Source organism: Maylandia zebra, linkage group LG8 (genome assembly GCF_041146795.1).
Source record: "Maylandia zebra isolate NMK-2024a linkage group LG8, Mzebra_GT3a, whole genome shotgun sequence".
Classification (NCBI taxonomy): Eukaryota; Metazoa; Chordata; class Actinopteri; order Cichliformes; family Cichlidae; genus Maylandia; species Maylandia zebra.
The window spans coordinates 14,804,107-14,865,054 of record NC_135174.1 but is presented as its reverse complement, the minus strand read 5'-3'; the positions used below and the strand labels follow the sequence as shown (position 1 = coordinate 14,865,054).

The window sequence follows — 60,948 nt, the reverse complement described above, 5'->3', positions numbered from 1 at the left end:
TAAAGAGAATTGGTCCTAGCACTGAACCCTGTGGAACTCCATAATTAACCTCAGTGTGTGAAGAGGACTCTCCATTTACATGCACAAATTGGAGTCTATTAGATAGATATGATACAAACCACTGCAGTGCAGTACCTGTAATACCTACAGCATGTTCTAATCGCTCTAATAGGATATTATGGTCAACAGTATCGAATGCTGCACTAAGGTCTAGCAGGACAAGCACAGAGATGAGTCCACTGTCAGAGGCCATAAGAAGATCATAAAACTCTTGCACCAATTTTGAACATAACAATGAAGCTGAAAAAATGTAGTTGTTCACCAGCATCGCAATTCCATTACTTTTTATCATACCTTGGTGTGGTTTGCAGAGTGCTTCAGAAAGATGAGGAAATCTGTTTCTTGCACCCATCCTGATTTATTTCCACTACCAGTACTTCCTACTGGTCCATCTCTGACACAGTGGTCTGCATAATGTATGTGTGGGAACACAAACAGTGGAGGAATTGTGTTGCCAATGGCATTAACCACATATACAAAAGTGACCAGTGAACCTCTCTCTGCTGATGTCGTTGCCCCAACTTGTTTAATATAAGTTAAAGTAATAGTGTGGTAAGTTGTAACATCTGCATTATTGTTACAACTAACCCAGACTGTTGCTGTTACAACTGACCCAGACTCCTATAGCCATGAACTAGCTAACATTACAGCCAACGGCTAAAACATAAGCAGTAAAGACTTACACAGAATATATCCCCATAGACATACAAATAACACAATTTAAGTTTGATGAGTTTAACTGCAAAGCAGATAATGCTATTAGAAATTGAAATAAAGTAGAAAAACTTACTTTTTGGCATACAAATTACTTTTTTTCGTGTTAAATTGTCTGTGTTTGACAAAATGTGCTGATTTTTCACATGTGATAGCAGAACTGAATTGGGCATGCACAGGATGAGTCACATCATTTGAAACTTAGCCCTGATTGGAGAAATTGGAAGTGTTACAACTGACCCACGTTACAACTATCCCTGGTCTCCCCTAAATCGGTTTGGCTGAGATTAAAGTTATTAGATTAGATTAAATTAAATTAAACTTTATTAATCCCTCGGGAGGGTTTCTCCGGGGTTTTCACACAGCTGAATAAACATTAAACAGAAAACTAATTAAACAATGTGTGAGACGGTCGAGAGTTTACGCCAGCGCCCTGTTATATTTTAGATAGCAAGGAGCAGACGGCAGTTTCACTCCACCGAGGGAGCCTGTGACGTACTGCCCAGCTTTCTTTAAGCCGCGATGGCCGGGTCCTCAGGTGGAAGCAGCCTCTGAATTTGGACACCCCCGCTGTTTCCGGGCCGGCCAATAATAACGGTGACATTTAACGTATTTTATCTGATAAAGAAACACTGTAAAATGTATTTATCACCCCAAAACAGCCCTTTTGAATGTCTCCCTAATTCTGAGGTCTCAAGGTTGGCAAGTATGGCCACAACACCTCATTTTTTTGCCACATGTATCGCAAACCACGTCTCAGCTGTTTGTGGAGGTAAAATACGTCCGCACAATTACGCTCAGCCATTGTCGTGAGTGCGCACGCCAAGGGGCTGCAAGACATTTATACAGCCGTATTTCGAACATGACTATGAAATGCGGAAGAGGAAGTAGTTCCTTTGAATGTAGACAATCCGAATGTTATAGTTTCTTTCCACTGTGTTCCTGTTAATGATAAACTACAAATTTACCCTAAATTACTAAAATATCAATATTTTAATGTGAGAATCGTTTCTAGAATATAAATGACTGGTATCGGAGGAATCGATATTTCAGGATCGATCCGCACATTACTGGAAACCAAGGTAAAGAATATAGAATGAGACCATTGTGAGCTCGCTTCCTGGATCCTGTTAATATTCTTGCCGTAGCATTTTGTATGATAATCTAGATTTTTTTTGTTTAATAATCTGAGCCATTAAATAAGGTATTAGATTAATCTAATAATGACAAAAAGGCATGAATAATTTTCTCCATTTCTCCTAAAGAGACAATATGTCGCAATTTAGAAATGTCCCTTAAATTAAAAAACAGGAACGAAAAGTAGATGCTACATGAGTATAAGAGGTTAGCATTTGAACCATTTAAGAGCCAAATTTTAGACTATAAATCAGGAAGAGCTATGATCATGGTGCTAGTTTTGTTTGCATTTAGGACATGTGTCAGGTCTGTCATAAAAGCAGAATCCAAACCCAGGACTTCAAAAATAAAAGGTTTCAAATGAGAGACATGTAAAGAGTTATGAATTTTCAAGTTTCGAGGCAGGTTTAAATGGACCGACGTAAAGCCACGTCTCCTTGTCTGATCATTTCTTTCCTGTTTACAGGTTCGTATCATGCCCGAAATAGAATATAACAGCAATTACATCCATTATATAGCATAGATTAACCATGATGGTTGGAAACTGAAAGCGCACAACGTTGTGTAGTACAATAAATTAGACTTTTGTAAGTATTTGTTTCCAGCTTTAGCAGCATGCTACGGTTAGCATGTTAGTTTGGGTCACACACCTCCTATGCTCTGTGATGTTAGTGATCGGCTCCACCGTTATTGTGTATTGTTTTAGTCTCTTGTTTTCTGCCATAAAGTGTTTCCGTGAATTCAGTGCACATGTCAAGATGGTGCTGATTATGCCATTCTTTCAAACTATTTGAGATTTATAGATTTGTCTTGTTGGAATTCATTTTTAACAAAGTCTTTTCAAGAATATTGGTCATGTTTATGACGTTGGAATGTGTTCCCTTGGCAGTGCCAGGATTGTGAGTGATTGCTGAAAATGTTGAAATGTATTCACTCACTTTTTATTATTATTTGTAAATATGTGTGCAAATGGTTGGTTTTTTGTACTGTTTTCATCAATAAATCTCAGCAACAAAGGACATACACCCATGTGTGTTGATTTCTCCCTAAGATGGCAAACTGAAACACTCCAAGTTGGTGACTTTTGGAGATTTATTTCCCTGGATGATTGAGAATGCTTCAAGATGAAACACAAAAGGAAGTAAGTTCACAGCTTTTAGCAGCTCCCCCACCCCCTCAATCACACACCCCCACTCCCCTCCCTCCAGAATTCCCAGGTAACAACCTAATATACATATGAATGACTAGCCAATTTAGCTTCCACTTGGCTGAAGCTAAAGCTTAGCTAAAAGCCTACCAGCCATTTGGCTGCTCTCCGGCTTTTAAAGGTTGAAAGGTAGAAGCCTGGCAGTGCTAGTTTAATCAGTCTGTGTTTATCAGGTTACACATTCGTATCGTCAGGTTTTACTACACATTACATCGCTTTCAGTTTCTCTCATTCAAATAGCTTATGAAACAAAACACACATTTAAAAACATGTGAAATGTTGCACCTTGGATATGCTCAGAGCATCACGTGTAAGTTTGTGGTGTCAAAAATATACTTTAACACTGGTGGGGAGTTCGCATTAGGGGAGAGTGACTTCTTGTAGACTTCCTCATACAGCAAGAATCAGCTGGTTAGTCATCTACCAGTGAGGCGAGGCTCTAAAATGAACTATTTTTAGATGTTCAAAGTGATGCTAAGTACTGAAAATGTATTCACTTTATGTGCATATCAGGATAATGTGCTCACAAAAGATCCACACTGTTCAAGATTAGGATTATTAGGGTATGAAGAGTCAACCACACACATGAAGTAGGAACATAATAAATCCAGGCCTCTATGTCGCTTGCAAAACTGCCACGATACCAAATTTTCTCACTCATAGATGTTTAGAGGAAGTCGCATGAAAAGCAGAAACTGAATTTTTATTTTTAGATTTCTTTTTCTTAATTACAATTAAAAAATTGCTTTTAAATTTGATTAAGACCAACTTTTTACCAAAAAAAATATTTTCACACCAGCAAATAACAAACTGATAGAACCTTAGATTGAGGGTTTTTGTTTTGCTATTTCTTATCTTCATATTCATAATCACAGGGATTTTATCTTGTGGCTCAGAAACTAATAAACTATCCAATGTGTTTACTGTAAGTGTCAGTATTGTTTACTTAAAAAATAAGTGTTTGATTCACATTAAACAACAACATCACAGTGTAGTTTGGCATCAAACAGACAGTGCTGTCACTATTGTAGCTCCTCCCACATAACCAACCGTTCCTCTAAATAAAACTCTTACCCTTGAGGAACTCTCTTATGATTTCTGCATTTTGATTTCATCTCCTCCTCTGAAACTTTCAAGAGAAGTAACATTGAACTCCTGTGTTGTTTACATTTTCCATGTGAGTGACAGAATGGACTGGATAGTTAGTGCTACGCTATTCTTGTCAGGTAAGACAAGCTTGCGCATTTTGTGTTTGTTTTTTATTCATTAATAATAAATGTCTGAAAACAGTAAAAATATGTAAGTACGTTTTTCTACTAAATACACACAGCACAGTGACAAAGTGTCTTTAAAAAATATCTTTCTTGTGGAATTAAAAACAAGTAGACACTACAGATTAGCAAGGGAAAGCAAATCATTTATAAATACCTTTGTAATGGCAATTTCCTTATTTGCATTTTTCTCCTTTATCTCTGCAATCAACTCAGTTAACTTCTGACTGCATCAATAGTTTAATTACTAAAATGTTTATGAGTTTATTTCCTGAATAGTCAAACAAAACAAAAGTAAATTCTTACTTACAACCCAAAACCAACTGTAGAACTGGACATAAAATCCAATATACTTATTACTTCTTGTGTATATATCCATTTTCCATGACCATGTCCCTCAGTGGCAAAGCTCAGCGAGCCCCAGATACAGATCCAGCCGTGTAGGCACACACCCACACACACACACTTGCACACACACCCAAGCCATTCACTTACTTGCTCACACATATCCACCCATTAACAACACAAGCAGTGAACCAGATGCGAGCTCGTGATCTGTTTTGGGAAGGACTTAGTCCTAACACATGCATTCGGAGAGCTGTATAGATCCAATCTATGAAGAATGTGCCAAAAATCTAAATTTGTATAGAGCGGCTAAAAAATTTTTAGAGTTTACCCGGTCAAAGACTTTCTCTGTAGCTAAAAAGACAACTGCGGTTTCTAATTTATTGATGGAGCAATAATCTATTATATTTATATTATATTTATTAGTCTGTGTGTTTTTTTTAGTGTTGGAGTGTTTACCCTGTTTGATCAGGATGTATTATGGATCAAGTGATTTTATTCTAATCTTCTGACAAGGACTTTGCAGAGTATTTTAAGGTTAACATTTATGACTGTAATTGGGCGGTATGTTTGGAGATTACTCTGAATCTGAGTTACCATATACCAAAAAAAAAAGTAGGTGCTATCATAGGCCAAAGTTCTTTGTAACCCTCAGCTGGAAACCCATCTGGATCTGTGGCTGTGCCAGAGAGACTGGCACTGGTGCATAATCTCTGATAGTGATATAATGAAGCTGCTAACTAAAAACTAGTCCAAGCAAGAGTGTGAGTACTGGAGTACTGGTTATAAGAAGGTGTAATCCCTGAGAGTGGGGTAATGTTAATGCCAAGCATTGCAAAGACCAAAATCACTCATCTATTGTTTAAGAATGTCTGTGGACTGCTCATTCCTTTGACTCACTGCTGTACTGAGCCTTTAATTACTAGAAACATTTGATTCCTAGATACTGGCAATACATAAATACTGAGCCTGGATCTAAGTGGATCTAAGTTTTACAAATCTACCTTCTGGATCTGTAATAACAGTTGCTAACAGTAAGTTTATTCTTCTGCTTATTAGTATGGCTACACCTCTGGTTTTTGAGTTGTAACAAAATGAAAATGTGTGAGGAAAATGTGGATAAGTGTGTGCACAGATGTTTCGGACCAATGAGTCCACAATGTAGAAAGACAATGTTTGCCATTTAACGGGTTAGAAAGCTTAAGCCTCTTTTACTTCAAACCAACTTCCCATAGATGCCATGCGACAAATCTCAGTGTGGTCATGTATAACCTATCCTAGTACTAACTAGGATCAGTACAGCCATTGTGTGGTGTTTTAGTCATGATAAAGCTGCCCTTTGACATACAGCTTATTGACCACGATGACAGCCTGGGAGCCTCCTTGAATGAGCCTTTTTTAGACAGAGAACAGGAACTTGCATCACTCCAGCATTTCCTTTGGAAACTGCAAACATTCAAGTCTGTTCCTCTCAGCTCCTAGCTGCGGCTTTTTACCAGTGTTTGAATTTGTCCACAAAAGATCGGGATCTGCATCCATCTGCTCATTTACCTTCAAAACAATGAGCACGGTGTATGCTGATGTTTTTAACTACATCCACCCAGAGTTTCAGATAAGTCTGGATATCATGACTCACTGTTGTTTCTGGATCCTCTTCTGCCATCTCTGGTATTCCTGAAAACACCAAGCTATCCATCATGCTGTGAGCCTGCAGCTCAATAATAGTGTCTTTGATCTTTCAGTTTTCTCGGGTCATTCCTTCTCGATGGATTTCACCAACTCTCTGAGGATGGTGTTTACAGCAGCAAGTGTTTGCAGCCAGCAGCTGCTGTCTGAATTCCACTGACTCATTCAGCACTTGAAAGTCTTTTTGAAGGATTACCAAAAGGGCTAGCCGTGAATCACAGCTGCAGAGTTTTGTGCTTATTGACTTCAAAATGCCCACCATGTCACCGGTCTGTGGAGAGACCGGCTACAGGGAATCTTCATGGATGGTGCTGGTTTGCTGCTTGAGCAAGTCAGTGCGTTTGGGTTCCTGATAACAATGCGCTGAAACGCTCATAAATATAAGTCTGAACTGTCCAGATGTAATTTGCAGTCTTCCAGAGTGCTGAAGTTGATTAAAATATAGTTATAATTCTCATTTTTTATGACTTTTAAAGCTTTCTAGGTGTAAACTGGCAGAGAAAATTAGTGGAACGTTTGCAATTAGCAATTTAGCTCAGCTGCACACGCTCAGTGCTGCTGAGATTCTTGTTGGGTCTTGCATGACTACAGCATAGCCCTTTGACTTTGTTACGTATGGATGTTGTGGTATGAAATTTTCACTGTATGGTAATCAAATCAAAAAACGTTTAAACTTTCACAATGAAATCTAATAACTTCCAAGCAAGTAACTGCTTTGAGCACAATATTCTGAGCTTTTTAGTCGCTAGTGCTAATGAAAGGTTAAAAAAAAAACCACAGCCTACTTTTCTTAATGTGATTTGTAATTACAGGCGCTATAACCACATTTTCATTCTTATGAAGGCTTTAAATAAAACTTCTGATATTCTTCTTTCTTCTTAAATTTTCAGTGTTTAGTGCAACACTTTGTTTCAATATTGAGCCCGTGGCTTGGAGAGCCCTGAGGAGCTCTGCTGCTGGTTTTGGTTACCAGGTGGTTCAAAGACAATCAGAGTAAGTGAACATTGGTTTCCATCTGTGTGTTTAAGATTATTGCTATTTATGTATTGATTTTGAACTACCATCTCTGTTATGCACCAGAGCAAAAAATAAATATATAAAACACTTGTAGTTTTGTAGTTTAACTTACATCATTGACTGAATTTATTTCCTCAGTCTGCTGGTCAGTGCTCCACTTGAACAGTATTCACAAAATGAAAGAGGGAGAATATATAGGTGCACCACATCTTCCCAAACCTGCCAAGATATCCAATTTGAAGGTAGGTAACTGGTAACAGTAAATATTTTGCTGTCAAAGAAATTTTGCACAAATCCAGGCACAGGAACTCGTTAAACCGGTTCATAGAGTACATATATCCAGGTATCTTAGTAGGTACCTTTCACTCTTCAAAAACAATATTGATTTACCAGTTAATAAAATTAAATAAGCAAAGAAAAAAAATCATTAAGGTTTTTCTTTTCTATTGTTTTCAACATTTTAAAATTACATAATAGTGAAATTTTATTCTGTTTTTCTTTCAATTTGTTACCTTCACCCTTGTGCTCTTACTTTTAAAGTGTATTTTATGTTTTGTTTAAAAAAAACAATAAAAAATGTAATGTTTTCACTACAGCACCAGGTTTCGCAGTCAACATGTCGCTTGGTTTGACAATGAAAAGCGATCAAAGAGCACAAAACACTGTGGTGAGTTACTGAACTGCAGACATTACCAGTGCTTTGTTACATTCTCTAAGGATCAAAATCTTCTGTCCTCTGTGTGTCAGATGTTTTGTTATAATCTCAAAATGCATGAAGGTCAATTCATAATGTACTTAATAAGTTGTGAAGGCTCTAAAGTGCTGTAAAAATGAAAAAATTAAAATCATGTTTTAAAATGCTCAAATTTGTCCCTTAACATAGAAATTATTAATCATATCAAGGTAAAAAAATTGCACGACTTCTTTAAAAGACTAAAGTTGGTTTTTTTTGTTTTTTTTAAATCACCATTTCTGAGCAGCCATATAAGAATTTGTTTTTTGTCAAATTGATTGATCTCAAACAATAAACCATTGTTTAATCACATCTTGGCTTTGTCTCCTCTCAGGTGTGTGGTCCAACCATTGCAAAGGACTGCAAAAGCATCACCATGTACAACGGGGTGTGCTTTCAGTTGGACCGTTACAATAGGCTTGGACCACCCGTACCTTCTTCTATTCAAGGTAACAGTAAAAGGAGTTTGGCAAAGAGACACTCTTTAACACATACTCTCTTATACATGTCAGCATAAATTAAGGCTGATCAGAAAAAGCAGTGGAGCAAATAAAAAAAAATTTTTTTGGAAGATGAGATTGCTGCAAAGGTAGAAGTGACACCAGGCTACATGTATGACTTGTATGATTTGGTGTAAAAAAAAAAAGAGATGACAGTCAAGGCCAAATATGAAGCCACACCCCTAAAAAATTTGCAAGAGAAAAACCCATATCAAGTTTAGATATTGCTTAGAAATCATTTCCTTCTCTTTTTTTAAAATTATTTTTTTTGAAAAGGGATTGTTACAGTAAAGTGAATTAATATTATTTAGTCAAAAGGAAAAAAAAAGACTTTTTCTTAGTCCTTTTGTTTTACATTCACATAACAAAAAGTGAACTCGGTGGCTTGACAGTGTATACATAATGCAACATATTTAACTTATTTACTTAAAGTACATTTAATACATATTATGAAGTAGAGGGTTGACCTGGCATTATACAATACATGGGAGATACACCAATTCAGGGCTGATGTTACCTAAATTCAGGGCGGATGGGGGACACAAAGCTAATCCATTTATTCCATATTTTGTAGAATTTATCTTTTTGAATTTTTAAGGAGAATGTCAATTTTTCCATGTTAAATATTTCAAAAACCACATTAAACCAATCCTCAAGTGTTGGAGGAGTTGGATTTAGCCAATTTTTCGTTACTGATTTTTTGCTGGCCACTCATAGTGCTTGTAAGAGCTTTGTGTCCCATCCCCAGACCCATGTACAAATTTACAAATTACAAGTTTTATCTTAAAGACCTCGCACAGAGTTTAATGAATTGCCTTGATGTGCCTTTTCTGATCCATATCTTCTCCAGCTTCTTGCTTTCATTTTCGTTGGTCTCTCCAAGATAGTGAACTTGTTGAGTACCAATGAAAATTACAAATCCTCTCCCAGTTCTTGTTTGTTATACCCATCCCTGATTCCAATTCCCATTTGGTCTTAATGTTTTGAGTAGTATCCTTCCTTGCCCGAAGAAGCACATTATATAGTTTGGAGATTGCCTTTCTCAGAGAAACAACATATGTTAATTTAACTATCTTAAAAATTCCTGACTCAACCGAGTTTGGGTTTGGGATATTGCAATATTGGTTAAAATAATCCCGCATTTGAAGAAACCTGAAGAAATCTACTTGTCTTAGGACATTTCTTATTTGTAAAGACTGAAAACTCTGTAGTGTCCCTTTATGTGTGGAGAAATGTTGTTTGCCCACTCTCTATCCAAGACTGAAATCTTTTATCACTTTCATTTGGTTTAAAATCTGTATCGTATGCACACCATCTAAATTCTTTTAGTATCCGTTCACTAGAAACATCACAAATTAGGTTTGTAATTATTTTCCTTTTTGAATGCATACTTTAGAGAGTCTATTTAGAGTTAAAGTTGAATCTTTTACATCAACTTTATTAAGAATTTACATTAAAGAGAAGCTTGTCTAAATGAGGTATTTATGGTAACCCCCACCCACAAAGTCCCAAGTCTTGTACTGCATTCAACCACTTCAAGCAACTTCTCCTTTTAATGTGTGCCTTCCTCTTCTTTGTTATTTATTTTTGTTGTCTTAGTATTTATATGTCCTGCACAGTTGGTGTGAGCAGCCATAGTTTCATTGTACATGTACAATGTGCAACAAAGGGTTATTCTTTTCTATTCGATTCTATTGTTTATATAATATGAGTGTGAGGAAAATGTTAAAATTAACCCTTTAAAATGTATTTCATTCTGAAATTAATCTCTTTGATAGGGTGCCCACTGCAAACAGACATTGCCTTTCTGTTGGATGGTTCAGGCAGCGTGTCTCAGCCTGATTTTCAAACAATGAAGAGATTTGTGAAAGAGATAATTCAATCATTTCTCTCAAGTGAAACACAGGTAAGCAGCTGTTGTCACTCTGTCAGTAAAATCATGGCACATATATAAAATAGTTCCATTGTTATTTCTATTAAGTCCCATAAAAATAATGTTTTACATGTTTTAATTTCTGCCTTTTCAGTTTTCTGTTTCCCAGTTCTCCACTTATCCAGAGGTTCACTTTAACTTTAAGAAATTTTCCTCATCTGGATCAGTGGAGACTGACATCAATGGAATCAGACAGCAGGGGGGATCTACTTACACAGCTAAGGCCATCACACATGTTGTGTAAGTAATACAATGATATTACTGAAGCACTGCAGTTACCTCATTGTTTGGACTTCCTGTCCAGATGACTTTTTTTCTTTGAATCTGACCACACTAATTTGACTGTGACTGCAGGAAGCCTTTTAAATGGGACACTGTACTCAGACTTGGGTTTTAAAGCATCTTCACCAGAGTCATGGCACCCAAAAAGGCTAAATTCAAATGTTTGCAGATTTAAATTTGAAAAAAACAAACAAACAAACAAACTTGTATTACATTGATTTGTACAAAAGTAAAAAAAAAAAAAAAAAGCAAAACAGAATGATGTATGCTTAAATAACAACCATGCAATTTACCTGATAGTATATCATTTACAAGATCAACTGTAAAACAAAACAATCTTTAGAAATTCGATTTTTTTTTTTATTTGACAGGAACAACGTTTTCACACCACAAAGTGGTTCCAGACCAAATGGGAAGAAGGTCTTGATAGTAATTACTGATGGACAATCTACTGACCGGTATGATCTACGAGATGCAACAAAGCGAGCAGAGAGTAAAAACATTGTTCGATTTGCTATTGGGGTAAGTACTTTCATTACTAAACTTGCAGAATGTTGCATTTTATACTAGTACTTGGTTTTGTTCACTTGTCACACTACACTCCCATTATAATGCACTATAGGGAGACAGGTCCTGAGCAACTCATTCACTACACCTTCAGAAGCTGCTTGGCCATAGAGACCCAGTCTATGAAGCTCACAATCTTTGTGCTGCATTAATGCCACAGGAGGTTAAAAGTGTTTTCAACTTTTACACTGAGTTGGCATGGCTCTAAAGCAGGGGTCCCCAATCCCAGTCCACGAGGGCCGGTGTCCCTGCAGGTTTTAGAGCTCACCCTGGGTCAACACACCTGAATCACATGATTAGTTCATTACTAGGCCTCTGGAGAACTGAAGACATGTTGAGAAGGTAATTTATCCATTTAAATCAGCTGTGATGGATCAAGGACACATCTAAAACCTGCAGGGACACCGGCCCTCGTGGACTGGGATTGGGGACCCCTGCTCTAAAGGCTTCCACTTTGAAATAATACCATTTATAGTCAATCGTGGAATATACAGGAGGGATTAAATTTCACAAACTGACTTGTTGCAGCAGTGAGATCATATTACAGTATCACACTCATATTAGCTAAGGTCTTTAAAATGACAAATTCTTTCTCAAATATTTGTTAAGGCTAAGTAATGGCTTAGTGATGTGTGTAAATTTTACTGTAAATCAGGTGAAGTATAAGGACTGTATTTTACTAAAGTGAGCAAATAATCTTGCTTAATATGAGGACTCAAACATATCTGTAAAATCATAGGTGGGCAGCGCTTTTAGGCTCCCTGATGCAAGAAAAGAACTGCGCACCATTGCATCCACTCCCTCATATGTGTTTGAAGTGGAGAACTTCGACGCACTTGAAGTAATAAGACAGAATCTGCAGGACAAAATTTTCTCCATCGAAGGTATGAACATGAATTTATTGTTTCAACTTAAAATTCCTGTAAATGTTTCAAAAATTCAAATAATTACATTATGTTAAATATTATTTTACTGCCTACCTATTCATAAGAGTTTTTTCACATCAGATGTCATTCCTAACATGATGATAATCTGTGTGTTTTACTGGAATTGAAGCAGTGAACTTTCATTTGTTGTGTAAACTGCTACACTATGAAGCAACTAAAATCACCACATTGTATCAACTTTATTATATTGTATTCATTAGAGTCACATTTTAAATTGAACATCCTGTAACTTTACATTAGAGAAATGAACAACAAATGCGGTTATAATAAACAGTAAAAATCATTTGAAATTATTTGTTATATTAATGAATGTAATAATAATGCTAAATTTGATGCTAAGCATGCTATTACTATAACGTTTTGAAAGGAAGAATCCATTTTCAGATACTTTTATAATAAACAAATTATTTGAAAATTGTACTTAGCATAATGAAGCATAGTGAGAGAATGAACCTGTATGAATGTATATGTTGTATTTTGTCTCTCTTTTACCTTCTCATTTATTTTTCTGACACAGGATCTCAAAGCAGTGGAGAATCACTGGAAATGGAAATGTCTCAAGAGGGATTCAGTGCAGTTATTGTGCCTGAGGTAATTAAAACTACCTGAAACTCACCAGACAGCCGAGTCATAGAAAGAAAGATTCACATGTGCCTTGTGGGAGTTTTTAAGTTCTAATGGCAAATACAGGTTAAACACATTCCAGATTTTAAAGGTAAAATAAATTGGTTATAAAATGTATTTCCTGTCTGCACTGTAGGGAATTCAGATGTCTATTGTTGGTGCAAACCAGTGGAAGGGAGGCTACGTGCAATACACAACAGGAGGCCAGAAGGTGAAAACATATGAAGATGTGTCTTTGGAGCCTGACAGTTATCTTGGTAAGAATATTACAGCTTTAACAATCTAACTCATACACATGTGATCATGTATATACACAGCTCTGCTCCAGTTCTTTCACCCAGAAACACTAATGAGTTTGCAAAACGGACACAATTTTGTCATGAAACTGCTGTGTCAGGCAGGAGAAAGGACCCAAATGCAGAACTCAAAACACAGGGATGAACTGAAGGAGGCTGCTTTATTGCAGTGGCAAAACTTATACAAAAAACACTTATAAAACCAAACCAAAACCCAGAAACTGGCAACTAAAAACAAAACACTGGGAAACTCAGGATTGCAATCTCTGGGAGCACAACAGGAGAAACCCACAAGCATGAGGGGACGATGCAACGCTGACTGAGAGAAACACAGGGCTACAATACATGGAGGGATAACAAGGGAATAGGACACAGGAGGACACACACCTGGGAGTAATCAAACACAACAAGACAAGGGGAAGCCAAACTAGACACACTACCATGAGACACAGATTTACAAAGTAAAGCAGGAAACATAACACATAAACGCAGGCTTAACAAAGGGATAGAGCTGACAGGGGAGACAAAGCAACCATGGAACACAGAGACAAAAACCAGAATACTAAGAGCGCTAACACCGAAACCAAAAGACTAGAAATGATAAATACTGACACAATCAAAGTTCAATAATAATGCAAAACACTGGGTCACTGACCCAGGACCATGACAAATTTAAATGGAGGCATCTTAATCTTTCTTCCCCCTTTGAATACCTAAATTCTAGGTTACTCTATGGCAGTTGCTAAAACCCAACGTGGCTCTCTGACAGTTGTTGGTGCTCCAAGATATAAACACAGAGGAGCTGTGTTTGCTGTTAACAGAGAAAACTTGAAAAACCAAAAGATTGAGTCCTTTTCGACACAGGTATGTTTTTGCAGGAAGACAAACAAAAAATAAAATTATTTTCTCGAAAATAAAAGCTGTTTCAGTTACACAGTTTTTCTAATTAATAATTTTATTGCTTTAACATTATCAGACTGGTGCATATTTCGGGGCAGAGGTGTGTACCATGGACATAAATAATGATGACATCACTGATCTAATCTTCATATCTGCCCCAATGTACATGGAGCCTGATAGAGAGGGAAGAGTTTATGTTTGCAGATTAACTGGTCCGGTAAATATATTTAGAATATTTATAATATTTTATGTCCTACAGTTAAATTAATCAGTTTATTTGCCAACTTTCTTAATGTTCATAAAATATTCACTCTCTTCCTTTTAGTTTGTGGAGTGTAATTTTGATGATCCATTAGTACTAAGAGGACGTGCAGCTGTCAAAGGAAGGTTCGGCTCTTCTCTTGCTGTGCTGCCTGATCTAAACTCAGATGGATTCAGGGATTTGGCAGTTGGAGCACCTTTGGAGAATAATGGTGAAGGCAGCATCTACATATTTAATGGCGAAGGAGGAGGAAGAATCAGTCCTACTTACTCACAGGTACATGACATCAAAGAACTCACAATGATGACTAAAATCATCTACCACGTAATTCCAATATCTATACAATCTACAGTTGGAATATATAATCTGATTAAAATATTATGTATATATATGTACACAGAGAATAACTGGCTCTGAGGTCCAGTCAGGACTGAAGTTCTTTGGCCTCACAATCAGTCAGTCATCTTTTGATCATAGTGGTGATAGACTGCCTGACTTAGCGGTGGGTTCAAAGGGTAGAGTTGTCTTACTGAGGTAAGTCAAAGATAGTGTAATCATACATTACTGTCGTTTATGATAATTCTATCATTTTTGTTGATGGTGAACCTTAATGAATTCACTAATGTATAAAAGTTTACATCAGTTTGAAATATAGAACAGGGTAAAGCATATTTATTTTTCAAAGGTCAAATTATATTAATGAAAGTTTATCATTTTCAAAACGTAACTAATGAATGGATTTCCTTTTTCTAGTTATCTTAACACTTGATTGAAAATGCTCTACTGGTTAAAGAAGCAATAAATGTGGTTGCTTAAGCATCTAGAATTATAGTCTGTGTTCAGTCTTGTTGTAACAAATGATTTCCATTCAGAAATTGAAATGCATGCATTACCCCAAAACAGAGGATTTAATAAAATAGTGTGTAGTAAAGTCATGTTAACAATATGAAATAATTATCATTTAGTAAGCCAATTGGTATGATAAAGTTACTTAACTGAAACACTATTGTTCTAGAGTTATGAAAATTCAATCAAAAAGCATTTCCTTAAATGTTCATTTAAGATTTGTTGTATAAATAATTTCAGCTTGAAAAAGGACATTTTTGGGTGACTCAAAATTCTGTAGCTTTAAGTTAAAACCCCAAATGTAATTTACATGTTTCCCCCCTACTTTCCAGATCAAGACCTATAGTAATGGTAAAAGCTGAGGTGTTATTCAGCCCAAACCAAATTCCTACTCAGAATGTAGACTGCTCAAAACCATTGGAGAACACAGCTGCAATCTGTTTTACCATGAGCAGAGTGTCTACAGTCAACACAGGTTCATCATTCACCTCACTTTTTGTAAAACAAAAAAGCCAGTGTCCATTATTTTAATGTTAATGTCTAAACATTCGTAACATGGAAATGTATTTGTTCCAGCTCAAGCAAGGATTGATTACACTTTAACACTGGATGCTTCTCGCAAATCTCCAACCAACCGGGCTTACGTCAGTGGGAAACAACAAGAGCAGTCTGGATCTGTTACTCTTGACTTACGAAACCGACAATGTTCAACTGTAAAATTCATTATCGAGGTAAAAAATAAAACATCTGAAAAAGTACTAAAACCAAGAGAGATTCAAGTCAACAAACTTAACGTTGTTCTCTTCTTGCAGGCCTGTCCAGAGGATGCTCTTAATGTACTTTCCAATGAGCTCAAATTCATATTTGATGGGTTGCCATTAAACACAAACCTCAGGCCAAGTCTTGCCCCACAGAGTCAAACAGCAACTATTTTTCCTGTAAGTAACCCAAGAAAAAAAATACCAACCAACTAAAAAACAAACCCAAAGAATATTTGACTGGATAACTGAGCCTAGTCAAAGTTAAGAAACAGTTTTAGTTTTGCACTTTCATTTTCAAATGCCTTGTATTATTGGCATGCAATTGACTTATACCTATTGGAGACACTTCTACTGAAGTAATGGAAGTAAATGGGTTATATTTACCCCAGTGGTGTACCCCTACAATACATGCAAGTTGTGCAAAGAACAGCTTTCTGTGTGCAATTTCTTTTAGTCTTTTAAAACACGTTTTTAACACAGAAGAGAACCTATATAGTTCTCAGCTGCTTCCACAGTAGTGACAAATTTCAAGTTTAAAAATAAAAAATGTCACAGACTACCCGTCTGCCTGCAGCCATTGTTTGTTGTCAGATGAGGACAGCGTCAGAAACACATGATACATCCAGTCTTTAGGCTAATCTTGCGTGCTGTTGATAGTCCATCAGTCAACTACTGAGAAAAGCGAAGTTATGACATCCAAAGAGCTGAAGTGAAACCAAGTGTTAAAAACAAAGTCAAGTGTCCATGGCAGCCACTGTGTGTACTTTGCACAATCTATTTTTGACCTTTTATGACTTTTTTTTCTCTTTTTTTGCATATTTGATCTATTCCTGGTGAACTCTACTGTTTCCCCTTTCCCTATTCTGGACCACTTGTCAACAAATCAGCATTCGACTGATGCATAGGTGATTAGGGCTGCTCAATTAATCGAATTTTAATCACGATTACGATCTGGGCTTTCAACGATCATTAAAAATGACTGAGCCGTTTATTAGCCCCTCCCTCGTGCCTTACTCTCGCGCTGCTCCGTGTGGCAAAGCGAGCGCACCTCTCTGCATTTCGAACACGTGTCACAACAATTAAGAGCAGAGGTCCCCAACCATTTTTGCGCCACGGACCGGTTTGTGCCCGACAATATTTTCACGGACCGGCCTTTAAGGTGTCGCGGATAAATACAACAAAATAAAACTAGTACCGGTACCGAAAAAAAGAAAATTTATTCATAACACACGTGAAAAGACACAGGAAAACCGAGTAAACGATAAAAACGATAACAAAATAACGCTGAAAACCGATAAAAACCCTGAAAACTATACATTTCACACCTGAGCTTCAACTCTCGCGGCCCGGTACCAAACGACTCACACACCGGTACTGGTCCGAGGCCCGGGGGTTGGGAACTGCTGATTAAGAGGACCCAAGGGAAGCTCGGAAAGCTAAGCAGAAGTTATTTGGAGAGGAGAGTGACTGCCGTTGGTTGAAAAGAGAGGTAAAAAAAAACTTCAGTGGTGTGGAAGCATTATTGGTTCGCGGAGTCAGACGTGGATCAAGTAGACATAGTGTGTAAACTTTGCTACGGTGTCGTAGCTGCACCACAGAGCAACACTGCAAAGTTCACTAAACATAGATGTTTACATTTTTCATTTACTTTTTATATTGCAAACATTTGCACTGTTATCAGTTTTTTTCACACTATTTTATGACAATCTTTAAAGTCATTATTCAATACATTGTTATTGTTAAATAAATATCGTCAAATAATCGAGATCTCAATTTCAGTGAAAATAATCGTGATTATCATTTTTGCCATAATCGAGCAGCCCTATAGGTGATTTTGTCTAGCGATATGCAGTTGGGATTGTGGAGGGCTGCACAGGAGCACATTTGCAGTGGTTGAAAACCAGCAAAGTGGTATACTGACTTGCAAACTGCCAAAACGTCTGATACTGTTTTTGGAGTCTGCATAAGGAGTTAAAAGTATGTCTTGGACACTTGCTTGCATGTGCTTCACTCTCTTTGTGGTTGCATTATGTCCTCCAGACCTTTTTTTTTTTTTTTCAGTTGAAAGGTGACGGGGCTCTTCCACTTATTGGTCATGTTAAAGATCTCAGCATTTCTTCCTAATGGATGTGGCAACTGTCTCCGTTTGACTTACAAAAATTGCCTAGTTGGAAGGAAGAATATCTACTTGGTACCAGATCAGATGTGTTTTTTTTTTTTTTTTTTTTTCTTTTTTTTTAAATGACATCAGAAACAGCAGTATGCGACATTACGTGATGGCAGAGCTTCAGTTCATCCTTTGTCATTTTTTTATTTTTTATTTTTTTATTTATTTATTTTTTTTTTATTTTTTATTTTTAATAAATAGGACAGGGGGAATGAATGAGAGAAAGAGGGGGAGAGAAAGAAAGAAAACCAAAGGGGAGAAGAGACGGTGAGAAGGGGGGGGGAAGAGAGAGAAAAAAAAAAAAGAACTCCTGGGTCACCTGTATGGAGAAAAAAAAACAAACAAACAAAAAAAAAACAAACAGAGGAGACAGCAAACAACAAAGAGCAACATAATAATAGAGAAAACAAAGCACCATCACAATAAACTAGCTAGTCATAGATATCAATATTTACTAAATAATAAACGATATTGTGCAGCACGCAAGATAGACAGCGCACAGTGTGCTTTGAGGTAGCAGCCAAGAAAGCTGTAGTCCGCGTCTGTGAATACCCATGTGTGCATACCTGTGTGGATCAGCATGCTTGCATTCCAAGGGTTTCTCCATGTAATGATCTGCTAGGGAGTGTGGGGGGGCCACAGTCCCGTCCTCCAGGGTGTGAAGCGGGTATGGAGGAGATCAAAACTCCAGACATCCAGAGGCCCCCAGAACACAAGAGACCATGGAAGACCAACAGAGGGGCAGCCGCGCCACTGTTCCAGTAAGAGCTGAGGAGAGTCCCAGATGAGAGCTCGCCCAGCAGCCGCGGAGCAGAAGTCAGGGGGAGTTGCAGTGACGCGCCCGTGAGCTCCGCCGGCCCCCAGCTGTGCCTGAGTGACCGAGCCCCAGGCCGAGAGGCCGGGGGCACCCCACCTCCAAAGGGGCCCGAGCGAGCCCCAGGCCCCAGGCCCCGACAAGCGGCCGCCAAGGATCAGATCAGATGTGTTGAGCGGCTCCTTGGCTCCATAGTCACCGTTGCAGATGAGAAACTAACTTCAGCCTTCCCATGCCTGGATGTAGCTGCCACCTGGCATTTCACCTTTTGAACAAGCTGGGAACTAAGCCAAATGCCTAGGCTAGCTCCATGTCTTGCCAGAAAATCTGAGCCTAATTCTCTATCCTGAATAAGGATGATTTCCACGCTGCTGGTGATAACTACAATCATACTCCATCTGTGGGGTGCCGAATCAGAATCCTTTAATAAACAGACTAAAAAATGATGTGGTCACAGTTGGTGCAAGACAGTAAGTGGCCTTCTGTAGTTGCCTCCATCTGGCAGGTGTCCATCTCCCTTCTTGACCAACTTTTCTGGGACCAACCTCATCACTGTGGCCAAGTAGCATTCAATTCACCCCCTGCCCTAGTGATGCTCTTCCCAGTGTTAGGGTGGTCTGCATGCCACCCACCCAGTCATCCAAACTCTGGTTCACTCTAGCTCTATCTAGTTGAAGAGCTACTGTTGTTCAAGAGACACCCACTAAGTGAACAATTTTATTACCTTCCATAAAATAACAGATCTCTTTAGAAAAGATCAAATTTGTCTAAATATGAAACTATGGCAGAAATATTTTGTTTTTGGTCCAAAAGGTCAGAAAAAAAATTCTGTTCATATCAATACTATTTTTTGGAAACACATCTGGAATCTGGGCATAATTTTTGTGTTCTCAGTTTTGATAAGAATATTAATAAGGCCACAGTGACACGGTTTTGTAAACGGACTCAGGCGCAGACCAGGAGACCTTTGCAGAAACTGATAGTGCGTTTATTTACAGTGGTGTCACCGGGTGATTATATATATACAAGGTGCTCGGGGAAGGGGTCCGGGGCTCCAGGGGGGAAGGGTCCAAAACCACACTCTGCTCTTTCATCCAACAATCCCACTCTTTTCCCACTCCAGTCACTCTTCTCGCTCACTCGGGGGTACAGGGACGGGTCCGGGGGGAATCTACGCACACAAACAGAAAATCCAATTAGCACTAGATCACAAGGAAACTCACAGACTTAGGCAGATTGCTGAAGCACTAACGCAGGTGACTCAATGTTCCAGCGACGAGTAGTGTAGGTCTGCCATCTTAAAAAGCCCTTCTGATTGTGGTAACCAGCGCCAGGTGTGATGATGAGCACAGGTGTGTGGGCCAGGGGTGGAGCCCACAGTGAGCACCGGGGAAAGAGAGAGAGAGAGAGAGAGAGAGAGCACAAGAACACATGTTGCCTAACACGGAATCAGCTGGTGAGGCACGGGGACCGTGACACACATATAGTTCTTTTTTTAATCACTTAAAGATATTTATCAAAAATTAAATAATTCTCAGCTAAAACTGACTCAGAGAAATTAGTCTCTGCTTAAGCAGGTAAGACTAGGGATGATATTTTATTTACAGGATTTTCCAGATAATCCGTATTATTACGTCAACTTTTTCGGAATATATCAGCCACAGACCTTACATGTACATGTAAATTTGAACATATTAACCTTGTACTGAAGTCACTTAATTGGCTCCCAGTTCAGTTTAAAATCTACTAGTTCATAAAGCAAATAATATATACTTTATTTACGTTTCCATATTGCTCTCTTTCACAGTTAGGGTTTGAGATCAACTGTGGTACTGACAACAGATGTGTTGATGACCTTAAAGTGGATTTCGGCTTCACCAGGTGAGGCTTGCTTGTGTGAGCACAGTTATTGTTGCCATATTGTTTGAACTGAAAAATAACATGGTTTATCAGAGCTCAAAGTACATTATATTTGATGCACTGTGGCATTAGTATGACTGTAGCCTTGTTTCCTCTCTCTTTTTCTCAACTTTCTCCATGTGCTACCAGATCCTCAGTGGTTAAAGTGGGCATTGATGAATTTCTGCATGTCACAGTCACAGTGGAGAACAGAGGAGAAAACTCCTACAACAGTCGTGTTATTCTCACGTACCCAGCTGGACTGTCCTACAGGAAGTTCACGAGTCAGCAGGTAAGGCACCAGGATCACGTCTGTATCGGTTCATCACTGATCTGTTGTTGTTCAAATGCATCCAGGAATCATTTTGTTTTTTAATAAAGGGAAGAATTGAGTGCAACTCCTTGGACAGTGAAGATGATTTATCCCGGGGATGGACACACTGCACTATTGACAAGCCAATTTTCAAGAGCAAAACTAAGGTGTTTTTTTGTAAATAACATTTTTTTTATCAATTTTTTTTTCTGAATTTTGCACAATTTAAAGGCAAAGAGAAGTCACTCATCTTTCTCATTCAATTAAGGCTTCCTTCATTGTCTCCTATGGGATTGACACCAACAGTCAATTTGAGAAGGAGATCTTTATCACTGCAAATGCCACCAGGTAATGTTCCTTCCTCATTTAAGTAACAGCCCCATGTATACATTACAAATATGTTCACTTCTCTCTTTCAGTGGAAATCAGGAGCATGCCCCTACAAGTGAACTTTACAAAAGGAAATCAATTAATGTAAAATACAGCATTTTTATGACATTTGCGAGGTATGTGTTGTTTTGTTTGTAACTAAAGAAAGAATTACATGTAGTAAGTAACAAATAAGTATGTAATAACAAGTATTATATATATTTTAAACATTAAATATACATTATCTGTTTAGCTCACTAAGCTACAACAATTTCACATTTGGGAAGAATGATTTGAAGAAACCAGTCCAACAATCAGTTAAGGTACATTTAAACTTCTACAGTGGTGTGAAAAAGTTTTTGCCTCTTTCCAGAGTTACTGTTTTTTTTTTGTATATGTCTGTCACACTTAAATGTTTATCAGATAATCCAAAAAAATGTTGTTATTAGACCAAGATAATAGAAAAAGACATTTATGTTAATTTTATAACACAAGTTAACTGTGGTGTATCACATTTTTGGAAAGTTGTACAATTCCTCTAGCCACACCCAGGCCTGATTACTGCAAGGCCTGATTACTGTGGTTTTAATTCTCAAAAACCCTCCATTGTGTCTGAATTACAACAATTCTGCAACAATGAATGGGCCCATGTAGGTTTGGATATTTTTTCCTCTCAAACATAAACACCTTCATTTAGAAACTGCCTTTTGTATTTACTTGTTATTTTTGTCTAATATTTAACGTTGTTTGATGGTCTAAAACATTTAGGTGTGACAAACATACAAAAAAAAAAATAGGAATTCACTTTTTCCCAACACTGTATCTATATTTTTCCATTGTATGAGTCCATTGTATCATTTAGACCTAAATTTAATGGTTGATTGTCCTTTTCTTTACTTGTTTAGGTTTCAAACTATATCAGAGCGCTTAATTTCATTGTGGTGATCAAAGTTCCAGTGAAACTTGGTGAAAAAGACATTTGGGTGGATTTGAGCAGTCTACAGGTATTACATTTGTCAGAAGTCTTAGTTTTTGACTCCACAAATGGCTTAAATTTTGATATGGATGGATGGATGTGGTGAAATTAGAACTAATAAAACTATCAAACTGTTTTTTATTTGATAAATCAAACACAGATTTCAGATTGTCAGAGAGGAAATGATGAAGAACCAAGTGTCAGAGATTTTGTTCCAAAAATACAAAAGAATAAAGTGGTGGTAAGTATGCCTTGGTACTTAACTGTTCATATTTACCCTAATTGTAGATTTAAAAAGAAATCACATTACACGGTATCACAGCTTATGTTGCATTTTCTCACCCTCAGGACTGCTCTGTAGCCAGGTGCAGAGTGTTCAAGTGCAACTCATTCTTGAAAAGACTGCAGAGTAGGACATACGAAATCTCTGCCAACATTAGTTCACAATGGATAGAGCAGGTAGTTGAAGGGAAGTTTGTGTTGTCTCATTAAGATTTGTTCCTGAGTATGTACTAATAACTTTTTTTAAGATAAGTATGTTTCCTATTAAATCAAAAAACACCCAATTTTGGCTCATTGTGTTCCATTTTTCTTAGATTGGACTGCAATCTACCAAATTCCTCTTGACCAGTACAGCCACTGTGGAGTATGACCAAAGCCAATACATCTACTTTTCAACAGTGTCTAACAACAATCCTCCTGTTCACAAGGTGATTACATATTTTTTTTCTCTTGTCTGAGTTGTAAAAGATCTTGAATATAATCCATATTCTATTATCTCTCAGCTTGAAGCAGTGGTTGAAGTATATTCTGAGGCAAATTTCACCAAAGAGATCATTGGAGGATGTCTGGGAGGGTTGGCTTTTCTGGCTTTACTCACTGCTGGTCTGTATAAGGTAAAATACACTTTTTAGACTTTTTTTCAATTACTTGCACAGCTTTAAAGTTTTTAGATAACATGTTCAGTTAAAAATAGTTTAAAGGTTAGTATATTCACTCATATAGCTTTGTTTTTTTCACTAATCTTTTTAATGGATGACTGGTGCATTTTTATGTTTTTCCTTGCAATTCTAGGCTGGATTTTTTGAGAGTAAGTACAAGCAGATGATAAATGACAATGCAGAGGACGGTCCAGATCCAGGGACTGATGGAAGTCCATCCCCGGCAGAAAAATAAAGATCACATTTGTAGTTGCATGTTTAAACTATATGAAAGCTATAGATCCTCCTTATAATTTTAGAAGTCAACATTTTGTGTAAAAATGTCAATGCTACCACATTGGATTAATTAAACCAAAAACAGCTTGCTATATCTGACATCATTCTTTCACCCACTCATTCAACACTTTACACTTTACTATACAATGAATATTTCTGAGTTTGAATTGCAAACATTGTACAGTGAATTAGAATTTTTGTGCTTAGTGCAGTGCGATACATGCAAATTCTTGTTAGTTTTTGTAGTTTTGTGCTGATAGTTTTGGCGCAACTGTCTCTTTAGCACCACCAATAGGTGATTTTGTGAATAGTTTTGACACATAGTGACACTGCAGGAAGTGGAAAGAAGTAGGAATTTTTAAGGAAGCTACACATGACTGCAACCAATCCACATGCATCAGCCATTAATCCTTAGACCTTTCTGGCATCATCTGTATGTATATTGTTTATATGATCAAAAACGAAAATAATCCCAATACAGTGTCATGTACTGTTTAAAACATAGTGCTGTCAGTATTGTAGCTCGGTGTACACAGGGCTTCCTCTAAATCACTGACGTAACTCTGAACAGTCACCCTGTAACTTCTGCATTTTGGTTTTCAACTCTGACTTTGTCAGCAGAATCAATACGTCACTCATTTCTCAAACTACTTTCATGGATGTAACACAATGGACTGTTTAGTGTGATGCATGCACAATCATTCTTGTAACAACATCCTAAAAAGTTGATTCTGTTCATCTGTTTGCAGTGTTTTTAGTGGAAGAAACATTCATAAACTCATCTAAGTGAGTTTTTCAGTCTCAGCTGTCTGCAGATTTCAACAACCTTATAAATTAGGGGTGTCAAACATAAGGCCTTGGGACTAGTGTTGGCCTGACAAAGACTTTAATCCTGCCCACTGGACACCTTGAAAAAGAGGGCATACATTTTAGACTTTTAACTGTATATATCTATTTTATAAGTGTTAAAGATTTTCCTACAGATAAACACACACACACACACAACCTGCAAATATCAGCAAGACCTATTTAGAGACAGGACTCAAAAAGTTCAAAGCAGTTGGAAGGACCAGTCTCCACAGGGCTTTTGCTTAGACCCAGACTCATGTCAATATTATCCCAGAGTCCACACCAGAGTCACACACCACTCAACAGCTCGCAATTTCCAAATCCTGTGCACATGGACAGACTGATGAACATAACTTTACAACAAATCCAAACAATAACCAAAGTAGGAGTAGCACTTCACTAGCTGCTTTCAAGGCACCAAGCCATCATAAGCTGATGCACTGCTGCATCCTTTCAAAGCTGCCCAAACGATCTCATCAGAGCGAGTGTGTGATTGCCAAAAGGTATGTGATCCTGAAGGAACATAGGCCAACGCGCGTGCACACACACACACACACACACACACACACACACACACACACACACATAGGGAAAATGGAGAATGGAGGCACAGACTTGAAACCAAAAACAGAGAGACAAGGACACAAGAAGAAAACATCAAACAACATAACATAATATAAACATGATATGATATACTGAAGAAGATATTAGAGAAAACAGAAAAACTCACACACGGGGAAATCAAAAAAACTAATAGAATAGAAACAAGCCCACTTTTCAGTATTAAAACAGCAATGAGTTAATACGATTCAAAAACTATTCATACTAAATAACAGTAATCAAATACAAGGGGTCTAGAGAAAAAAGTAAGAACAAAAAGTGAACATTTTCTGTGAATTAACAAAACCTATGTTAACTTGATTTAATTACCTGGAAAATTTTCCCATGATTAAATTGTGTTCAACAGATTATTGTTTTGAATGAGACCATGTCATCTAGCTATATTTTTGTTATATTACTACTACTACTGTTACTTGTGAGTACAAATGGTTGTCTGTCTCTCTGTGTTAGTCCTATGACAGACTGGTGATGTGTACCCCACCTCTCGCCCTACGGCAGCTGAAATATGCTCAAAACAGGAAATGGACACCATGACATCTTCTTCTGACAAATGTGTTCCAAGTCAGGACACTCAACATACTTGAAATAATAAAGCACTCTTTTCAGGATAACATTTAATCCATTCAAGATTAAAAACAAATTCCTGTAAATGTTCTAGTTATAAAAAATAGTTCGTTTTTGTACATTAACATATTTTTGGCCATTGAAGAATATTACATTTCTTCACCTTGAATAATTTTGTTGTTTTTACACTGCATGACTTGAGTCCGTATTGAGTCACAGTGACGTGCTGTGAAGCATTAGTGGTAATCCATGAATGTTTAGTCAACACACTGGAACTGAAAGGGCGTTGTCTAAAGTAGAGGTATATTTGCACCCATGACCCCTCATCACTGCTCACACCCATTTTGATGTGAAGATGCAACAGCTTTCCCAAATGACTGATCTCCTCAACCATATCTCAGAGGAAGTGAATTTCCATTGTATACATCCATAAACACAATCTTTCAGTCACTAATAATTGATTTGCTCATAGATGATCTTAGAAACACAGATCAATAAATCGAGAGCTTTCCTTTCATGCTCTCTGTTTACCATGACAGACTAGTACAGTCTCCACACCACTCCAGATGCTGTACCAATCTATTGGCAACAAAAACTGAAGTTAGAATAATAAATAGCCAAATAAAACCTTTAATTATTATTTACATGAGTTGATTTTGTTGCCTAGAAACTAATAAACGTTTCAGTTGTTATAAAAATCAAGTGCTTGAATCACTGGATAAGACTTAAGCAATACCACCACAGTCTAAAGTGTCATAAAATAATGATGTAACTCCTCCTACATAATAATTCCTTTAAATAACTGTCTTATCTTTGAGGAAGCACTGTATCATTTTTGTATTTCTGGTTTCAACTCTTCTCTGACACTATCAGCAGATGTAACATCTCACACAATGGACTGGATATCTAGTGCTACACTATTCCTGTCAGGTAAAACAAGTTTGTGTGTTGTGATTTTATCTATTATTTTCTAATTATGAAGGTCAGCAAACAGTAAAATTATGACTGGCATTTTGATGAAAACTGTGTTTTTCAATCATAAAACTAAAACAGGTTCAAAAACTGTAATAAGTCCATGCAATCGTTATACATACATATCTGACTGTTATGTACTGTTAGGTTTGGTTTAGCCCTGTATGGGGCTAAACCAAACCTGAGGCTTTTTACATTAATGTCACATCATATGTATCTGTCCAGTTTATTCTGACATGTTTAATATCATGTTTATTCATGTCTGTATAACAATTGAGCAGAAATGTAAATAACATGAAAAATCAAACAAATTCTAAGCGGATTGATAGTTTTTAACTATTGTTGAAACAATAATGATCATATTAATATGGCTGAGTCATGGTGACAAGAAAAAAAATGAGTGCATGTAATAATGATGAGGTATATTTTTCAAATACATGTACATTATGGAGAACAAGCACTATATGATATACTGGTTATTTCAGACAGCTGTGTAAAGCTAATGCCCAAAAAATGAAGGCAAAAATAAGGCCAGTCATTTCAGGGGGAAGCCCTCTACAGGACATTCAATTTGCAATGTAAAATTAGATTGTAATTTTATGGTTTTCATCTGAGAAAAAATTTGCCTCTCTGTATTTTTTGAATATCAAAGTTAGTAATCACAGTTTTCTGATTTCAATTTATTTTTGGGATTTATAGAAATGCTATACAAACCTTACTTATCTCAGACATTTTCTGACTTATGTGTGTGTGTTTTTGTTTGTAAGTGTGTGTGTGTGTGTTGGCCTATGTTCCTTCAGGGTCACATACCTGGTGGCAATCACACACTCGCTCTGATGAGTTTGTTTGGGCAGCTTTGAAAGGATGCAGCAGTGCATCAGCTTTTGATGGCTTGGTGCCTTGAAAGCAGCTAGTGAAGTGCTACTCCTACTTTGGTTATTGTTTGGATTTGTTGTAAAGTTATGTTATGTTAGTTATGTTAAGTTATGTTCACCAGTCTGTCCATGTGCACAGGATTTGGAAATTGCGAGCTGTTGAGTGGTGTGTGACTCTGGTGTGGACTCTGGGATAATATTGACATGAGTCTGGGTCTAAGCAAAAGCCCTGTGGAGACTGGTCCTTCCAACTGCTTTGAACTTTTTGACTCCTGTCTCTAAATAGGTCTTGCTGATTTGCAGGTTGTGTGTGTGTGTGTGTTTATCTGTAGGAAAATCTTTAACTCTTATAAAATAGATATATACAGTTAAAAGTCTAAAATGTATGCCCTCTTTTTCAAGGTGTCCAGTGGGCAGGATTAAAGTCTTTGTCAGGCCAACACTAATCCCAAGGCCTTATGTTGTGTGCGTTTTTGTTTGTAAGTGTGTGTGTGTGTGTTTTTGTCATAACTTGATGAATCTGACATAGTTCAGGAGAGCAGGATGTATGTGCACACAGGTGTGATTGTCTATTTAGCTGCATTTTTTTCAATACTATAAATAAGCAAATTATACAGTATAGTAATGATATGTTTTGATACTGTGGTATACCTGATAAATATCTGGAGCTTTAAAAAGTACTACAATATCTTTTCTTTAAAGTTTATGTTTCAGCACTTACTCTTGGACTGATCGATTAAAATACAACAATCAAAGACACAAAACTGATTCCAAATTAAAATATTAAAAATGTTTTTTAACTGAATAACTGTTCTGAGTAACAAAATTCAGAGCTTTAAAATGTTGGACTTTGGTGCCCTCTAGTGGTCATAAAAGAAACATTGTGGCTGCATTCAAGAAATACAATGAAACTAACACAGACTGTATACTGTTTCTATAAGTGATTATAGATAGTGCTGATAAAATCACATTATTATTCCATAATCAGCTTCAATAATGTTTTTCTTTCTTCTTTAATTCTCAGTCTTAAATGCAGCGCTTTGTTTCAATATCGATCCTGCGGCTTGGAAGACCCTGAGGAGCTCTGCTGCTGGTTTTGGCTACCAGGTGGTTCAAAGACAATCAGAGTAATACTTTTGCTTTTTTGTCAAAGAAATATTGAATCATGTAATCCTTATTAAAACAATGGGAGCTTTTTCACTTCACCTCATCCACCAAACTTGTATCTTATGTTTGGTTTTCTCTCGTTAGCTTGCTCATCAGTGCCCCACTAGAACAGTATTCACAAAACAGAAAAGGGAAAATATATAGGTGTACCACCTCTGGAGAAAACTGCCAAAATATACAATTTCAAGGTAGGTAGTTTCTTAATGTCTCAACAGAATGTCCTGAAACTCTGACAGCATTTTTCAAGTATTCATTAAATCATATTCAACTTTTTTTTTATAGTGATCACAAAATGTATTTTATGAGTGTTTTAACATCTAATGAATGCTTCCAATCCAGAGCCAGATTTTGCAATCAACATGTCTCTTGGTTTGACAATGAAAAGTGATCCTGGAACCCAAAACACTGTGGTGAGTTGGTGAACTGCAAATACACTGGCACAGGAAAATAATCAGTTAACTCTAATCAGAATTTGACCTTTTCTTTCTTTTCAGGCATGTGGTCCAACTATTCCAAAGGACTGCAAAAGCTACACTATGTACAATGGTGTGTGTTTTCAGATAGACCAGTACAATATATTTGGACCTCCAATCCCTTCTTCCATTGACGGTAATTAGCATACTTATATTATTTGAAAATATACTTATGTTTCATGCATGCCCACACATACAACATGGGCTGTGGGGGTCACAGAATGAACAAAATCTAATCACTTTCTTTTTTTTTTTGCAATGTAAGCTTTGATTGATACAAAGAGGAGTTTAGTTGAGACAACATAAAACAGAGTATAATACTTATTGTCATTGCATGTGCCACATATAATAGAATTACAGTGTCTCTTCATCAAGAACTGCAAACCATACATGTACATTTGAACCCCCACGCCCCTTAAGAAGAGAAACAGTGCTTGTATTCAGCAGACTGATTGAGTTGGCAAATAGGACAAAATTTGTACATTTTAGTTTTTTTTATTAATTGTAACTACATGTTACTAGTTTGAATTTGATTGGGTTAATTAAAAAAAGAGTTTTTTGTTTTTTTAATTTTTCTTTGTTTAGTTTTAGTCAACTTAAACAACCATGGTCTGGTGTCACAGGCTGGGTCTCTGAACCAGCGGTCTGAGTATATTTTTTTATTCATCTCATGTTAGATTTGTGATTATATCATGATCATGTGTTATTCCTATTTAGCTTTCAGTTGAGGTTAAAGTCAGCCATTATTTATGATTGTCTCCTTGGTTTCTGCGTTTGTGTCTTGTCTAATTTATCATAGTCTGTTATTTTGAGTCATCGTTTCTCATAGTCTGTCATAGTTTGCTCATAGTTTTGCAGTTTGTTCATCGTTTCCTTAGTTTTCATGTTTCCTCCTTCCATCAACCAAATAAAGGCTCGCTTTCTGTTTGAATTCAGGTTCTGTTCTCCTGTGTCTGCATTTGGGTTCACATCTGAAACGCACCGGCTGCTCAGCCGTGACAGTCTAAGAGTGACATGTTTCCTTTTCTTTGTTTGTGATTTCTTATAGCTTCTAGAAAGAAATACAAATAACTTCAAAAAGTAGTGTAACTAATAAAAAAGTAATTTTTTAACAAATAAAATTTGAAATTAAGAAGTGAAAATTTTTGTTTTAAATTCACTGCAGACCACAAAGAAAGTTGTTTTATTTTGTTATGCGAGTTGTGCTAAGTCTTAAGTGGTGTTAAACATTCAAACACAGGACTCAATTTCAAGTTAAATAGGGCCCAAAAAAGAAGTGAAAAGGAGATTTAAAGGGAAAACAATGATGTTAATATTATTCTTCCAGAATACCAAGAAATTCAGTCTTTTCCACAAAAAGGGCACAGAGAGCAGTTCAGAAACACTAAAAGAGCATTCCTTGCCCATCTGTTTGACAGAATGCCTGATTGGAACAGACATCGCCTTTCTGTTGGATGGTTCAGGGAGTGTAAAAAGTCAAGATTTTCAAAAAATGAAGACCTTTGTGAAAAACCTCGTTGGGTCATTTCTCTCAAGTGATACAAAGGTGAGGAACTGCACTGCTATTCTCAGTTAGACATAGACATTACAAGTACATGTAGCTTTTTTAAATTTCCATAAAAATATGTTTTTTTTTCTTATGTTTTCCACTTATTTCCACTTTCCACTTATTTCTCTGTGCATGTTTTTTCTTCAGTTTTCTGTTTCCCAGTTCTCTCATTCACCAAAGGTCCATTACTACTTTAATAATTTTTTCTCATCTGGATCATGGAAATCTAACATTGATAGAATTACACAACTACATGGAGGAACTTACACAGCTAAGGCCATCGAACATGCTGTGTAAGTGCTGCCAAGATTTTGCATGTTTATTGTGTGATCTTTTTATCCAAAACACTGATGTAACCTTTTTCAAAAGAGTCTAGTGTTTGTGGATGTCTATACAGTTAATGGAGCAAGTCAGATATTAGATATAAAAACTGTACTTGTAGAGCTATATTTAACTGAAATCTAAATTCCCTGTTATGTTAGAAGAAAATACTGTTAGAAAGCAGGGTATGATTGTTATTTAAGAGGTTATTTTACTTAACCTCTAAGACAACAAGATGAAAGATGAACTGAAACTCTATTTTCTTCATTCAACAGCCAAAATGTTTTTACACCACAAAGGGGATCCAGATCAAATGCAAAGAAGGTGCTGATAGTTATAACTGATGGAGAATCTCAAGACTCAAATCGCTTACCATATGCAGCACAGCTAGCTGAGAGTAAAAAAATAGTTCGATTTGCTATTGGGGTAAGTACCTGTTCATTGAGCCTGTAAAGTTAACCTAATTTATACATTCCCAGCAGTTCCTGAGGTCACGTGACCAGGGCTGGTCGTCCAACATGCGAGGCTGAAAACAAAAGGCGACAGAGCTTTTGTAACTGTGGCCCCCAGATTGTGGAACTCTCTCCCTTTGAGCCTGAGATCTGTGGACTCCGTGGTCGCTTTTAAAAGACAGCTAAAAACTCATCTTTTAAAACTTGCTTTTGGTTGACTTTTATTTTTAGGTTTTAGCTTCTGTGAAGCACTTTTATCTTGAAAGGTGCTATATAAATAAAATTTTACTTACTTACTTACTAATTTTCTTATGCAATTTAAAAAGTACAAACATTGATAGGAAACTGATTGCTATGGGTGATAGATATGTAAAAACGGCTATTATAATGTATTTAGATGTTAGCATCTATAAGAGCATTTTGTTATTTTGGGGAAATTATGAGAGTACAGTATACAAACTCAGTACTCATTGCAAATGCAAATATACTTGGATCCCTTTGGTTTAATAGGGAAACAAATCCACACAATATAATAACTTCAATGTGTGTGTGTGTATGTATTTCCCCTCTAGGTGGGGGATGCGTTTAATAAACCTGAGGCAAAACAAGAACTGGACACCATTGCATCTTTTCCCTCAGACAAACACGTGTTTCAAGTTAGAGACTTCAACGCACTTGAAATAATAAGACAGAACTTAGAGAAAAAAATCTCTATCGAAGGTACAAACATAAACTTGCTTTGTTGACATTTTCTGGAGTAAAGGCCTGGTAGAGCATTACAATGGAGAAAAAGGAATTTGGTGACTGGTGGGATTTGTTTCTAAATTACTTTATTTTTGGAAGTTTCTGATTAATAAATTAATTTATAATATTAGGAATCCTGTGTTTTCATTATTCCATTGTTTGTTTTTGGCTTCTCAGATATCCCTAGTACTTGAGATCTCCAGTTCTGATTAAATTTTAATACTCTCTGTAGTATTCTCATCAGTGTTTCGGTGCTGTGTCTTCCCCCCTCTATTACATGTCTACAGACATGTCTGTTACGCATGTCTGTGCTTTTTTTGCTGTTTCAGTTGTTATTTACTTTTATGAATATGGTTATTGTCTTTATTTCAAACAACTTGAATCAAAGCTGAAAATGTGCACAGCTTGAGTCATTGTCCAGAAACTCGTGGTCCTAACTGTATTTAAAATTTATAGCAATTCTTCCATCTGAAGTTGATAATTTTATCTTTGTCCATTTGTAAAATGACCAAAATACACTCTGACATGCTTTCAATAAACAGCAAGTCATTATTTAGAATTATACCATTAAGTCATAATAATAGCATGAATGAGCAAATCGGAATTTATTACAGTCTTTTAAATTTGTGTTTATTTTTGTGTTTCAGGATCTCAGACCAGTGGGGAGTCACTGAGAATGGAAATGGCTCAAGAGGGATTCAATGTAGCTTATGTGCCTGAGGTAATTAAAACCACTTTAAACTAACCAGACAGTCAAGTGATATACAAAAAAGGGCAGCCAAACAAACTTCAGATTTTAAATTAATTTCTATGAATTCAATATATATCTATCTACACTGCAGGGAATTCAAATGTCTATTGTTGGTGCCAACCAGTGGACGGGAGGCTATACTCAATTTACAACTGGGTATGACAGGGTGAAAACATACGAGATGCCATTGGAGCCTGACAGTTATCTTGGTGAGAATATTACACTGACAACAAACTAAGTGTAAACATAGCTATGCTGTAATTATTATTATTGGATGAAATATAAAAACTGAAAAAAATATTCAAAATGCTGAAGGTGTATATGCTAAAAACATTTTAATATCAGTCACATTGTTTTGATTGTCTGTTACTTAACATAAAATATGAAACAAATGGCTACAATTAAAATAATAAAAACAATAAATAAAAAAACCTGGAAAACCCAGAAGACTGGAATATGAAAAGACAACAATAACAAATAAATTTAGGTTTATTAAATGACCAAAAACTGCCCTCAATAGTAAGATGATAGACAAATGGATGAATGTATGGTTGGATGGATATGCTCACTAGTAAGTATGTTGGGGGTTCCTTTGTGATTCAGAGTATAGAAATTGTAATCACTTTAAATATCAAATAGATTCAGAATAAAATTAGGTGAAGACTTCTTTTGGTCTGCAGACATCTGTAACATGCAGTAGGCTTAAGGCAAGAAAAGGGTATGTTGAAATAGAAGGCTTCTTACTGCAAATGATGGCTGAATTATAGGATACAAGTAAGTTTTTTTGTTTGTTTTAATCTGGTATGTTAGACAGTTGTTGAAATATGTAATTTCAAACTTTGCTCCCTGCAGAGGTACTTTAGAAAAATCTATACAATTTGTCTATGTTAGCCACATTTGATTTTTTTAACTAATGACTTTGACTGCTTGACTGTTAAATTCTAGGTTACTCCATGGCAATTGCTAAAACCCAGCGTGGCTCACTGACAGTTATTGGTGCTCCAAGGTTCAAACACAGAGGAACAGTGCTTGCTGTGACATGGAGTTTACAGTTCTCAACAGCTAACAGACAAAGCTTTATGAAACAAACGATTGAGCCGTTTCCGTGGCAGGTACAGCTTTACAGTATAAGGCGGACATGAAAAATAAACTATAATCAAAACCTGTATCATTTTTATGTATCTGATGTTTTTTCTTTAATAATTTGTTCCTTACACAGTATCAGACTGGTGAATATTTCGGGGCAGAGGTGTGTGCCATGGACATAAATAATGATGACATCACTGATCTAATCTTTATATCAGCCCCAATGTACACGGAGCCTGATAGAGAGGGAAGAGTTTATGTTTGCAGATTAACTGGTTCGGTAAATATATTTAGAATATTTATAATATTTTATGTACTACAGTTAAATTAATCAGTTTATTTGCCAACTTTCTTAATGATCATAAAATATTAACTCTCTTCCTTTTAGTTTGTGGAGTGTAATTTTGATGATCCGTTAGTACTAAGAGGACATGCAGCTGTCAAAGGAAGGTTCGGCTCTTCTCTTGCTGTGCTGCCTGATCTAAACTCAGATGGATTCAGGGATTTGGCAGTTGGAGCACCTTTGGAGAATAATGGTGAAGGCAGCATCTACATATTCCACAGTGAAGGAGGACGAATCAGTCCTACTTACTCACAGGTGCACAGCATCAGAGAGCTCACAATGATGTCTAAACTCATCTATCATGTAATCTCAATATTGACAAAATCTGCAACTTGATTAGATAAAATATTTCCATGTACACAGAGAATTACTGGCTCTGAGGTCGAGTCAGGACTGAAGTTCTTTGGCGTGTCAATCAGTCAGTCATCTTTTGACCAGAGTGGTGATGGACTGCCTGACTTAGCGGTGGGTTCAAAGGGCAAAGTTGTTTTATTGAGGTAAGTCCAAGACAGTCCAATCATGTGTTATTGTTGGCAATGTTTCTGCCATCTTAAAAATATTATTAAGTGACCAAAAACCTTTAAGCAGTAGTGGTTTATAAAATGTGTTGTGCTTACTTTTGTGAAATCGTGTTACTAATTCTGGTGAGAACACCACTAATGATACCATATGTTAGTATGTTATTAATTATGAAGGTAAAAGTAGTTCACATGTATATTACTACTTTCCAGATCAAGGCCCATAGTAATCGTGAAAACTGATGTTTCATTCAGCCCAAAGCAAATCCTTACTACGAATGTAGACTGCTCAAAACCACTCGAGAACACAGCTGAACTCTGCTTTACCATGAGCAGAGTGTCTACAGTCAACACAGGTCCATCATTCTCCTCTCCTTTTCTAAACTACAAAGTCACTGCCCATCAGCTTAATGTTTTTTATTTATATAAATTCATAGCATTGAAATCCATTTGTGATTTATTCCAGCTCAAGCAAGGATTCATTATACTTTAACAGTGGATGCCACTCGGAAACCTCCAAACAACCGAGCATACATCAGTGGGAAACAACAAGAGCAGTCTGGATCATTTACTATAGACATAAGAAACAGACAGTGTTCAACTGTAAAATTCTATATTGAGGTAAAATCTAACAATATCTGGAAAAAAACAAAACAAAATATAAACAATACAATACAATCAATCGATTTCAATGCAAAGAGTCCTTTAACACTGAATCTAAACCATTCATCCCTCTTCTTGCAGGCCTGTCCTGAAGACTCTCTCAATGTGCTCTCCAATGAGCTCAAATTCACATTTGATGGTTTATCTTCCAACACAGATCCCAAACCAAGTCTGTCCCCACAGGCTAAAACAACAACCATTCATCCTGTAAGTCTATTAACAAAACAACTTGCTCCACACCCTGAATTCTAATTCTTTTGTCTACACGCATAGGCATCAGTTTTTGGAAAAATGAGTCCTACTCTACATAGTTCTTTACCTTAAAATTATAGTTTGTGTCTTAGATTATACACTTTAAATTGTTTCCCTGAGCGTCCAGAGGACCAAGATGTCTTCCATAAATGGAACAAGAATATTAACAAAAATTGTTTTGTTTCCTGTAACAACAACACAAAGCCTCCACTAAATGGCAGCACACAAAAATTGGTCATTGGATTTGGCTATACAATGTTCAAATTGCAATCCGTAAATAAAACGTCATGTAAATACTTTTTTCCATCATGCTCTCTTCCACAGTTAGGGTTTGACATCAACTGTGGCAATGACAACAAGTGTGTTGATAACCTGAAAGTGGATTTCAACTTCACCAGGTGTGGCAGAATTACAAGACTTTGCTTGGCTGCTTTCCCTTTCCTTTGTTCTCATCCTCCTTTATACTCTGCCAGATCCTCAGAGGTTAAAGTGGGCATTGATGAGCTTTTGAATGTCACAGTCACAGTGGAGAACAGAGGAGAAAACTCCTACAACAGCCGTGTTATTCTCACGTACCCAGCTGGACTCTCCTACAGGAAGTTCACGAGTCAGCAGGTAAGGTATCAGGATCAAGTCTGTATCAATTCATCACTGATCTGCTGCTCTTCCAATCCATCTAGCAGTCATTTTATTTTATAATAAAGGGAAGAATTGAGTGCAGCCCCTTGGACAGTGAAGATGGTTTATCCCGGGGAAGGACAGACTGCACTATTGACAAGCCAATTTTCAAGAGCAAAACTAAGGTTTGTTTGTTTTCTTTATACATAAAGTATATTCTAAGTTCTGCATAATTTAGCAAAAATTATTACTCAGTCTTATCTCTCTCATTCAATTAAGGTTTTCTTCATTGTTTCCTATGGAATTGACAACAACAGTCTACTTGAGAAGAAGATCTTTGTCACTGTGAATGCCAGCAGGTACTGTTCATTTTGGTACATGTACTCATTAAAGCAATATCCCAGACACAATACAAATATTTTCAATTCTCTCTTTCAGTGGAAATCAGGAGCATGCCACTACAAGTGAACTTTACAAAAAGAAATGGATTGATGTGAAATACAGCATTTTCATGACATTTGAAAAGTATGTGCTGTTCTATTTAAATCAATCTATCTATCTAATTGTTTTTCTTTGTATTTAACCTTAAAAATATATCTGTTTAGCTCCCTCAGTTACAACAATTTCACATTTGGGATGAATAGTTCGCAGAAACCAGTTCAACAGTCAGTCACGGTGAAATATACCTTCTCCATAGATTTTTATTTTTTTTTAAATGTATTGTGTTATATAAACCTAGCTATAAAGCTTGTAATTCTTTTCTTTTCTTGTTTAGATTACAAATGATATCAGAGCGCTTAATTTCACTGTGGTGATCAGGGTTCCAGTGAAGCTTGGTGAAAAAGACATTTGGGTGGATTTGAGCAATCTACAGGTAATTTATATTCCAGAAGATTTAGCTGCTGACCCCAAAATGGCTCAAGCTTAGCTGTGGGACAGATGTATGTGAGGACCAATCACACTGGCACTTAAATGTATTCCAGATCACAGACTGTCAGAGAGGAAATGATGAAGAACCACCTTTCAAAAATCTTGTTCCTCAAATACTGACAAATAAAGTAGTTGTAAGTACACCTCTGCACATTAGCTACTGAAATGTAAATTCACAGTAGATTTTAAAATTCAAATTGCACTGGGTCAAGACAAGTGTTCCGTTCAGTCTTCTTTAAATCACCAACAGGACTGCTCTGTAGCCAGGTGCAGAGTGTTCAAGTGCAACACATTCCTGGAAAGACGGATGAAGAGGACATATGAAATATCTGCCAACCTCAGTTCAGGATGGATAGAGCAGGTAGTTGAAGCGAAATTTGTGTTACATGTTTCATTAATATATATATATGTATATATACTGTATATAAAAAAAATTCCCCTCTCGCCCCTGCGGGCGGTCTATCCTTCAAGCGACTGTCCTCTACCATAGGCCTGGGAGCTTGAGGGTCCTGTGCAGTATCCTTGCTGTTCATAGGACTGCGCTCTTCTGGACAGAGATCTCAGATGTTGTTCCTGGAATCTGCTGGAGCCTCTTGCCTAGCTTGGGAGTCACTGCATCTAGTGCTCTGATTACCACTGTTACCTTCACCCTCCGCATCTTCTCAAGCTCTTCTCTGAGCCCTTGGTACTTCTCCAGCTTCTCATGTTCCTTCTTTCTGATGTTGCTGTCATTCAGGATTGCTACATCTATCACTACAGCCATCTTCTTCTGCTTTTCTACCACTACTGTGTCAGGTTGGTTAGGCATCACCATTTTGTCCATCTGTATGTGAAAGTCCCACAGGATCTTTCTGGATGTCAGCCACTTCCTCTGGTGGTACATACCGTGCAGGGGCCTGTCCTTCCATGATGGTTCCTCCTCTTGCTCCTCATTCTTGGGTTTCTGCTGCCTGGGGTATTCACTGAGCAAGTGGTTGGTTGGGGCCACTTTCATTATGCATTCATGGATGTTCTTTGTCTCATCCTGGAATGTGGTTCTGACACTCACCAGTCCCCGGCCTCCTTTCTTGCACTTAACATACAGCCGCAGGATGCATGCAAGGTCAGGAACTTCCTCATCTTGATCTAAATGACTTCTATCTCCTCCTTTGGCAAGCTTATTATTCCAGCAGGGTACCTGATCATGGGCAGGATGTAGGTGTTGATAGCTTACTGTTGTTCTTACCGTTCAGCTCACCCCTCTGGACTTCCCTGACCCGCTGCAGGTACTTTCCTAGCATTATGTTTGGACACACTTCAAAACTATGAATGAACACATATGGAATTATGTAGAAAAAAATGTTTGAAATAACTCAAAACATATATTTTAGATTCTTTAAAACAGCCACCCTTTGCTTTGATTACTGCTTTGCATACTCTTGACATTCTCTCGATGAGCTTTGTGATGTAGTCACCTGAAATGGTTTTCCAACAGTATTGAAAGAGTTCCCAGAGATTCCAGTCACATCCAACTACCAGCCAATAACCACCCTCAGTACCACATGGAAGCTACTGTCTGGCTAAAATGAACAAGCACATTGCTCAATACATGAGCAGGGCACAGAAGGGAATTGGCAAGAATACCAGAGGCGCAAAACACTAGCTACTGGTAGGCAGAGCAGTCAGCCAAGACTGCAACACTAGGGTGACCAACCTGTGTGCTGCCTGGATTGACTACAAGAAGGCCTATGACTCGATGCCCCACACCTGGATCCTGGAATGTCTACAACTGTAAAAGACAGGGCTCTAGACTAACTTTTTGCCATGGGCGTACCAGTACGCCTAACTTTAAAAAGTTAGGTGTACCGGCACAAAAGTTAGGCGCACACAAATTTTATAATAATTTATATAATATAATGTGTTTTTCTGGATACACTGTGCTTTTTCAGCATTCAAAGATTGATGACACCGTGTCAGAGCACTGGCTATGAATTTCAGAAGGATCAGGCCTTAACTTAACCCTCCTGCCATCCTTTAAAAAACTCACACCCATTACCCTAGGGACCATTCTCAGCCACGCCCAAAAACGCCATAAAAAGACCATATATCCATATTTTATTCCACTTTAAATTAGCCAACCTTGTAAAACTACTTCTCCCTGAAATATTCATGTAAAGTTTTAATTATATTGTCGTCGTTTTAACCCTTCAAATCCCAGTGTTATTACATGAGCGCCCTGTGTTATAAGCCCCAAAAAATGAAACTAAATATTTCCACAAAAAACCAGTTGAAGTAATATGTAATTGTCATTATAAGTAGGCCTTTAGATGGACCAAAGATTGGCACCAACATACATTTTGACCTGCCATTATTTTTTTGCATTTTTTTTGCAATTTAAAAATTAAAACTTCAAGGCCCTGAGTCTTCATTGACATCCAAGAAAAGAAGAAAAAATAAAATCATATAATGATAATTTGGGGATGAAAAATAGCGTTTATAATGGAAGTCAATGGGCAGAAAATGGTCCCCAGGGTGATGGGTGTGGGGATTTCTGCTGCTCAGCCATTTTAGGCTGATTTAAGGAATTCACACTGGAATATTAACATTGACAGGTAAAAACTATCCTGTGGCAAGTTTGGTTATATTCCACTGAACACAGTGGAAATGGCAGCCATTTAACACATAGCAGTGGCACAAAAAGGTCCCAAGAAGGCAGGAAGGTTAACAGAAAAGTTAGCAATAGTTCTTTTCCTATTACAGCTACATACACTTCTGTCGTGCCTAGGCTGCTCACTAGGGCTGGGTATCATCACTGATTTCTATAATCCATTCGATTCCGGTTTTCAAAGTCCTGATTCGATTCAACTTAGCCTCAGACAGTCAGAAATATTATAATTCTGATCATTTATCAGTACTGACTTCATCAGAATTGTGAACATCACAGCAGATGCCTTTGTGTGAAAGTAACTGAGAATAAAACACAGAAAAACATGAAGGAGATTTTCCTGGTCTGGCTTTTTATAGCAGATAACCTTAAAAATATTCTACAATGTTCTGCATATAAAGTTTAAATTTCTTCAGTATTGAACAACAGAAAAAATAGGCTTTCTTGTCCGAGGTCATTTAAGTGAAAAAAGAAAAAGACAGCAGCCACAGCGTTGTAAACAGCGGTAGACTGGTGGGTAATAAGCGAACGAATAATACAGAAAACAGAGATTGGAGACGGGAAACTGTTCTTGAAGTACAGAGAGAGATAGAGAGAGAGCTAGCTGTGCATGAAGTGTGATTTTAATAGTCGTGGAAGCAAAACAGCAAAATTCATGACGACATTGATCAAATGTGAAGCGCAGTTTGCTGCTTCTTTTGCTGCTGGCTTTTTGGATGGAGAGAGACAAAACCTGCAGCTCAGAATCAGCGCAAAAAGACGTAATCACAGCGCGGACCGGACACATCAGAACCGCTAAGCTCCGACAGCGTGTCCGTCTACGGGCCGTCGGGTGAGAAAGCCGAGAAAGACAAAGTTGATTCTGATGCGTCGGGTCCGTTCAGTGTTTACGTCTTTGTGTGGAATCCGTGTACCTGCTCTCATTTGCTGTTTGGTTGTTGTTGAAATGGTTTTGTGAGCTTTAATCTGAGAATCTGGCGTTTCTGGCAAAACAGTTATATTTAAAAGTTGATTCAGAATTTAATGAATTGATATCGCTTTATTCAAGCTACTCACCTCCCTCTTCCACCTGCACTTTCTACTGGACCACGGCCAATCAGAGAGGTCCCGCCCCTGACTATCTCTGATTGGTTTAGTCCACGATAGGGGTATAATGTGTGTCTGTTGTTGACCACAGCGAAGGTTGCAGATTTTTTATTTTTTTTTGCTACCGGAACAGTTGGTCGTACAGGTGCAACCAAATATATTTTTTTAGTCGCACCACTGAAAAATTTGGTCGCATTTGCAACCAAATTGGTCGCACTCTAGAGCCCTGAAAGATCAACAGGACTCTAGGAGCCTTCATCATGAACTGAATGGGAAAGTGGCGTACAACACTAGAAGCTAACTTCAACCCCATCGCACAAGTCACCATCAAGTGGGAGATCTACCAAGGATATGCACTGTTGGGCACAGAGTGATGAAACCTGCAGCTTCAGAATTTGTGAGGTGTCGGCTTTCAGCTCCCGCAGCATGTACATGTATGTGCTGTCGGGTTAACGATCCGCTCTTTGTGTTTATATCTTTTTGCGGAATCTGTTTACCTTCTGGGCGATCGTGGCTCAAGAGTTGTGTGTTCGCCTTGTAATCGGAAGGTTGCCGGTTCGAGCCCCGACTTGGACAGTCTCGGTCGTTGTGTCCTTGGGCAAGACACTTCACCCATTGCCTACTGGTGGTGGTCAGAGGGCCCGGTGGCGCCAGTGTCCGGCAGCCTCGCCTCTGTCAGTGCGCCCCAGGGTGGCTGTGGCTACAATGTAGCTTGCCATCACCAGTGTGTGAATGTGTGTGTGAATGGGTGGATGACTGGATATATAAAGTGCTTTCGGGTCCTTAGGGACTAGTAAAAGCGCTATATAAATACAGGCCATTTACCATTTTACCATTTATTTCTCTCATTTGCTTTTTTCGCTGTTTGGCTGTTGTTGAAATAGTTTCGTGAGCTTTAACCTGAGATTCTGATGTTTCTGGCAAAATACATTTATATTAAAATATCAATTTAGGATTTAATGAATCGATATTGGCTTATTAAAACCAAGACTGATTTGAATCTGGAAATCTATTTTTTAAACTCATCCCTAATTCGAAGCTCATTCAGATTTGAGTGATGTAGTCCGATGGTAAAAATGGCATTCTAATTTTCACCCATCTAAACGGTAACTGTAACAGAATACAGTTACTCATATTTTGTATTTTAAATTCTTAACGCCGGTACATCTATTCTGTTACTCCCCAACACTGGCTACCCTACTGGGGTAATAATCTTGCCAAAGGAGGAGAAGCCACTGATATCAAGACGAGAAAGCGCCTGACCATGCATGAAGGGTTTCAGCCCAAGTCCAGCATCCTGAGGCTGGACTTGGCGTGCCTAGCAAAAGAAGTTTGGGAAAAACTGGTATACAGAAACATCTGTGTCAAGTATGGGCTGGATATCATGAGGTCAAAATAGGAGACACCCCCTAGGGTGGTCAAGAATGACCGAGCGAAGATCCTGTGGGACTTCCACATACAGACAGACAAAATGGTGATGGCTAACCAACAAGACAGCCGTCTTCCTCTGGACAAGCAGAGGAAGGCGGCTGTAGTGATAGACGTAGTGATACCAAATGACAGCAACATTAGGAAGAAGGAACTTGAGAACCTGGAGAAGTACCAAGGACTCAGAGAAGAGCTTGAGAAGATGTGGAGGGTGAAGGTAACAGTGGTCCCAGTGGTAATTGGAGCACTCGTTACAGTGACCCCCAAGCTAGGTGAATGGCTCCAGCCGATCCCAGGAAATATCTGTGCAGAAGAATGCAGTTCTCGGAACAGCAAAGGGACCAGCAGGACCCTCAAGCTCCCATGTCTCTGGTAGCAGACCCGAGCTTGAAGGATAAAGACTGTCCACAGAGGCGAGAGGTGAACACACATTGTTCCTGTATATGTATGAGTAACTTGGTAAGTGAAATAATCTAATTTATGGCCAGCTCATTCTATTTTTTTTTTCTTAGATTGGACTTCAATCTGCCAAATTCCTCTTAACCAGCACAGTCAGTCTCGAGTACGACAAAAACCAGTACATCTACTTTTCAACAGGTTCTGACAACCCTCCTGTTCGTAAGGTGAGTACACATTCTTGTCTATTGTTTGAGTTATTAAGAGCTTCTTTGGCATCGACATCCTGTTTTCTCTCAGATTGAAGTTGTGGTAGAAGTGTATCCTGAGCCAAATTTCACCAAAGAAATTATTGGAGGATGTCTGGGAGGGTTGGCTTTTCTGGCTTTACTCACTGCTGGCCTGTACAAGGTGAAAGACACTTCTTACACTTTTTCAATAATTACAAAGGTTTAAAACATTTTAGTGAAGATTTCCAGTTAAAAAATAATTTAGAGGTTACAATATTCATTTATGTAGCTTGGTTATTTATTTAAATTTTTACTGCCACTGAAATTAATGATTGCTTGATTTTTTTTCCTTGCATTCCTAGGCTGGATTTTTCAAGAGCAAATACAAACAGATGATAAATGAAAATCCTGCAGACGTTCCAGGTCCAGGGACTGATGCAACAGCAGAATAACAAAGATCACATTTTTTAGTTGTAGGTGTAAACTAAATTAATAGGATGAATATCTGTGAATATACCCTCCTGATATTTTTAGGAATGAATATTGTGCATATAAATGTCAGTGCTACCACGTTTGATTCGCTAAACACAAACAGCTATGTCTGAAATCACTCCATCCCTCACTTACTCTGAAGTACTCTGAAGTATTATGGAAGTTTTGTGTTTTCAAAGTGACTTTACTTTTTTGCTCTACAATGAATCTTTTTGAGATAAACATTTTGCAAACATTGTACAGTGATTGTTTAAAATTCATTGCATGTAAAAAGAAATTTCATGCCATGTGTACTGTAAAATGCATGAAATCCGGTATATACTGTAGCTAAAAACCCTTTGGTTTCTTCAAAAAAAAACTAACCATGTGACATTTGACTTACTTGATTCAGGAATAAATGACAGCATATACAACTTTTCAACTTTGTGTTTTTAATTTATATGAAAAAAGACATTTATTTCATATGTCAGTGTTTACTATTTGCAGTATGTAGCCAGAATATAACAGCAGTGTAGTTTATAGAATAAGCATATACTTGTTTAACTTGTTTATTTATAAATCAAATTATCATTATACAACATAATCCAGTCCAATTGAAAACAATTGAAATTGCCTTTGAAAACACTCGCCCACAGGGCACAGATGAGGCAGGGGTACACAGGTATGTCAATGCTAACTTATATAAGTGAGGGTAGACATATTGCTGTCTCTCCCAGTATTTAAGGGGGTCCTCCAGCCTTCCAATATTTGGCTCCATCGTGTACCGTTGGACCTCAATATTTGCGTCTGCTGTCACATTTTGTGTCTGTGTCTGCCTGACACTCTGATCCAGGCGACGCCACAGTTTGTTACCTAAACAAAAAGGAGAGTCTTATGAGATACTACCAATTCAATTTTCAATTCAATGTTATTTCTATAGTGCCAAATAACAACAACAGTTGCCTCAAGGCGCTTTATATTGTACAGTAGATCATACAATAATAGATACAGTGGAAAACCCAACATTCAGTTTATATAAATGCAACTAAAATGCAATAACAATGGTACCGTGGGAAACAGCCTTAACAGATTGTGACGTTGATGGCTGTGGTGGTGGTGCGGAGGAAGAGGTGGTGGAGGCCCTCATTACGGAAGCACATTCTGCTTTCAGTCTTTTTTCTGCTTCGCTAGCTCTTGCAGGGCTGAGAAACCCGAGTTTTCTGAACCTTGGGTCCAGCAGTGTCGCAAGAAACATAATGCTCATGGTCTGTATTTTATCTAGCTTCTCTCTCAATAGCATCCTCAGCTTCTGAGCCAGAGAAGATCCAATGGATGGTGGTTTTTCCATTTGTTTATTGAGGCAATGATCCAGCATAGTGAGCAAAGGTATGACCTTTGACCCAGACACCCTTTTTTCCTGAGAGAGCTCAGTGGTTGCATCGTTAAATGGTGATAGGACAACCAGACACTCTGAAATTATACCAAATTCCTCAGATGACATAGGTGGGATGTCTGTTGTGAGACTTGCCAAAGCAGCACCCACTGGCTCCCTTTGCTCGAAAAGTCTTTGCAGCATATTGTAAGTGCTGTTCCAGCGGGTTTCCACCTCCTGTAGTAGTTTGAGTTGAAGCTTCCTTAGTTGTTCCTGCACGACTGAAAGCCTCTCCTTACAAAATACAATTTAAAAAAGCATACATTAGATTGCAGAGGTGGGACCAAGTCATTGTTTTGCAAGTCTCAAGTAAGTCTCAAGTCTTTATCCTCAAGTCTCAAGTCAAGTCTCAAGTAATGTCAGGCAAGTCAGAGTCGAGTCTCAAGTCACTGGTGCAAAAGTCCAAGTAAAGTCACAAGTCTGAAACTTTGAATTTCAAGTCCTTTCGAGTCTTTAAAAAAAAAAACGAAAAAAGCATGTTGCAGTTATATGCTAAATGTAAATATTAGACCATGTAATTTTTAAATCTGTGTTTTTCTCAACACATGACAAAATAGTGAACTTAGAAAATATACACAAATTGTGAAATTGCACCTCTTTAAAATGCAGTTCAATTAAACCTAGCTCCAAGAATAATTTTCACCGACAGTTCTGAGATAAGCTGCATGTAAACTGGTTCTTCTCTCTCCCTCCCTGTCCTGCTGCTACTTCAGTGATAAAACGGCTTAATGATCAGCTGATGGGTTTTTCTGTCGCGAGTCCGTCTCTCTTGTTTGTTTTTGGCCCACTTTGCACCAGAAAGAGGAAACCAGTTCAAAAAGGAGTTCAGTTTGTAGTTCAGTTTTGCTGAACTATAAAATATTTTGGGTGCAGTGTATTTTTTACATACAGGTATAACAGAATAGCTTTAGTGTTGTTGAGTATGAACTTATACAAAATGCAGCAAGATATTAAAAAAACAGTTTTATTGATTAAAACACACTATATCGGAGTCATATCGGTATCGGCCGATATCCAAATTTATGATATCGGTATCGGACATAAAAAAGTGGTATCGTGCCATCTCTAGTACAAATACAGCTGCTCTGTGACGGCCTAAATGTTCAGATTATTTTGAGTATTTGACTAACCACAGAGTGTTGTATGTTGAACTTTAGTGGGAATGATTTTTTTTTTGAAGCATTCAACATTTTTAAATGGCAGCACATAATCACACCTGTGGTCCTCAGGGGACAAAAATGTCCCCATCTGGTTTGATTGATACGTAATTAATATGAACTGGATTTTTCCCCCACTTTTAATTAAAACTTAACTCAAACATTTCAACACTATTTCTTTATTCAATTTCAAATTTATGTCTGATAAAATCTAATTTAAATGAAATGTTTCTTTATTTTGGGGTAAATAAAATTAATTAAATCATCAGATATTGTGATTATCCTTTCACAACCAGAGTTGGTTATTTTAACAGATTATCACAGACGGGTAAATTTCAAAGTTAATTTAGGAAGCTGTTTTTAATTACTTCTAGTTTTTTACTGGCAGCAAATAATCACATCTGTTGTCCTTTGGGCTCAAAAATGACTATTTATAAAGCAATAAGTATAAAAGATCATCCATCTCTGTGTTTCAAGGTTTTATTCAACTTTATTCCAACTTATTACCTGACATTTTTCTATGTTTTGGCATGGTAGGACACCAGGGCATGGGTCTTAGTGAAGGCAAACTTTCATGAGAACAAAGGCGTGTCCATATTTGACACACGTGCAGGAGGAAGCTCAGGTTTATTCTTCTGTTCTGGTCCCATCATGGACAGCTTTCTTTTCTGCAGTTGCAGGCCAAGGGCATATAAAGTAAACAAGTTGTTACACGTAATTGTTTTCTTTTGGAAACCTTCTTTAATGTTAGGGACAACTTGCGTGCCCTGACTGCAGGCCAGACAGTTTGCCATCGTACACTAGCATGTTCCATGTACAGATGGACCTGGCATCACATACTGCCCATGTTTTTATCTCATAGTTACCTGGTTTACTTGGGATGTTCTGTTGGAATGGACACAGTCCTCTGAAGGGGACTAGGCGCTCATACACAGTCACATCAGTACCTGGATTGTACATCAACAGCAGGAGAAACACTCACTTGTTCCATACACATCAATAATTGTGTCATGAACGACGATCATGTATTGTGTCTTTATCATGAAATTATGTCCTTTTTGCTATTCTATGATTATGTCAATCACGGTACCATGAAAACTTCCCTAACAGACTTAGGATGTCATAAACTGGCCATAGCGACTTTACTGGATGCACGGCAGTAAGAACCACATACCTACATATGCCTACAGCTGCATTCGATCCATTTTTTTTCCTCTCTCGTTGTCCCTCCTTTTTTGTCATTGAGTTGGCTGTAGAGCAGGTCATCTACTAATTGGATGGTTGTTGGTTCAATCTCTGTGTGCTGTAGTCTGGAGTTCTTACCAAAGTGTCCTTGGGCAAGTTACTGAACCCCAACTTGGTCTCTGATGCATCCATTGGCATGAAAGTTGAAAGTTAAAAAGCATAATACAAGCAGAATACACTGTGTATAATGCATTCAGTGCTCAAGTAGAAAAGCAACTGAAGGAGTATGGGACCTGGCATATGTGCTTGGACCGTGGTAGTTCGTCTTTCTCTGTGACGCACGAGAGAGTCATGCATCTTCTCTCACACATCTTCTATTTCAGTTTCACATTTTGAAAATTCAAGAAACTTCAAAAAGCCAAGTCACTTTTTTTTTATGTCCCATTTGGATCTTTAGCCATCAGAATTGTTGTCTTAAGGCCAAGAAAGATGCCAAGTGGATTTGTTTTACCAAGTGGATCATCATGGCCTTGCCATATTGGTCCATTTGATTGACCTTTATTATAATTATGTATTTATTTTATTTTCGGTTGCTACAAACGGGACAGACATGACTGGGGGATAGGACAGGGAGAAAGAATGAAAGAAAGAGGGAGAGAAAGAAAAACAGAGGGGAGAAGAGACGGTGAGAAAGGGGGGAAGAAAGAAAGAAAAACAAACAAAACACCTGGATCACCTGGATGGATAAAAAAAAACAGAAGAGAAAGCAAACAAAAGAAGAGCAACATAATAAAAAACAGCACCATCACAATAAACTAGCTAGTAGATATTAAACGATATTGTGCAGCACGCAAGATAGACAGCGCACAATGTGCTTTGAGGCAGCAGCCAAGAAAGGTGTAGTCCACGTCTGTGAACACCCGTGTGTACACCTGTGTGCACACCTGTGTGGATCAGCATGCTTGTATACCAAAGGTTTCTCCATGTAACGATCTGCTAGGGAGTGTGGGGAGCCATAGCCCTGTCCCCCAGGGCATGAAGCAGGTATGGAGGAGATCCAGGCCCCAGATATCCAGAGGCCCCAGAGTACGAGGATCCGAGGAGGACCACCAAAAGGAGGGGAACCGTGCCACCCTCCTGGGAAGAGCTGAGTAACGAGAGGTCACCCAGCAGCTACAGAGCAGAGGCCAGAGGGGGTTGCAGTGGCGTGCCCGCGGGCTCTGCTGGTAGCCAGCTGTGCCAGAGAGGACCGAGCTTCAGGCCCAGAGGCCTGAGGGCACCCCACCCCCCGGAAGGGGCCCAGCCGGGCCACAGGCGCCAGGCCCCGCCAATCGGCCACCAGGAGTGAGCCGGTACATACAGTCACTTTCTTTCCAAGCTCCTTAGACTACCACGTCCTGGATGCCTGAGAACCTACTTGAACATAGTTCAGATTCTTCATCACTTTCCTTCACTTTATAGTCTTCTTCCACTTCTGCGGGTGGGTGATGTGCTTTTTTAGAGAAAGGGTAGGATGTGATCTAAATATTGGTAATATGTTCTTCCTGAACATTGATTCTTCCTCCTCATTATACTAAATGACAATATATGCATTGTTCTACTGGTCATTCCTTTCCACAACATTGTAAAAAAATGATCTCACAAGCCTCCAGTGCAATGGAGGCTTGTGAGCATACTTTGTGTATTATTGTAGGGTCTACCTTACAATATAAAGCACCTTGATGCGACTGTTGTAGTGATTTGGTGCTGTATAAATAAAATTGAATTGAATGTAGAGCGCCTGTTTCCTCATTGTGCTGCTTGTTGTTGTTGTTATGACCATTGCTTGACCCCACACATCAGTGATCCAAGATCCAAGATATCTGAAAGCAGTATGGTGTGAAAATATGGCCCTTTGCAACACTTTGTACATTTTTGTCCACGAGGACATCAGGTGTTATAAAATCTAATAAAAACCCCATAAATAAATCAAATTACTTAAAATGTATTCCAATCATGCATAGCATACTACTTTTGCGTTTTAAAAGTCGGTGTTAATGTCCTTCCACATGTGGAAAGCGAGAGAAAACACGCTGCTGTTTGCACATATTTAATAATCAGCTCTGAACAGGAGCAGAAGCAGAGTCCAGCCTGTTGCTCTTACAGTATAATACTCATAATAAAAGTACAGTAACCGTGGTTAGTCACTGAGCAGCCCGGTGCGTCTCTCTTGATTTCTTTAGTCAGGGTAAATTCATTCACCTGCACGGGTTAGCTAAACGAACTTTACAAAAGAAGTTTCCCCTACAGCTAGGGTTGCCAACCGTCCCTTAAAATACGGAATCGTCCCGTATTTAGAAACAAAAGTACACGTCCCGTATTGAGCTAATAAGGGACGCACTTTGTCCCGTAATACAGTGAGAATCAAAAGTAGTCTATAACTTTTAATGGAATTAACACTTTGTTTGAAAACATAATTCCCAGCCCTTCTCCTGCTTTGTGACCAATGAGCTGACAGCACACTTATGACAATTCGAGTATAACAATTCAGATTACCGCTCATCTCATTGGTCGAGGAAAGGTCGCTTGCGGAGAAAATACCGGAAGACAACAGATGACCACAACAACAAGCATGGCCAACAGGGGAACAAACGCCGACACTGCGGTGCAAGTCTCGGATGACAGTACACCTAAAGCTGGGCAGACACTGTGCGATTTTTTCAGTCGCGTTATTCAGCTCCTGCTCAAACTGCACGATTGACTCGCAGGGGTTAGAAGTTGGTAGGTCACGATGCAGGTCTCACACTATACGGCCCGATGCTCCGATGCGACCTGAGTGCTCACACTGTGCCTCCATAAAATGAAGGTTATAACAGAAAATCTGTCGCTCGCTCTCTCTGTCTTTCACTCACACAGACACGCAAACCACCACCATCAACTTTGCTAAATTGCTAATGAAAAACATTGATCAGGCAGCTGTGATTGAGCAGCAGTGTAGATCCAACTATTTTCACGGTTGTTGTGGTCGTGATAATTTTGTGATGCCACATGGAAAAGGCTCGGATGAGCTTTCCAAAGTTCTACAAGTTGTGCCTCCATCGCTTGTGTCCAGATCACACGCAGCACTGCCGTGCTGCTCCGTCTTTTTCACCGACGTTTACGTGTTTGCGCGTGAGCAGTGTGAGTGCCTGTGGTGACGCCCTCACGAGCGATTGATGATCGGGAGCTGGTCGTGAGGTGTTAATCACTTCTCGTTACCCCACGTATACTACACGACGCACGATGAAGGCCAAAATCGGTCCGATCACTCAAAAATCGGCTCAAAATGGGCCTAAAACCGCACAGTGTAAGCCCAGCATTAGAGCAGCAACGTTTGTTCCCCTCAGAGAAAGGGAAGAATGGGAAAAGGAAAACACCTGGCTGGAAAAAGTTAATATGGGCATGTGCAGTGATTATCAGCGCTATGTGGCCAGAAGTGTGATAATATAATTTATTTTGTGTAATAAACAACTGTAAGGATAGATGATTACAACAAATAGATGACTAATACATAAAAGTAATACATAGATGAGTAATGATGCGTAATCATGGGAACAAGCGGGTTTTCAAACAGGAGCAGCTGATTAGCATTAGAAAAGCTGAAATAATACCTCAACTGAAGCCAATTGTACTAAATGCACTAAATGTGCACTGTTACAAGAATATTTTTCTTTCTATTGTTTTCTTTTATTTTAAGTTAAGCAGGACAGAGTTCTTTTAAAGAAAGATTTACTTATATTCTCAAAAGTTAAGCATGACAAGCTTCTGTTTAAGAAAGAGACCTGTTTTACTGTGTTAATGTTGTCATTTTGAGCTAAAAATAAATGGCTAAATGATCATTTGTTTCACATGTGTTCATATCACAAAGAATTGAATATGCATCTACACTCTAAAAAGTAATTAATGGGATCTTTAGTCATTACTTACATATATATGTTGTTGTGAAATGAAAAATCAAGTTCATAAATACTGTTAGACTTCCTAATTAAAATTTTTATTTTATTGAGTTCGGGTGACACATAAATTATGCCTCTTTACTCAATAAATAATCGTGATTTGTCTGAATTTAAAATCTTCTTTTAATCAAAAAACAATATAATTTTAAGTTCTGTCGATGTAAAATACAACTTGATGACGTGTAAACAGCTCATAGTTCCCTTCTTCTACACAAGCGGACATATTCAACAGCACGTGTTCAAGGTTTATCAAGAGCTGTGTTCGTCGCGAACGGTGAGTAATTTTATGCGAAATTACACATATCTGCAGTCGCTCTGGATTTTGTTAGTTTACTTTAAAACAACGACGTAACATACATAACATACATCTTAGCTTGCCCCCGCGTTTGTGTGTTTTAATATACACACAGCAGCTAATTCCGCGATAGCATAAATTGTTGGGCTCTTTTTGGAAAATTTAACACTGACGTTACTCTAATGCAGACCACTGTAATTGTCTTATAATTTTTAAAAGATAGCGGACGTTGTTCGCCCCGGCGCAAACTACTATGCTAACGTAGCTAGCCAAGCTAAGTTGTGTTCACTGTGATTTTATTTTTGAAATGTGAAATTTATTTTTTGAAGGGAAGCATTTTATGTTAGTAATTGTTAAGAAACGCTTCTAAATTTTCGTAACGTTACGGGGTGAAGTTCAACCCCATTGGCTTCTGCGCAGGAAGTGCGGTCGCCATTAGTCCGGTGTGTCTGTTGACCGCTAAGAGCGGTTCTTCACCGGCTGCTCGGCCTATTTTCACAGGTAAAAGACCAGACTTAAGTGCACTGTGCCGCATATGGTAGGCTAGTTAGCTGTCCCTAATTTTTGGGTACTTTCCGTGTTTTGTAGAGACGTAGAGGCGACGTGCATTGGCACTGGCTGTAACATTTATATGCCTCAATAAAGGTTGAAAGTAAGAAAAAAATCAATAGCGGGCCGCCATCTTGGTTGGGTCCCCATTCGCCACCAGTGCATTTTTTCTACTGAGGAATGTATTCACCCATGGTAAATAAGGAAAATGTTTAAATATTTTTCCAAACAGATAAGGCAAGAAAGGTCAATAATCCCACATATGGTTTCAGTAGTATGCCAGTTTTTGCAACACTAGGGTGCACAAAAATGACCATAGCTGCTGACTCAGCATTGATTCCAATTTGGTTTTGGAGAATGAAATGAAAACAGATCAAGTGGGATTATTGACATTGTAGCTTGTGTATAAAAAAGTTTGGGGTTTTTTTCGTATTTACTGTCAGAAATGATTCTGTCCTGTCATGCCACACCTTATGTTTGCTTTTGTTGATAAAAAAAAACTATATATATATATATATATATATATATATATATATATATATATATATATATATATATATATATAATTTATTTTTTGAGTTAACACATTCCTCAGTAGAAATACATGCACTGGGGGCGAGTGGAGACCCCTCCAAGATCGCGGTCGTTGGGGATACACGCTCCAACAGACTGGCCCAGTCCATGTCACCTCTATGTATATTTGATCTATGGAAAGCCACGTTAGGCCTTCCAGCACCCAGTGTATTCAGGTCTATGTAGTTTTGAATGTTTGGTTCTAGCTCACACAGCTTTGACAGTTGAAACTTATTCACTGTATTGAAGACTCACAGGTGAAGTTGAAAATACCATCTTTTGTATTTTTGTGCAGGCACAACTTTCTGGTGTTATACACTGTCCTGGCGTTGCAGATCTAGGGGTTCCAGTTAAGACGTGGTCAGCCTTCTAAAGAAAGTGGGAATCTCACCGAAATATTCAGTTACTTTGCTGTGTTTCTTGCCAGGACAAAGGCTCAAACCATCATCTTCTCCTGGTATCGAATACCAAGGGACCTTCTGAAGTAAGCTTTAGCAAGTAAGCTTGAATTGAGTAATTCAGAATCATGAAGTATGGATTGGCCTTGCAAAATCTGTAAATTTGCAACCTCCACTAAGGAAGAGCTGATGAAACATTATAGGTTACGCCATATCCCCAGTGTACAGCCTCTGCCATGTCCTTACCTAGATTGTTTTTGTTCATTTAAGTCATGGGGTAGCCTAAAATCACACAGATCAAGGAAACACTCAACTCACTCAACAATGAGAACCTCTGAAATACTCAGTTTCTGTTGCCAGTTCTGTAATGTGGGCACATTTTCCACTGAAAAAGAGTATTTTGAACACCTTCTATTTTTTTCTATCAATCAGGACAACACAGTTGAAAAGCGCAGAGAAATTGCTATTCGCTGCCTCATAGTCTATCTTGGAGAGAAGGAGGAGGATCTTTTCAAACAATACAGCGCAAGTACTTGAGTTGGTTTTTAATTTTTTGTTTAGTTTTGAATGCATGTCTCTGTTGGGTCTTTGTGTTTTGTTCATTGGATTTTCTGTTCAGGGTTGAGTATTTAAGTCATTCAGTGCCATAGACGTCTTTAGACGTCAAAATGAATCCGAACGCTCAGTGCCATAGATGCCTCTTGAGCTTTTTATTGAATTGAGAAGGTGGTGGAGTTGATTACATGGATAAAATCCCACCAGCGTGACAGTCGGCTCTACTGAGAACGAGTATTGTGGCGCGATTTTTGATCCAGCTCGTCATTTCGAGCTTGAGGTGTCTGCAGCCTGACGTCATGGTTTTTCTAGCGATTCCAGTGAACATGAACCGGATTTATCTGACCAGTATCTCCTGTTAGAAACTTCTGAAGGCAGCAGGGACCAGAATAATGAACGATTTGCTGCATAAAACGCACAGAAATTGTTGATAGACGAACCGATGGCCGGGTGGGTCGCGCACTCACTTGTGCGGGAGTAACACACACACACAGACTCTCTGAATCATAAATCAGTCGCTTTTTTCTTATATATTTTTCAAATGTTGAAATTGTCTATAAACAACTATTTTTATACAAAAAATAATCTGCCAAAAGTACATTTTTACAGGTGATTTTTTTACTTCATAGTAGTAAAACATAGTTGAGATGTTGCATGAATCATTGAAACACGAAATATTTACATCAAAGTCACTGATCTGCTAGAAAAACCTATTTACACAAAGCGCTTTTGATCCAGAAACAGGTGTTTTGTCATGAAAGTTTCTCTTTTCTACTGCAGATTTCTAAATAACAGAGGTAGAAACATTTTTTTTTGCTGCTGAAAGAAGAGAGACTCATTTTTGTCATGGTGGTTTCAGAATTCACATAGTCATAGAACAAAATATTCTGTGAGCCTTCAAAATCAGTGAAAAAGCTAAATATCTCTGGCACTGAGGGGAGTATGAAATCTGAGAGTGGCTGGCACTGAATGAGTTAAGGGACATTCCAACCCTAAGTGAAGATATGTCTATTGCCATGTATAAGTGAGAAAAAAGCATTTCAGAATTACAATCCGAAGATGTTTATTGCCATTGTCATTGAACATAATTTGCTGAATAGAAACCTGTTTCCGTGATAAGGTGCAACATAAACACACAGGATAAAAAATTTTGTAGCCAGCGCAGTCATTTTCCTGATCTGGCAGCAGCTTTAGCAGAGCATAAACAATGGAAGTGAATGGCAGGTACTAGCATTTTGTGTGCAAAAGTGATTAAAATCACTCAATAATGATACCAAGTATTCCTGGGGAGCTCAACAATCATGCTGACTGCAAATGAAAAGTATGAATTGACATGAAGGATTTTCAGGAGCCGATTTAGACTTGGGACTACATTACGACAAAGCACTGCTGTAAGCCTCCACATGGTTATAACACAGCAGTTGAAGCCACTGCCGACCAGTGTCTATAAACCAACATGCTATTTGTGCAATATTTCTTCAACAAATCAAAGACCCATCCATTGTTACTGCAGCTTACCATGCTTGTATAGTAGTGGCTGTGTGTGTTTGTTTATGGAAGCTGGAGGCTTTTCCAACTGTTGCGTTATATCCATGCACCATGCAGTGGATGTTTACAGCGGTGTTTGTCGTAACTGCAATGTAGTCTCAAGTCTAAATCAGCTTCTGCAAATCTTCCGTGTTACTTTTGCACTTTTCATTTGCCGTGAACATGATTACTGAGCTCCCAAGAAATATTTGTTTTCATTACTGTTTTCATTTTTGTTAGTCATTTTAATCACTTTTGCACACAACATGCTAGCACCTGCTATTCACTTCCATTGTTTGTGCTCTGCTAAAGCAAATGGATTGCTTCCGGATCAGGAGAATTAGTGTGCTGTTTACAAAAGGCTTGTTTCTCACTTTCTAACTGTGGCAATATGGCAATAGATAAAATTTCACTTAGAAGTGGAATAACCCTTAAAAATGATTTATTAGATTTTCTTTTCAAAGTGGAAAAACAAAACTGTGAAAAACAAGACATTTTTTATTTTAAACGTTGGATTATGGTTGAATTTAGCTTTTAAAAATTACAGAATGACAAAGTAAAATCACTGAAAAACACAAAAGACAACCTGTTTTAGCTTATTTTCCTACCTGTAGTAGTTCATTCCCTTATGCACGTCATCCTGAAGTGCTTGAGCTATGTATTTTATACATCCTAACATTTAATTTCTCCTACAAGGATGAGGAGGAGCTCAACGCAGACCTTGCAATGCAAATCATGAAGATTGCTATCATTGGTGATGGGCCTCCAACCATCATCGTTGAGGGATCCAAGATCCTGGAGAGGATTGATGTTGCCAGATCCTGTGCTTTGATGATGGGAGTAATCTACGCTCTGAACCTTACCTATCCCAAGCAGCTGAAATTTACCTTTGAGGTATTTCAAAAGCTATGCCTTGAGCTTGATGGACAAAAAGCCAGCTCTAAAGTAATGAATCTTTAGTTTGGTATTTTCTAGAGCAGACTTGATAGACCATTCGTGAGTGAGTTTCACAAAAACCTTATTCCTGCATTTCTGGCACTACTTCATTGTGTTTTACTAAATTTTAAAGCGCTGTTCTTAAGTCTTCTGAGTTAATGGTTTGCTGTGTCTTAAATGCTGTTATTTGCACATTTTTAAGGAATGCGTTTAATTTCTCCCATGACCTGTGTTCTGAGGGTATTGGTGTGTTTTAAAGTTTGTGTAATGCCCTCTTTAGCTGGCCTTAATCTTGAGGGTGAAAAGTCAAATATGGAAGAGAATCAAGAATACTTTGTAAGAGTGCTGACAAAGTTGAATGAAAGAAGCTTTGCTCATTTTATGTTTAAATTAGTGCATTTAATGTATAGCAGCCTGTCATCTTTTGTTTTGATTCACTGTCACATGTTAAAGTAAAAAAAAGAGGATTCAAGTAGTAGGTTTTATTACAATTTTAATACACAGTTCCTTAAGTTTCAGCGGGCAATTTGTGTTCTAGGAAACTGAAGCCCACAAATCTTGCACTTCGCATGCACGTTAAAGAATTGTGATGTTTGTTATTGTAATTAAATGGGTCTAACTCATTTGAATACATCTGTCTGAATTTCTATTCTTTCTGAGCACCAGGTACGAGTCCCTTAGCTGATGTCCAGGTATTTGGCATCACATCTGCCGCATTCAAACAAATACACACAACATCCATTTCTTTTTTCTGAAGGTCATGACACAAGCGCACACACAGCCCATGTTAAGGCTGACGTTCGTTTGGGGAAAAAAGTGATCGACAAGTTTCTAAGGTCTTAGAACCTTGACTTCTTTGTGGGCAGGCACCACCATGCATGAGCCTGCCTACGCGGTAGTCATGGTTATAAGACACAGCCAAATGATCAAGGTTGTATTTTGGAGCGAATTAGCCTGCTGGGAAACAGGTAAATACCCTTATAGAATCTCCTGTGGGACCAAAAAATTACTACACTGTAACCAAAATATCATATTTGACCAACATAAATACTATTTATGCCGACAGTTAAGTTCATTTTAATTATAAATGTGTTTTATTTTGATCAAAAAGTTACTTCACCATACATAAATATAATCTTGGATCAACTTAAATTCCTGTGTATTTGTTGACAATTATTAAGTTCATGTTACTCAGAATGTGGTTTTTTTTGTGGCCAAAAAGTAACTTCACTATACGTAAAATTCACGTTGGATCAACTTAAATTTTTGTGTTCTAGTCGAAAATTATTAAGTTAATTTTACTTAAGAATGTTTTTAATTGTGGCCAAAAAAGCTACTTCACCATACTCAAAAATATTGCTTTGAATTAATGTTATTCTGCCAGAAGTTGGCTTAACTCAAAAATTCTAGTGGAAAACGTTAACATGTTTTTTTTATTTGAACCAATGTTTTACTTATTAGAGTGTACTTAAATCAACTTCAAGTCAAATGGTTAAAAAAATAATTTCACACACAAAAAAAGAGCTAGAAAATTCACCACACTGGGAAGGGTGAAGACAACTGGGTCGCCCGGCCCTGGCCACGAGGTGTCCCTTATTTATTTTTCAGGGAGTTGGCAACCCTACCTACAGCCGAATGCTCATCTTAGCTAGCTAGGTAGCTAGTTAAGGACCTAAATTACAGATTCGCTTACAAACACATTTAACTTACCAAAAATAATGCGGTGGGGCCTCAGGTCCTCCTGTCCGATAGTCCAATTTACTGAAGAACACCTCAGGCTGTCACTTTGAAATAGTCGGTAATGTAAACGCTGGACCTCTCAGCATCTGCCATTCCCAAACAGACACATGCAAGTTTGTCCGTGACCGCAGCCTCTTCGTCCGTGTTTTCTCCAGTCATTGGTCAGCATTATAATATATGCAAATACATTTAGGTTGGAATCCCCGTCCCCCCGCCCCCCAGCGCGCCCCCGGATGCTAAAACAGTGCCAGCAGAGTGAAACCGAAAAATGGATGAAACCGAGAAAAAAAACTGGATTGAAACCAAAAAAAAAAATTGTAAGCGAAAACACAAAAATTACAGTTTCAATTAATTGTTTTTCACTATCATTTTTTTTTCAGTTTCAGTACCAGACTTTTCAGTACATTTATTTCAGTTACAATATTTTTTTTCGGTTTCAATATTTTTTTTGGTTTCATTTCAAGGTGGCATCGTTCTGATCCCGTACAGGAAGCTTTCACGATGTCTTCTCGGGCGCTGATAATTGGCGTCTGTCTTGTGTCAATAACTTCAATAACTTCAATAATTAAACCATCAACGTGTCTTTTAGACCCCATTCCTACAAAACTGCTCAAAGAAGTCCTGCCATTAATTAATTCTTCGATCTTAAATATGATCAACCTATCTCTAATGATCGGCTATGTACCACAGGCCTTCAAGCTAGCTGTAGTTAAACCTTTACTCAAAAAGCCATCTCTAGACCCAGCAGTCTTAGCTAATTATAGGCCAATCTCCAACCTTCCTTTCATATTAAAAATCCTTGAAAGAGTAGTTGTCAAACAGCTAACAGATCATCTGCAGAGGAATGGTTTATTTGAAGAGTTTCAGTCAGGTTTCAGAGCTCATCACAGCACAGAAACAGCTTTAGTGAAGGTTACAAATGATCTTCTTATGGCCTCTGACAGTGGACTCATCTCTGTGCTTGTCCTGCTAGACCTTAGTGCAGCATTCGATAATGTCAACCATAATATCCTATTAGAGCGATTAGAACATGCTGTAGGTATTACAGGTACTGCACTGCAGTGGTTTGTATCATATCTATCTAATAGACTCCAATTTGATCATGTAAATGGAGAGTCCTCTTCACACACTGAGGTTAATTATGGAGTTCCACAGGGTTCAGTGCTAGGACCAATTCTGTTTACATTATACATGCTTCCCTTAGGCAGTATCATTAGAAGACATAGCATACATTTTCACTGCTATGCAGATGACACCCAGCTCTATCTGTCCATGAAGCCAGATAACACACACCAATTAGTTAAACTGCAGGAATGTCTTTGTCATGGTCCTGGGTCGGTGACCCAGCGCTTTTAGTTTGTTATCATTTTCTAGATGATGATTGTTTAGGTTCTGTGTTATATTCGGTCTGCCTCTGAGTCTGCGTCTGTATCTGTCTGTCTATGGTGTCACCCCATCTGTTTGTGAATCTGTCTGTTTAGTTCAATGTCTTGTCTGGTTCCATGTGTCTGAGTTTCCTGTTTTATTGTGAAGGTCCGTGTCGTATGTGAGTGTGATCAGTTTACGTTTCCCCTGTCCCGTCAGCCCAGATTCCTCCCAGCTGTGTTGCCCTCTTGTCTCTCATCCCCTGATTACTGGTGTGTGTATTTAAGCCCCGTGTGTTTTCCTGCCTGTTGCCGGTTCGTCTGCGTTCCTCCGTGTATCTCTGCATTCATCTGCGTTACATGGTGTCCTGTCTATGCGTCTCTCTGCCCCGCACCCCTTTTGTATGGTCTCAGGTTTGCTTTTTAGTTTCTCCCAGTTTAGGTTTCCGTTTGTAATTGTTCATGCTGAGTTGCCTGTTTTCGCCACCACCACCACCTGGTAAATAAACATCACTCTGTCATCAGTTTGCTGCATCTTGGGTCCTCCTTTTCCTCCACACCACACGGCTCCCTCCGCCAGCCGTGACAGTCTTAAAGACATAAAGACCTGGATGGCCGCTAACTTTCTGCTTCTTAATTCAGATAAAACTGAGGTTATTGTACTCGGCCCTGAAAAGCCTAGAAATATGGTATCTAACCAGATTCTTACTGTGGATGGCATTACCTTGGCCTCCAGTAACGCTGTGAGAAACCTTGGAGTCATTTTTGACCAGGACATGTCCTTGAATGCACATATTAAACAAATATGTAAGACTGCGTTTTTCCATTTGCGCAACATCTCTAAAATTAGAAATATCCTGTCTCAGAGTGACGCTGAAAAACTAGTTCATGCATTTATTACTTCCAGGCTGGACGACTGTAATTCATTATTATCAGGATGTCCAAAAAACTCACTGAAAAGCCTTCAGCTAATCCAAAATGCTGCAGCAAGAGTCCTGACATGGACTAGAAAGAGAGAGCATATTTCTCCTGTTTTGGCTTCCCTTCATTGGCTTCCTGTTAAATCCAGAATTGAATTCAAAATCCTGCTCCTCACATACAAGGTCTTAAATAATCAGGCCCCATCTTATCTTAATGACCTTGTTGTACCATATCACCCTATTAGAGCACTTCGCTCTCGCTCTGCAGGCCTACTTGTTGTTCCTAGAGTATTTAAAAGTAGAATGGGAGGCAGAGCCTTCAGTTTTCAGGCCCCTCTTCTATGGAACCAGCTTCCAGTTTGGATTCAGGAGACAGACACTATCTCTACTTTCAAGATTAGACTTAAAACTTTCCTTTTTGCTAAAGCATATAGTTAGGGCTGGACCAGGTGACCCTGAATCCTCCCTTAGTTATGCTGCAATAGACATAGGCTGCC

General features: G+C 38.1%; 2 protein-coding genes and 1 long non-coding RNA gene across 7 annotated transcripts; all 3 read left to right on the top strand.

Annotated features, from left to right (window-relative positions):
- The first annotated feature begins 4,230 nt into the window (after window positions 1-4,230).
- Window positions 4,231-23,944, top strand: LOC101467286 (integrin alpha-M). Its single transcript, XM_014407304.3, has 30 exons — window positions 4,231-4,344; window positions 7,311-7,413; window positions 7,576-7,679; window positions 8,034-8,104; window positions 8,505-8,619; window positions 10,449-10,576; window positions 10,698-10,843; window positions 11,257-11,407; window positions 12,192-12,336; window positions 12,917-12,990; window positions 13,160-13,280; window positions 14,044-14,183; window positions 14,296-14,436; window positions 14,545-14,757; window positions 14,882-15,015; window positions 15,660-15,802; window positions 15,904-16,058; window positions 16,140-16,265; window positions 20,877-20,950; window positions 21,119-21,260; window positions 21,350-21,448; window positions 21,550-21,629; window positions 21,701-21,787; window positions 21,904-21,973; window positions 22,556-22,654; window positions 22,787-22,867; window positions 22,975-23,085; window positions 23,223-23,336; window positions 23,412-23,522; window positions 23,701-23,944. Exons 1-30 carry the CDS (start codon window positions 4,308-4,310, stop codon window positions 23,800-23,802), a joined length of 3,417 nt encoding a protein of 1,138 aa, XP_014262790.3. The 5' UTR covers window positions 4,231-4,307; the 3' UTR covers window positions 23,803-23,944.
- A 2,826-nt stretch (window positions 23,945-26,770) lies between these two features.
- Window positions 26,771-44,237, top strand: LOC101465547 (integrin alpha-M). Its single transcript, XM_076887458.1, has 30 exons — window positions 26,771-26,807; window positions 28,749-28,851; window positions 28,976-29,079; window positions 29,231-29,301; window positions 29,386-29,500; window positions 30,783-30,910; window positions 31,061-31,206; window positions 31,510-31,660; window positions 32,259-32,406; window positions 33,078-33,151; window positions 33,273-33,390; window positions 34,127-34,293; window positions 34,401-34,547; window positions 34,656-34,865; window positions 34,974-35,107; window positions 35,342-35,484; window positions 35,595-35,749; window positions 35,873-35,998; window positions 36,368-36,441; window positions 36,517-36,658; window positions 36,748-36,846; window positions 36,941-37,020; window positions 37,100-37,186; window positions 37,267-37,336; window positions 37,437-37,535; window positions 37,645-37,725; window positions 37,842-37,952; window positions 43,262-43,372; window positions 43,446-43,556; window positions 43,738-44,237. The coding sequence occupies exons 1-30, from the start codon at window positions 26,771-26,773 to the stop codon at window positions 43,825-43,827; spliced, it is 3,432 nt and encodes a 1,143-aa protein (XP_076743573.1). The 3' UTR covers window positions 43,828-44,237.
- Window positions 44,238-51,753: 7,516 nt separating this feature from the next.
- On the top strand, window positions 51,754-57,145 carry LOC143419839 (uncharacterized). 5 transcript variants are annotated; one of them, XR_013099857.1, is made up of 4 exons: window positions 51,754-51,868; window positions 53,307-53,495; window positions 53,842-53,938; window positions 56,188-57,145. It is a non-coding gene; the product is annotated as an uncharacterized LOC143419839 (long non-coding RNA). The 5 variants fall into 5 exon arrangements; XR_013099858.1 differs by having other exon boundaries at window positions 53,842-53,946; XR_013099859.1 differs by having other exon boundaries at window positions 53,307-53,509.
- The last annotated feature ends 3,803 nt before the right edge of the window (window positions 57,146-60,948 follow it).

Coding starts and splice junctions, on each gene's coding strand:
- LOC101465547 (XM_076887458.1), top strand. CDS start 26,771: ATGGACTGGATATCTAGTGCTACACTATTCCTGTCAG. Junction 29,501..30,782: donor AATCCCTTCTTCCATTGACG/GTAATTAGCATA, acceptor TCTGTTTGACAG/AATGCCTGATTGGAACAGAC. Junction 37,187..37,266: donor ATTTTCATGACATTTGAAAA/GTATGTGCTGTT, acceptor ATATCTGTTTAG/CTCCCTCAGTTACAACAATT.
- LOC101467286 (XM_014407304.3), top strand. CDS start 4,308: ATGGACTGGATAGTTAGTGCTACGCTATTCTTGTCAG. Junction 8,620..10,448: donor CGTACCTTCTTCTATTCAAG/GTAACAGTAAAA, acceptor TCTCTTTGATAG/GGTGCCCACTGCAAACAGAC. Junction 22,868..22,974: donor TACAAAAGAATAAAGTGGTG/GTAAGTATGCCT, acceptor TCTCACCCTCAG/GACTGCTCTGTAGCCAGGTG.